The sequence below is a fragment of the Convolutriloba macropyga genome, chromosome 3 (assembly GCF_964194025.1).
Source record: "Convolutriloba macropyga chromosome 3, txConMacr16.3, whole genome shotgun sequence".
NCBI classification, from domain to species: domain Eukaryota; kingdom Metazoa; phylum Xenacoelomorpha; order Acoela; family Convolutidae; genus Convolutriloba; species Convolutriloba macropyga.
Window position 1 is genome coordinate 77,395,079 of NC_134470.1, and position 62,601 is coordinate 77,457,679.

The 62,601-nt window shown below is 37.6% G+C and overlaps 1 protein-coding gene across 1 annotated transcript; it reads right to left on the reverse strand.

The window, feature by feature from the left end:
• Window positions 1-23,655: 23,655 nt before the first annotated feature.
• On the reverse strand, window positions 23,656-60,704 carry LOC142336749 (kinesin heavy chain-like). The gene is made up of 6 exons (XM_075385657.1): window positions 60,537-60,704; window positions 59,905-60,055; window positions 42,916-43,033; window positions 38,207-38,364; window positions 37,661-37,765; window positions 23,656-23,700 (listed from the first exon to the last, which is right to left on the reverse strand). Exons 2-6 carry the CDS (start codon window positions 60,010-60,012, stop codon window positions 23,656-23,658), a joined length of 534 nt encoding a protein of 177 aa, XP_075241772.1. The 5' UTR covers window positions 60,013-60,055; window positions 60,537-60,704.
• Between the last annotated feature and the right edge of the window lie 1,897 nt (window positions 60,705-62,601).

Genomic DNA, 62,601 nt, shown 5'->3' on the forward strand with positions numbered 1-62,601 from the left:
TTGAAGGCCAGAGCCCTCAACTCGAGATGATCCCCAATTTTTTTTTTCAAATTGATTGTTTTGCTTAAAGTCAAAGTCTTCGGCCGCTCCATTTTTTTCAAAACACCTCTTCATCCACGGGGTAGTTAACAATTCTGCCTGTGAACGGCTTGGTGAAGATTGGTATCACAATATAAAAAAAATTAAGTGTTTTAGAGTTGCGAAATCCGGAGTTTTTAAAAAAATTTTTGAGGATTTCAATTTTCTCTAAGTCCATCGCCTGTTTAGGGATTGATTACCGGAAAAAAACATGGGCTTAAAATAACGGACATAAAATATGATTTCTCGGGGGGTCAAAAAAATAGGGGATCATCGCGAGTTTAAGGCCAGAGCCCTCAACTCGAGATGATCCCCTATTTTTTTTTCAAATTGATTTTTTTTGCTTAAAGTCAAAGGCTTTGGCCGCTCCTTTTTTTCAAAACGCCTCTTCATCCACGGGATAGTTAACAATTCTGCCTGTGAACGGCTTGGTGAAGATTGGTATCACAATATAATAAAAATTAAGTGTTTTAGAGTTGCGAAATCCGGAGTTTTTAAAAAAATTTTTGAGGATTTCAATTTTTTCTAAGTCTATCGCCTGTTTAGGGATTAATTACCGGAAACAAACATGGGCTTAAAAAAACGGACATAAAATGGGATTTCTCGGGTGTCAAAAAAATAGGGGATCATCCCGAGTTGAAGGCCAGAGCCCTCAACCCGAGATGGTCCCCTATTTTTTTTTTCAAATTGATTGTTTTGCTTAAAGTCAAAGTCTTCGGCCGCTCCATTTTTTTCAAAACACCTCTTCATCCACGGGGTAGTTAACAATTCTGCCTGTGAACGGCTTGGTGAAGATTGGTATCACAATATAATAAAAATTAGGTGTTTTAGAGTTGCGAAATCCGGAGTTTTTAAATTTTTTTTGCGGATTTCAATTTTCTCTAAGTCCATCGCCTGTTTTCGGATTAATTACCGGAAACAAACATGGGCCTAAAATAACGAACATAAAGTGGGATTTCTCGGGGGGTCAAAAAAATAGGGGATCATCCCGAGTTGAAGGCCAGAGCCCTCAACCCGAGATGATCCCCTATTTTTTTTTCAAATTGATTGTTTTGCTTAAAGTCAAAGTCTTCGGCCGCTCCATTTTTTTCAAAACACCTCTTCATCCACGGGGTAGTTAACAATTCTGCCTGTGAACGGCTTGGTGAAGATTGGTATCACAATATAATAAAAATTAAGTGTTTTAGAGTTGCGAAATCCGGAGTTTTTAAAAAAAATTTTGAGGATTTCAATTTTCTCTAAGTCCATCGCCTGTTTAGGGATTGATTACCGGAAAAAAACATGGGCTTAACATAACGGACATAAAATATGATTTCTCGGGGGGTCAAAAAAATAGGGGATCATCGCGAGTTTAAGGCCAGAGCCCTCAACTCGAGATGATCCCCTATTTTTTTTTCAAATTGATTTTTTTTGCTTAAAGTCAAAGGCTTTGGCCGCTCCTTTTTTTCAAAACGCCTCTTCATCCACGGGATAGTTAACAATTCTGCCTGTGAACGGCTTGGTGAAGATTGGTATCACAATATAATAAAAATTAAGTGTTTTAGAGTTGCGAAATCCGGAGTTTTTAAAAAAATTTTTGAGGATTTCAATTTTTTCTAAGTCTATCGCCTGTTTAGGGATTAATTACCGGAAACAAACATGGGCTTAAAAAAACGGACATAAAATGGGATTTCTCGGGTGTCAAAAAAATAGGGGATCATCCCGAGTTGAAGGCCAGAGCCCTCAACTCGAGATGATCCCCTTTTTTTTTCAAATTGATTTTTTTTGCTTAAAGTCAAAGTCTTTGGCCGCTCCATTTTTATCAAAACACCTCTTCATCCACGGGATAGTTAACAATTCTGCCTGTGAACGGCTTGGTGAAGATTGGTATCACAATATAATTAAAATTAAGTGTTTTAGAGTTGCGAAATCCGGAGTTTTTAAAAAAATTTTTGAGGATTTCAAATTTCTCTAAGTCCATCGCCTGTTTTGGGATTAATTACCGGAAACAAACATGGGCCTAAAATAACGAACATAAAATGGGATTTCTCGGGGGGTCAAAAAATAGGGGATCATCCCGAGTTGAAGGCCAGAGCCCTCAACCTGAGATGATCCCCTATTTTTTTTTTCAAATTGATTGTTTTGCTTAAAGTCAAAGTCTTCGGCCGCTCCATTTTTTTCAAAACACCTCTTCATCCACGGGATAGTTAACAATTCTGCCTGTGAACGGCTTGGTGAAGATTGGTATCACAATATAATAAAAATTAAGTGTTTTAGAGTTGCAAAATCCGGAGTTTTTAAAAAAATTTTTGAGGATTTCAAATTTCTCTAAGTCCATCGCCTGTTTTGGGATTAATTACCGGAAACAAACATGGGCCTAAAATAACGAACATAAAATGGGATTTCTCGGGGGGTCAAAAAAATAGGGGATCATCCCGAGTTGAAGGCCAGAGCCCTCAACCCGAGATGATCCCCTATTTTTTTTTCAAATTGATTTTTTTTTGCTTAAAGTCAAAGTCTTTGGCCGCTCCATTTTTTTCAAAACACCTCTTCATCCACGGGATAGTTAAAATTCTGCCTGTGAACGGCTTGGTGAAGATTGGTATCACAATATAATTAAAATTAAGTGTTTTAGAGTTGCGAAATCCGGAGTTTTTAAAAAAATTTTTGAGGATTTCAAATTTCTCTAAGTCCATCGCCTGTTTTGGGATTAATTACCGGAAACAAACATGGGCCTAACATAACGAACATAAAATGGGATTTCTCGGGGGGTCAAAAAAATAGGGGATCATCCCGAGTTGAAGGCCAGAGCCCTCAACCCGAGATGATCCCCTATTTTTTTTTTCAAATTGATTGTTTTGCTTAAAGTCAAAGTCTTCGGCCGCTCCATTTTTTTCAAAACACCTCTTCATCCACGGGATAGTTAACAATTCTGCCTGTGAACGGCTTGGTGAAGATTGGTATCACAATATAATAAAAATTAAGTGTTTTAGAGTTGCGAAATCCGGAGTTTTTAAAAAATTTTTGAGGATTTCAAATTTCTCTAAGTCCATCGCCTGTTTTGGGATTAATTACCGGAAACAAACATGGGCCTAAAATAACGAACATAAAATGGGATTTCTCGGGGGGTCAAAAAAATAGGGGATCATCCCGAGTTGAAGGCCAGAGCCCTCAACCCGAGATGATCCCCTATTTTTTTTTCAAATTGATTTTTTTTTGCTTAAAGTCAAAGTCTTTGGCCGCTCCATTTTTTTCAAAACACCTCTTCATCCACGGGATAGTTAAAATTCTGCCTGTGAACGGCTTGGAGAAGATTGGTATCACAATATAATAAAAATTAAGTGTTTTAGAGTTGCGAAATCCGGAGTTTTTAAAAAATTTTTTGAGGATTTCAATTTTCTCTAAGTCCATCGCCTGTTTAGGGATTTATTACCGGAAAAAAACATGGGCCTAAAAAAACGGACATAAAATATGATTTCTCGGGGGGTCAAAAAAATAGGGGATCATCGCGAGTTTAAGGCCAGAGCCCTCAACTCGAGATGATCCCCTACTTTTTTTTCAAATTGATTTTTTTTGCTTAAAGTCAAAGTCTTTGGCCGCTCCTTTTTTTTCAAAACCTCTCTTCATCCACGGGATAGTTAACAATTCTGCCTGTGAACGGCTTGGTGAAGATTGGTATCACAATATAATAAAAATTAAGTGTTTTAGAGTTGCGAAATCCGGAGTTTTTAAAAAAATTTTTGAGGATTTCAATTTTTTCTAAGTCTATCGCCTGTTTAGGGATTAATTACCGGAAACAAACATGGGCCTAAAATAACGGACATAAAATATGATTTCTCGGGGGGTCAAAAAAATAGGGGATCATCCCGAGTTGAAGGCCAGAGCCCTCAACTCGAGATGATCCCTTATTTTTTTTTTCAAATTGATTTTTTTTGCTTAAAGTCAAAGTCTTTGGCCGCTCCATTTTTTTTCAAAACACCTCTTCATCCACGGGATAGTTAAGAATTCTGCCTGTGAACGGCTTGGTGAAGATTGGTATCACAATATAATAAAATTTAAGTGTTTTAGAGTTGCGAAATCCGGAGTTTTTAAAAAAAATTTTGAGGATTTCAATTTTCTCTAAGTCAATCGCCTGTTTAGGGATTAATTACCGGAAACAAACATGGGCTTAAAATAACAAACATAAAATGGGATTTCTCGGGAGGTCAAAAAAAATAGGGGATCATCCCAAGTTGAAGGCCAGAGCCCTCAACTCGAGATGATCCCCTATTTTTTTTTCAAATTGATTTTTTTTGCTTAAAGTCAAAGTCTTTGGCCGCTCCATTTTTTTCAAAACGCCTCTTCATCCACGGGATAGTTAACAATTCTGCCTTTGAACGGCTTGGAGAAGATTGGTATCACAATATAATAAAAATTAGGTGTTTTAGAGTTGCGAAATCCGGAGTTTTTAAATTTTTTTTGCGGATTTCAATTTTCTCTAAGTCCATCGCCTGTTTAGGGATTAATTACCGGAAACAAACATGGGCTTAAAATAACGGACATAAAGTGGGATTTCTCGGGGGGTCAAAAAAGTAGGGGATCATCCCGAGTTGAAGGCCAGAGCCCTCAACTCGAGATGATCCCTTATTTTTTTTTTTTCAAATTGATTTTTTTTTGCTTAAAGTCAAAGTCTTTGGCCGCTCCATTTTTTTTCAAAACACCTCTTCATCCACGGGATAGTTAACAATTCTTCCTGTGAACGGCTTGGTGAAGATTGGTATCATAATATAATAAAAATTAGGTGTTTTAGAGTTGCGAAATCCGGAGTTTTTAAAAAATTTTTTGCGGATTTCAATTTTCTCTAAGTCCATCGCCTGTTTAGGGATTAATTACCGGAAAGAGACACGGGATTAAAATAAGAGACATACAATATGATTTCTCGGGGTGTCAAAAAAAATGGGATCATCGCGAGTTCAAGGCCAGAGCCCTCAACTCGAGATGATCCCCTTTTTTTTCAAATTGATTTTTTTTGCTTAAAGTCAAAGTCTTTGGCCGCTCCATTTTTATCAAAACACCTCTTCATCCACGGGATAGTTAACAATTCTGCCTGTGAACGGCTTGGTGAAGATTGGTATCACAATATAATAAAAATTAAGTGTTTTAGAGTTGCGAAATCCGGAGTTTTTAAAAAAAATTTTGAGGATTTCAATTTTCTCTAAAACCATCGCCTGTTTAGGGATTAATTACCGGAAAGAGACACGGGATTAAAATAAGGGACATAAAATATGATTTCTCGGGGGGTCAAAAAAATATGGGATCATCGCGAGTTCAAGGCCAGAGCCCTCAACTCGAGATGATCCCCTTTTTTTTAAATTGATTTTTTTTGCTTGAAGTCAAAGCCTTTGGCCGCTCCATTTTTTTCAAAACGCCTCTTCATCCACGGGATAGTTAACATTTCTGCCTTTGAACGGCTTGGAGAAGATTGGTATCACAATATAATAAAAATTAGGTGTTTTAGAGTTGCGAAATCCGGAGTTTTTAAAAAATTTTTTGCGGATTTCAATTTTCTCTAAGTCCATCGCCTGTTTAGGGATTAATTACCGGAACGAGACACGAGATTAAAATAAGGGACATAAAATATGATTTCTCGGGGGGTCAAAAAAATATGGGATCATCGCGAGTTCAAGGCCAGAGCCCTCAACTCGAGATGATCCCCTTTTTTTTCAAATTGATTTTTTTTGCTTAAAGTCAAAGTCTTTGGCCGCTCCATTTTTATCAAAACACCTCTCCATCCACGGGATAGTTAACAATTCTGCCTGTGAACGGCTTGGTGAAGATTGGTATCACAATATAATAAAAATTAAGTGTTTTAGAGTTGCGAAATCCGGAGTTTTTAAGAAAAATTTTGAGGATTTCAATTTTCTCTAAGTCCATCGCCTGTTTTGGGATTAATTACCGGAAACAAACATGGGCTTAAAATAACGGGCATAAAATGGGATTTCTCGGGGGGTCAAAAAATAGGGGATCATCACGAGTTGAAGGCCAGAGCCCTCAACCCGAGATGATCCCCTATTATTTTTTTCAAACTGATTTTTTTTGCTTAAAGTCAAAGTCTTTGGCCGCTCCATTTTTTTCAAAACACCTCTTCATCCACGGGATAGTTCACAATTCTGCCTGTGAACGGCTTGGTGAAGATTGGTATCACAATATAATAAAAATTAAGTGTTTTAGAGTTGCGAAATCCGGAGTTTTTAAAAAAATTTTTGAGGATTTCAAATTTCTCTAAGTCCATCGCCTGTTTTGGGATTAATTGCCGGAAACAAACATGGGCCTAAAATAACGGACATAAAATGGAATTCCTTGGGGGGTCAAAAAAATAGGGGATCATCCCGAGTTGAAGGCCAGAGCCCTCAACCCGAGATGATCCCCTATTTTTTTTCAAATTGATTTTTTTTCTTAAAGTCAAAGTCTTTGGCGGCTCCATTTTTTTCAAAACACCTCTTCATCCCCGGGATAGTTAAAATTCTGCCTGTGAACGGCTTGGAGAAGATTGGTATCACAATATAATAAAAATTAAGTGTTTTAGAGTTGCGAAATCCGGAGTTTTTAAAAAATTTTTTGAGGATTTCAATTTTCTCTAAGTCCATCGCCTGTTTAGGGATTGATTACCGCTTGTTTAGGGATTGATTTTTTTCAAAACACCTCATCATCCCCGGGATAGTTAAAATTCTGCCTGTGAACGGCTTGGAGAAGATTGGTATCACAATATAATAAAAATTAAGTGTTTTAGAGTTGCGAAATCCGGAGTTTTTAAAAAATTTTTTGAGGATTTCAATTTTCTCTAAGTCCATCGCCTGTTTAGGGATTGATTACCGGAAAAAAACATGGGCCTAAAATAAAGGACATAAAATATGATTTCTCGGGGGTTCAAAAAAATAGGGGATCATCGCGAGTTTAAGGCCAGAGCCCTCAACTCGAGATGATCCCCTATTTTTTTTTCAAATTGATTTTTTTTGCTTAAAGTCAAAGTCTTTGGCCGCTCCATTTTTTTCAAAACGCCTCTTCATCCAGGGGATAGTTAACAATTCTGCCTGTGAACGGCTTGGTGAAGATTGGTATCACAATATAATAAAAATTAAGTGTTTTAGAGTTGCGAAATCCGGAGTTTTTAAAAAAATTTTTGAGGATTTCAATTTTCTCTAAGTCCATCGCCTGTTTAGGGATTAATTACCGGAAACAAACATGGGCTTAAAATAACGGACATAAAGTGGGATTTCTCGGGGGGTCAAAAAAATAGGGGATCATCCCGAGTTGAAGGCCAAAGCCCTCAACTCGAGATGATCCCTTATTTTTTTTTTCAAATTGATTTTTTTTTGCTTAAAGTCAAAGTCTTTGGCCGCTCCATTTTTTTCAAAACACCTCTTCATCCACGGGATAGTTAACAATTCTGCCTGTGAACGGCTTGGTGAAGATTGGTATCACAATATAATAAAATTTAAGTGTTTTAGAGTTGCGAAATCCGGAGTTTTAAAAAAAAATTTTTGAGGATTTCAATTTTCTCTAAGTCAATCGCCTGTTTAGGGATTAATTACCGGAAACAAACATGGGCTTAAAATAACGGACATAAAATAGGATTTCTCGGGAGGTCAAAAAAAATAGGGGATCATCCCAAGTTGAAGGCCAGAGCCCTCACCTCGAGATGATCCCCTATTTTTTTTCAAATTGATTTTTTTTGCTTAAAGTCAAAGTCTTTGGCCGCTCCATTTTTTTCAAAACACCTCTTCATCCACGGGATAGTTAACAATTTTGCCTGTGAACGGCTTGGAGAAGATTGGTATCACAATATAATAAAAATTAGGTGTTTTAGAGTTGCGAAATGCGGAGTTTTTAAAAAAATTTTTGCGGATTTCAATTTTCTCTAAGTCCATCGCCTGTTTAGGGATTAATTACCGGAAACAAACATGGGCTTAAAATAACGGACATAATGTGGGACTTCTCGGGGGGTCAGAAAAATAGGGGATCATCGCGAGTTGAAGGCCATAGCCCTCAACTCGAGATGATCCCCTATTTTTATTTCAAATTGATTTTTTTTGCTTAAAGTCAAACTCCTTGGCCGCTCCATTTTTTTCAAAACACCTCTTCATCCACGGGATAGTTAACAATTCTGCCTGTGAACGGCTTGGTGAAGATTGGTATCACAATATAATAAAATTTAAGTGTTTTAGAGTTGCGAAATCCGGAGTTTTAAAAAAAAATTTTTGAGGATTTCAATTTTCTCTAAGTCAATCGCCTGTTTAGGGATTAATTACCGGAAACAAACATGGGCTTAAAATAACGGACATAAAATAGGATTTCTCGGGAGGTCAAAAAAATAGGGGATCATCCCAAGTTGAAGGCCAGAGCCCTCACCTCGAGATGATCCCCTATTTTTTTTCAAATTGATTTTTTTTGCTTAAAGTCAAAGTCTTTGGCCGCTCCATTTTTTTCAAAACACCTCTTCATCCACGGGATAGTTAACAATTTTGCCTGTGAACGGCTTGGAGAAGATTGGTATCACAATATAATAAAAATTAGGTGTTTTAGAGTTGCGAAATGCGGAGTTTTTAAAAAAATTTTTGCGGATTTCAATTTTCTCTAAGTCCATCGCCTGTTTAGGGATTAATTACCGGAAACAAACATGGGCTTAAAATAACGGACATAATGTGGGACTTCTCGGGGGGTCAGAAAAATAGGGGATCATCGCGAGTTGAAGGCCATAGCCCTCAACTCGAGATGATCCCCTATTTTTATTTCAAATTGATTTTTTTTGCTTAAAGTCAAACTCCTTGGCCGCTCCATTTTTTTCAAAACACCTCTTCATCCACGGGATAGTTAACAATTCTGCCTGTGAACGGCTTGGTGAAGATTGGTATCACAATATAATAAAATTTAAGTGTTTTAGAGTTGCGAAATCCGGAGTTTTAAAAAAAAATTTTTGAGGATTTCAATTTTCTCTAAGTCAATCGCCTGTTTAGGGATTAATTACCGGAAACAAACATGGGCTTAAAATAACGGACATAAAATAGGATTTCTCGGGAGGTCAAAAAAAATAGGGGATCATCCCAAGTTGAAGGCCAGAGCCCTCACCTCGAGATGATCCCCTATTTTTTTTCAAATTGATTTTTTTTGCTTAAAGTCAAAGACTTTGGCCGCTCCATTTTTTTCAAAACACCTCTTCATCCACGGGATAGTTAACAATTTTGCCTGTGAACGGCTTGGAGAAGATTGGTATCACAATATAATAAAAATTAGGTGTTTTAGAGTTGCGAAATGCGGAGTTTTTAAAAAAATTTTTGCGGATTTCAATTTTCTCTAAGTCCATCGCCTGTTTAGGGATTAATTACCGGAAACAAACATGGGCTTAAAATAACGGACATAATGTGGGACTTCTCGGGGGGTCAGAAAAATAGGGGATCATCCCGAGTTGAAGGCCAGAGCTCTCAACTCGAGATGATCCCTTATTTTTTTTTTCAAATTGATTTTTTTTGCTTAAAGTCAAAGTCTTTGGCCGCTCCATTTTTTTCAAAACGCCTCTTCATCCACGGGATAGTTAACAATTCTGCCTTTGAACGGCTTGGAGAAGATTGGTATCACAACATAATAAAAATTAGGTGTTTTAGAGTTGCGAAATCCGGAGTTTTTAAAAAAATTTTTGAGGATTTCAATTTTCTCTAAGTCCATCGCCTGTTTAGGGATTATTTACCGGAAACAAACATGGGCTTAAAATAACGGACATAATGTGGGACTTCTCGGGGGGTCAAAAAATAGGGGATCATCCCGAGTTGAAGGCCAGAGCCCTCAACTCGAGATGATCCCCTATTTTTATTTCAAATTGATTTTTTTTGCTTAAAGTCAAAGTCTTTGGCCGCTCCATTTTTTTCAAAACGCCTCTTCATCCACGGGATAGTTAACAATTCTGCCTTTGAACGGCTTGGAGAAGATTGGTATCACAATATAATAAAAATTAAGTGTTTTAGAGGTGCGAAGTCCGGAATTTTTAAAAAAAAATTGCGGATTTCAATTTTCTCTAAGTCCATCGCCTGTTTAGGGATTTTTTACCGGAAAAAAACATGGGCTTAAAACAACGGACATAAAATATGATTTCTCGGGGGCTCAAAAAAATAGGGGATCATCGCGAGTTGAAGGCCATAGCCCTCAACGCGAGATGATCCCCTATTTTTATTTCAAATTGATTTTTTTTTGCTTAAAGTCAAAGTCTTTGGCCGCTCCATTTTTTTCAAAACGCCTCTTCATCCACGGGATAGTTAACAATTCTGCCTTTGAACGGCTTGGAGAAGATTGGTATCACAATATAATAAAAATTAGTTGTTTTAGAGTTGCGAAATCCGGAGTTTTTAAAAAAAATTTTGCGGATTTCAATTTTCTCTAAGTCCATCGCCTGTTTAGGGATTAATTACCGGAAAGAAACACGGGATTAAAATAAGGGACATAAAATATGATTTCTTGGGGGGTCAAAAAAATATGGGATCATCGCGAGTTCAAGGCCAGAGCCCTCAACTCGAGATGAGCCCTTTTTTTCTCAAATTGATTTTTTTTGCTGAAAGTCAAAGTCTTTGGCCGCTCCATTTTTATTCAAAACGCCTCTTCATCCACGGGATAGTTAACAATTCTGCTTGTGAACGGCTTGAAGAAGATTGGAGTCACAATATAATGAAAATTAGGTGTTTTAGGGTTGAGAAGTGCGGAGTTTTTAAAAAAAATTTTGCTGATTTCAATTTTCTCTAAGTCCATCGCCTGTTTAGGGATTAATTACCGGAAACAAACATGAGCTTAAATTAACGGACATTAAGTGGGATTTCTCGGGGGTCAAAAAAATAGGGATCATCCCGAGTTGAAGGCCAGAGCCCTCAACTCGAGATGATCCCTTACTTTTTTTTTTCAAATTGATTTTTTTTTGCTTAAAGTCAAAGTCTTTGGCCGCTCCATTTTTTTTCAAAACACCTCTTCATCCACGGGATAGTTAACAATTCTGCCTTTGAACGGCTTGGAGAAGATTGGTATCACAATATAATAAAAATTAGGTGTTTTAGAGTTGCGAAATCCGGAGTTTTTTAAAAAAATTTTGCGGATTTCAATTTTCTCTAAGTCCATCGCCTGTTTAGGGATTAATTACCGGAAAGAAACACGGGATTAAAAAAAGGGACATAAAATATGATTTCTCGGGGGGTCAAAAAAATGTGGGATCATCGCGAGTTCAAGGCCATAGCCCTCAACTCGAGATGATCCCCTATTTTTATTTCAAATTGATTTTTTTTTGCTTAAAGTCAAACTCTTTGGCCGCTCCATTTTTTTTCAAAACGCCTCTTCATCCACGGGATAGTTAACAATTCTGCCTTTGAACGGCTTGGAGAAGATTGGTATCACAATATAATAAAAAATTAGGTGTTTTAGAGTTGCGAAATCCGGAGTTTTTAAAAAATTTTTTGCGGATTTCAATTTTTTCTAAGTCCATCGCCTGTTTAGGGATTAATTACCGGAAACAATCATGGGCTTAAAATAAGGGAAATAAAATGGGATTTCTCGTTGGGTCAAAAAAATAGGGGATCATCCCGAGTTGAAGGCCAGAGCCCTCAACTCAAAATGATCCCCTATTTTTTTTTTCAAATTGATTTTTTTTTGCTTAAAGTCAAAGTCTTTTTCCGCTCCGTTTTTTTCAAAACACCTCTTCATCCACGGGATAGTTAACAATTCTGCCTTTGAACGGCTTGAAGAAGATTGGAGTCACAATACAATAAAAATTAAGTGTTTTAGAGTTGCGAAATCCGGAGTTTTTAAAAATTTTTTTGCGGATTTCAATTTTCTCTAAGTCCATCGCCTGTTTAGGGATTAATTACCGGAAACAAACATGGGCTTAAAATAACGGACATAAAATATGATTTCTCGGGGGCTCAAAAAAATAGGGGATCATCGCGAGTTGAAGGCCAGAGCCCTCAACTCAAAATGATCCCCTATTTTTTTTTTCAAATTGATTTTTTTTGCTTAAAGTCAAAGTCTTTTTCCGCTCCATTTTTTTCAAAACGCCTCTTCATCCACGGGATAGTTAACAATTCTGCCTTTGAACGGCTTGGAGAAGATTGGTATCACAATATAATAAAAATTAGGTGTTTTAGAGTTGCGAAATCCGGAGTTTTTAAAAAAAATTTTGCGGATTTCAATTTTCTCTAAGTCCATCGCCTGTTTAGGGATTAATTACCGGAAACAAACATGAGCTTAAAATAACGGACATAATGTGGAACTTCTCGGGGGGTCAAAAAATAGGGGATCATCCCGAGTTGAAGGCCAGAGCCCTCAACTCGAGATGATCCCTTATTTTTTTTTTTCAAATTGATTTTTTTTGCTTAAAGTCAAAGTCTTTGGCCGCTCCATTTTTTTCAAAACACCTCTTCATCCACGAGATAGTTAACAATTCTGCCTGTGAACGGCTTGATGAAGATTGGTATCACAATATAATAAAAATTAAGTGTTTTAGAGTTGCGAAATCCGGAAATTTAAAAAAATTTTTGAGGATTTCAATTTTCTCTAAGTCCATCGCCTGTTTAGGTATTAATTACCGGAAAAAAACATTGGCTTAAAATAACGGACAGAAAATATGATTTCTCGGGGGCTCAAAAAAATAGGGGATCATCGCGAGTTGAAGGCCATAGCCCTCAACTCGAGATGATCCCCTATTTTTATTTCAAATTGATTTTTTTTGCTTAAAGTCAAACTCTTTGGCCGCTCCATTTTTTTCAAAACGCCTCTTCATCCACGGGATAGTTAACAATTCTGCCTTTGAACGGCTTGGAGAAGATTGGTATCACAATATAATAAAAATTAGGTGTTTTAGAGTTGCGAAATCCGGAGTTTTTAAAAAAAATTTTGCGGATTTCAATTTTCTCTAAGTCCATCGCCGGTTTAGGGATTAATTACCGGAAAGAAACACGGGATTAAAATAAAGGACATCATAAAATATGATTTCTCGGGGGGTCAAAAAAATATGGGATCATCGCGAGTTCAAGGCCAGAGCCCTCAACTCGAGATGATCACTTTTTTTTTTCAAATTGATTTTTTTTGCTTAAAGTCAAAGTCTTTGGCCGCTCCATTTTTATTCAAAACGCGTCTTCATCCACGGGACAATTAACAATTCTGCCTTTGAAGGGCTAGAAGAAGATTGGAGTCACAATATAATGAAAATTAGGTGTTTTAGGGTTGAGAAGTGCGGAGTTTTTAAAAAAAATTTTGCGGATTTCAATTTTCTCTAAGTCCATCGCCTGTTTAGGGATTAATTACCGGAAACAAACATTGGCTTAAAATAACGGACATAAAATATGATTTCTCGGGGGCTCAAAAAAATAGGGGATCATCGCGAGTTCAAGGCCAGAGCCCTCAACTCGAGATGATCACTTTTTTTTCAAATTGATTTTTTTTGCTTAAAGTCAAAGTCTTTGGCCGCTCCATTTTTTTCAAAACACCTCTTCATTCACGAGATAGTTAACAATTCTGCCTGTGAACGGCTTGATGAAGATTGGTATCACAATAAAATAAAAATTAAGTGTTTTAGAGTTGCGAAATCCGGAAATTTAAAAAAATTTTTGAGGATTTCAATTTTCTCTAAGTCCATCGCCTGTTTAGGTATTAATTACCGCAAAAAAACATTGGCTTAAAATAACGGACAGAAAATATGATTTCTCGGGGGCTCAAAAAAATAGGGGATCATCGCGAGTTGAAGGCCATAGCCCTCAACTCGAGATGATCCCCTATTTTTATTTCAAATTGATTTTTTTTGCTTAAAGTCAAACTCCTTGGCCGCTCCATTTTTTTCAAAACGCCTCTTCATCCACGGGATAGTTAACAATTCTGCCTGTGAACGGCTTGATGAAGATTGGTATCACAATATAATAAAAATTAGGTGTTTTAGAGTTGCGAAATCCGGAGTTTTTAAAAAAAATTTTGCGGATTCCAATTTTCTCTAAGTCCATCGCCGGTTTAGGGATTAATTACCGGAAAGAAACACGGGATTAAAATAAAGGACATAAAATATGATTTCTCGGGGGGTCAAAAAAATATGGGATCATCGCGAGTTCCAGGCCAGAGCCCTCAACTCGAGATGATCCCTTTTTTTTCAAATTGATTTTTTTTGCTTAAAGTCAAAGTCTTTGGCCGCTCCATTTTTATTCAAAACGCGTCTTCATCCACGGGATAGTTAACAATTCTGCCTGTGAACGGCTTGAAGAAGATTGGAGTCACAATATAATAAAAATTAGGTGTTTTAGGGTTGAGAAATGCGGAGTTTTTAAAAAAAATTTTGGGGATTTCAATTTTCTCTAAGTCCATCGCCTGTTTAGGGATTAATTACCGGAAACAAACATGGGCTTAAAATAACGGACATAAAGTGAGATTTCTCGGGGGGTCAAAAAAATAGGGATCATCCCGAGTTGAAGGCCAGAGCCCTCAACTCGAGATGGTCCCTTACATTTTTTTTCAAATTGATTTTTTTTGCTTAATGTCAAAGACTTTGGCCGCTCCATTTTTTTCAAAACACCTCTTCATCCACGGTATAGTTAACAATTCTGCCTGTGAACGGCTTGAAGAAGATTGGAGTCACAATATAATAAAAATTAAGTGTTTTAGAGTTGCGAAATCCGGAGTTTTTAAAAATTTTTTTGCGGATTTCAATTTTTTCTAAGTCCATCGCCTGTTTAGGGATTAATTACCGGAAACAAACATGGGCTTAAAATAACGGAAATAAAATCGGATTTCCCGTTTGGTCAAAAAAATAGGGGATCATCACGAGTTGAAGGCCAGAGCCCTCAACTCGAGATGATCCCTTACATTTTTTTTCAAATTGATTTTTTTTGCTTAAAGTCAAAGACTTTGGCCGCTCCATTTTTTTTCAAAACACCTCTTCATCCACGGTATAGTTAACAATTCTGCCTGTGAACGGCTTGAAGAAGATTGGAGTCACAATATAATAAAAATTAAGTGTTTTAGAGTTGCGAAATCCGGAGTTTTTAAATTTTTTTTTGCGGATTTCAATTTTCTCTAAGTCCATCGCCTGTTTAGGGATTAATTACCGGAAACAAACATGGGCTTAAATTAACGGACAGAAAATATGATTTCTCGGGGGCTCAAAAAAATAGGGGATCATCGCGAGTTGAAGGCCATAGCCCTCAACTCGAGATGATCCCCTATTCTTATTTCAAATTGATTTTTTTTGCTTAAAGTCAAACTCCTTGGCCGCTCCATTTTTTTCAAAACGCCTCTTCATCCACGGGATAGTTAACAATTCTGCCTGTGAACGGCTTGATGAAGATTGGTATCACAATATAATAAAAATTAGGTGTTTTAGAGTTGCGAAATCCGGAGTTTTTAAATTTTTTTTTGCGGATTTCAATTTTTTCTAAGTCTATCGCCTGTTTAGGGATTAATTACCGGAAACAAACATAGGCTTAAAAAAACGAAAATAAAATGGGATTTCTCGTTTGGTAAAAAAAAATAGGGGATCATCCCGAGTTGAAGACCAGAGCCCTCAATTCAAGATGATCCCCTATTTTTTTTTTTTTTCAAATTGATTTTTTTTGCTTAAAGTCAAAGTCTTTTGCCGCTCCATTTTTTCAAAACACCTCTTCATCCACCGAATAGTTAACATTTCTGCCTGTAAACGGCTTGGTGAAGATTGTTATCACAATATAATAAAAATTAAGTGTTTTAGAGTTGCGAAATCCGGAGTTTTTAAAAAATTTTTTGCGGATTTCAATTTTTTCTAAGTCCATCGCCTGTTTAGGGATTAATTACCCGAAACAAACATGGGCTTAAAATAACGGAAGTAAAATGGGTTTTCTCGTTGGGTCAAAAAAATAGGGTATCATCCCGAGTTGAAAGCCAGAGCCCTCAACTCAAGATGATCCCCTATTTTTTTTTTTTTCAAATTGATTTTTTTTGCTTAAAGTCAAAGTCTTTTGCCGCTCCATTTTTTTCAAAACACCTCTTCATCCACCGAATAGTTAACATTTCTGCCTGTAAACGGCTTGGTGAAGATTGTTATCACAATATAATAAAAATTAAGTGTTTTAGAGTTGCGAAATCCGGAGTTTTTAAAAAATTTTTTGCGGATTTCAATTTTCTCTAAGTCCGTCGCCTGTTTAGGGATTAAGTACCGGAAACAAACATGGGCTTAAGTTAACGGACATAAAATTGGATTTCTCGGGAGTTAAAAAAAGTAGGGGATTATCCCGAAGTGAAGGCCAGAGCCCTCAACTCGAGATGATCCCCTATTTTTTTTCAAATTGATTTTTTTTGCTTAAAGTCAAAGTCTTTTGCCGCTCCATTTTTTTCAAAACACCTCTTCATCCACGGGATAGTTAACAATTCTGCCTGTAAACGGCTTGGTGAAAATTGTTATCACAGTATAATAAAAATTAAGTGTTTTAGAGTTGCGAAATCCGGAGTTTTTAAAAAATTTTTTGCGGATTTCAATTTTTTCTAAGTCCATCGCCTGTTTAGGGATTAATTACCGGAAACAAACGAGGGCTTAAAATAACGGAAGTAAAATGGGTTTTCTCGTTGGGTCAAAAAAATAGGGTATCATCCCGAGTTGAAGGCCAGAGCCCACAACTCAAGATGATCCCCTATTTTTTTTTTTTTTCAAATTGATTTTTTTTGCTTAAAGTCAAAGTCTTTTGCCGCTCCATTTTTTTCAAAACACCTCTTCATCCACGGGATAGTTAACATTTCTGCCTGTAAACGGCTTGGTGAAGATTGTTATCACAATATAATAAAAATTAAGTGTTTTAGAGTTGCGAAATCCGGAGTTTTTAAAAAATTTTTTGCGGATTTCAATTTTTTCTAAGTCCATCGCCTGTTTAGGGATTAATTACCGGAAACAAACGAGGGCTTAAATTAACGAACATAAAATTGGATTTCTCGGGAGGTAAAAAAAAGTAGGGGATTATCCCGAGTTGAAGGCCAGAGCCCTCAACTCGAGATGATCCCCTATTTTTTTTCAAATTGATTTTTTTTGCTTAAAGTCAAAGTCTTTGGCCGCTCCATTTTTTTCAAAACACCTCTTCATCCACAGGATAGTTAAAAACTCTGCCTGTAAACGGCTTGGTGAAGATTGTTATCACAATATAATAAAAATTAAGTGTTTTAGAGTTGCGAAATCCGGAGTTTTTAAAAAATTTTTTGCGGATCTCAATTTTCTCTAAGTCCATCGCCTGTTTAGGGATTAATTACCGGAAACAAACATGGGCTTAAATTAACGGACATAAAATTGGATTTCTCGGGGGTAAAAAAAATAGGGGATTATCCCGAGTTGAAGGCCAGAGCCCTCAACTCGAGATGATCCCCTATTTTTTTTCAAATTGATTTTTTTTGCTTAAAGTCAAAGTTTTTGGCCGCTCCATTTTTTCAAAACACCTCTTCATCCTAGGGATAGTTGATTGTACCTGTGAATGGCCGGGAGAAGATTGATATCACAATATAATAAAAATTAAGTGTTTTAGAGTTGCGAAATCCGGAGTTTTTAAAAAAATTTTGCGGATTTCAATTTTTTCTAAGTCCATCGCCTGTTTAGGGATTAATTACCGGAAACAAACATGGGCTTAAAATAACGGAAGTAAAATGGGTTTTCTCGTTGGGTCAAAAAAATAGGGTATCATCCCGAGTTGAAGGCCAGAGCCCACAACTCAAGATGATCCCTTATTTTTTTTTTTTTTCAAATTGATTTTTTTTGCTTAAAGTCAAAGACTTTTGCCGCTCCATTTTTTTCAAAACACCTCTTCATCCACGGGATAGTTAACATTTCTGCCTGTAAACAGCTTGGTGAAGATTGTTATCACAATATAATAAAAATTAAGTGTTTTAGAGTTGCGAAATCCGGAGTTTTTAAAAAATTTTTTGCGGATTTCAATTTTTTCTAAGTCCATCGCCTGTTTAGGGATTAATTACCGGAAACAAACGAGGGCTTAAATTAACGAACATAAAATTGGATTTCTCGGGAGGTAAAAAAAAGTAGGGGATTATCCCGAGTTGAAGGCCAGAGCCCTCAACTCGAGATGATCCCCTATTTTTTTTCAAATTGATTTTTTTTGCTTAAAGTCAAAGTCTTTGGCCGCTCCATTTTTTTCAAAACACCTCTTCATCCACAGGATAGTTAAAAACTCTGCCTGTAAACGGCTTGGTGAAGATTGTTATCACAATATAATAAAAATTAAGTGTTTTAGAGTTGCGAAATCCGGAGTTTTTAAAAAATTTTTTGCGGATCTCAATTTTCTCTAAGTCCATCGCCTGTTTAGGGATTAATTACCGGAAACAAACATGGGCTTAAATTAACGGACATAAAATTGGATTTCTCAGGGGTAAAAAAAATAGGGGATTATCCCGAGTTGAAGGCCAGAGCCCTCAACTCGAGATGATCCCCTTTTTTTTTCAAATTGATTTTTTTTTGCTTAAAGTCAAAGTTTTTGGCCGCTCCATTTTTTCAAAACACCTCTTCATCCTAGGGATAGTTGATTGTACCTGTGAATGGCCGGGAGAAGATTGATATCACAATATATTAAAAATTAAGTGTTTTAGAGTTGCGAAATCCGGAGTTTTTAAAAAAATTTTGCGGATTTCAATTTTTTCTAAGTCCATCGCCTGTTTAGGGATTAATTACCGGAAACAAACATGGGCTTAAAATAACGGAAGTAAAATGGGTTTTCTCGTTGGGTAAAAAAAAATAGGGGATCATCCCGAGTTGAAGGCCAGAGCCCTCAATTCAAGATGATCCCCCATTTTTTTTTCAAATTGATTTTTTTTTGCTTAAAGTCAAAGTCTTTGGCCGCTCCATTATTTTCAAAACACCTCTTCATCCGCGGGATAGTTAACAATTCTGCTGTGAACGGCTTGGTGAAGATTGTTATCACAATATAATAAAAATTAAGTGTTTTAGAGTTGCGAAATCCGGAGTTTTTAAAAATTTTTTTTGCGGATTTCAATTTTCTCTAAGTCCATCGACTGTTTAGGGATTAATTACCGGAAACAAACATGGGCAGTTGCGAAATCCAGAGTTTTTAAAAAAAATTTTTCGGATTTCAATTTTTTCTAAGTCCATCGCCTGTTTTGGGATTAATTACCGGAAACAAACATGGGCTTAAAATAACGGGAAAAAAATGGGATTTCTCGTTGGGTAAAATAAATAGGGGATTATCCCGAGTTGAAGGCCAGAGCCCTCAACTCGAGATGATCCCCTATTTTTTTTTTCAAATTGATTTTTTTTGCTTAAAGTCAAAGTCTTTGGCCGCTCCATTTTTTTCAAAACACATCTTCATCCACGGGATAGTTAACAATTCTGCCTGTGAACGGCTTGGTGAAGATTGTTATCACAATATAATAAAAATTAAGTGTTTTAGAGTTGCAAAATCCGGAGTTTTTAAAAAAATTTTTGCGGATTTCAATTTTTTCTAAGTCCATCGCCTGTTTAGGGATTAATTACCGGAAACAAACGTGGGCTTAAAATAACGGACATAAAATTGGATTTCTAGGGGCGTCAAAAAAATAGGGGATTATCCCGAGTTGAAGGCCAGAGCCCTCAACTCGAGATGATCCCCTATTTTTTATTCAAATTGATTTTTTTTTGCTTAAAGTCAAAGTCTTTGGCCGCTCCATTTTTTTCAAAACACCACTTCATCCTAGGGATAGTTAACAATTGTACCTGTGAACGGCTGGGAGAAGATTGGTATCACAATATAATATAAATTAAGTGTTTTAGAGTTGCGAAATCCGGAGTTTTTAAAAAAAATTTTGCGGATTTCAATTTTTTCTAAGTCCATCGCTTGTTTTGGGATTAATTATCGGAAACAAACGTGGGCTTAAAATAACGGACATAAAATTGGATTTCTAGGGGCGTCAAAAAAATAGGGGATTATCCCGAGTTGAAGGCCAGAGCCCTCAACTCGAGATGATCCCCTATTTTTTATTCAAATTGATTTTTTTTGCTTAAAGTCAAAGTCTTTGGCCGCTCCATTTTTTTTCAAAACACCACTTCATCCTAGGGATAGTTAACAATTGTACCTGTGAACGGCTGGGAGAAGATTGGTATCACAATATAATATAAATTAAGTGTTTTAGAGTTGCGAAATCCGGAGTTTTTAAAAAAATTTTTGCGGATTTCAATTTTTCCTAAGTCCATCGCTTGTTTTGGGATTAATTATCGGAAACAAACGTGGGCTTAAAATAACGGACATAAAATTGGATTTCTAGGGGCGTCAAAAAAATAGGGGATTATACCGAGTTGAAGGCCAGAGCCCTCAACTCGAGACTATCCCCTATTTTTTTTCAAATTGATTTTTTTTGCTTAAAGTCAAAGTCTTTGGCCGCTCCATTTTTTTCAAAACACCTCTTCCTCCTAGGGATAGTTAACAATTGTACCTGTGAACGGCTTGAAGAAGATTGGAGTCACAATATAATAAAAATTAGGTGTTTTAGGGTTGAGAAATGCGGAGTTTTTAAAAAAAATTTTGCGGATTTCAATTGTCTCTAAGTCCATCGCCTGTTTAGGGATTAATTACCGGAAACAAACGTGGGCTTAAAATAACGGACATAAAATTGGATTTCTTGGGGCGTCAAAAAAATAGGGGATTATCCCGAGTTGAAGGCCAGAGCCCTCAACTCGAGATGATCCCCTATTTTTTATTCAAATTGATTTTTTTTTGCTTAAAGTCAAAGTCTTTGGCCGCTCCATTTTTTTCAAAACAACACTTCATCCTAGGGATAGTTAACAATTGTAACTGTGAACGGCTGGGAGAAGATTGGTATCACAATATAATATAAATTAAGTGTTTTAGAGTTGCGAAATCCGGAGTTTTTAAAAAAATTTTTGCGGATTTCAATTTTTCCTAAGTCCATCGCTTGTTTTGGGATTAATTATCGGAAACAAACGTGGGCTTAAAATAACGGACATAAAATTGGATTTCTAGGGGCGTCAAAAAAATAGGGGATTATCCCGAGTTGAAGGCCAGAGCCCTCAACTCGAGATGATCCCCTATTTTTTTTCAAATTGATTTTTTTTGCTTAAAGTCAAAGTCTTTGGCCTCTCCATTTTTTTCAAAACACCTCTTCATCCTAGGGATAGTTAACAATTGTACCTGTGAACGGCTGGGAGAAGATTGGTATCACAATATAACATAAATTAAGTGTTTTAGAGTTGCGAAATCCGGAGTTTTTAAAAAAATTTTTGCGGATTTCAATTTTTTCTAAGTCCATCGCCTGTTTTCGGATTAATTACCGGAAACAAACATGGGCTTAATATAACAAATGGGAGCCATGCTCGTTTGGTGACTTATATTTTTGTCTTTAACGTGAAATTAAGGGCAATTTTTTTGGCTCAAAAGTAACAGTTTGCGAAACTGTTCAGATTTTTTCACTTTTTATGTTAAATTTAGGATGTCATTACTGCATGACTTCTGAAAATAGAATAATTAAAATCCATAACATATCAAACAGTTGTTATAGGAGCCAAAGAACTATTGGAAAAAGACACTTTTTCTTTCTTTGACAAATTGCTTTCTTTGAATTTTTAATATTTTAACCGTTTCATTATTGTCAATCTTTTTTTCGCGGCCAATTATCCCTCTGATACTCAAATGATGTTCCAGAATAAAATAATTTATGATTGTAGTTCATTTGGCAACATTTTGGAACATAGGCTTTTCTGGCAATGTTAGCGTTCGAATAGTCCGCCCTTATTAGAGTTGCAAAAAAAGCACAGAAACGCACTGTTTTCGAAACTTTGGTAATTTAAACTTAATCTATAGTCAAAAAATTACCTAACAGTAGAAAAAGAACTTTGAACCTGGTGGAAAAACATGTTTTAGGATGAAAAATTAAGCCGACTTTCGGTCGGTTCCGTTCTATTTTTTCAACGCAATCTAAACTTTACCTCAAATTATTGACTATAAAAATCGTAATTGAGAATTTTTTTACGCGGTGGCAACCAGCTGTTCAAACTCTCTTGGTTCCTTTTAATTTTTCTATCATTTGGACGTTTTTAAACGATTCATACTTGATTGCAACTCTGATGACACTTCATTTGAGTTGGATAAATTTTTTCTTACCCATATACAAGTTTCCTTGTCATCTGAAAACCCTGCACTGAACACCTATAATTTTTGTTTCCCAGTATATCACTTATTTTGCAGAGACTTCTTTTCGGTGCTAACGGGAGCCATGCTCGTTTCAAGACTTTAAGTTTTGTCTTTAACGAGAAAATGGTGGCATTTTTTTGTCTTAAAAATAAAAGTTTGCGAAAGTGTTAAGCTTTTTTTCACATTTTATGTTAAAATTAAGATGTTATTACTGCATGACTTCCAAAAATAGAATAATTAAAATCAAAAACACATCAAACAGTTGTTATAGGAGCCAGACAATTATTGGAAAAAGACACTTTTTCTTTCTTTGACAATATGCTTCCATTAGATTTTTATTAAATTAACCGTTTCGCTGTTGTCAGTCGCTTTTTTTCGTGGCCAATTAGCCTCTGATAATTGAACGATGTTCCAGAAATAAAATATTTTATGATTGTAGTTTATTTGGCAACATTTTGGAACATAGGCTTTTCTGGCCATGTTAGCGTTCGAACAGTCCGCCCTTATTAGAGTTGCAAAAAGAGCACAGAAACGCACTGTTTTCGAAACTTTGGTAATTTAAACTTAATCTATAGTCCAGAAATTACCTAACTGTAGAGAAAAAACTTTGCACCTGGCGGAAAAACATGTTTTAGGATGAAAAATTAAGCCGACTTTTGGTCGGTTCCGTTCTATTTTTTCAACGCACTCTAAATTTTACCTCAAATTATTGACTATAAAAATCGTAATTGAGAAATTTTTTACGCGGTGGCAACCAACTGTTCAAACTCTCTTGGTTCCTTTTAATTTTTCTACCATTTGGACATTTTTAAACGATTCATACTTGATTGCAACTCTAATGACACTTCATTTGATTTGGATAAATTTTTTCTTACCCATTTTCAAGTTTTCGACAAGAAAATTTCGGAAGACCTAAATGACTCGTAAAATGAATTTTTAAGCAAAAATTATCATAAGAAAAGTCTAGAAAACAATCATAGAAACTTTTAACAAGTGTGAAGATTGCGTGGAAAGTGAAACACATTCAACTATACGCACTTGAAAAATGAACAAAAACTTACAATTTGGAATTGTTCTAGACACTTAATTGTTTTTTTGAACAAATATGCAAACAAAAAGTATTGAGATCTGTGTTTCATTGTATTGAGAGTTCATTTTGATAATTTTTAATAAACTGGGATGCAAGATTTTGGAATGGCCGCGTTTTTGCATTTTTTCACAACAATCTTGTTTTCTTTCAAAGTTTTCAAAGCCCGCAAAAAAAATTTTATATTTCTTCTAAAATATGGCCCTTTTGGTTCCCTCGTAGATAATATCTTTGGATACCCGGAACATCAAACGATATCAGGAAAAAAAACGTTGAGTAAAAAATTATGCCAAAGCGGCCAAGAGATAGATTTTAGCCGGTACCCATATTTCGGAGCTAATTTTTTGACACGATTTTTCTCGCTTTCTAGGGAATGTTGGAACTTCTGATTTTGGGATCGTTGTTGTAGTACTAAAATATGCCCACATGCCAATTTTCAGGTTTATTCGATCATTTTTCAACTTTTGCCTTTCTTTGATTCTTGTGACTTCATCGCGCACTCGATGAGGTCAACCCGAAATAATAACCCTAAATTTGAGTCGTGTCTGAGAATCATTTGAAGCAACTTCAAAAGAAGAAAAAGTCGACAACTTAGTCATACAGGACAGGAACAAAAAGAAAAATTTGAAAAAAGTTATTTTTCGTGGAGAAATTACGTTTTAATGTTCCCTTACTGTTTGGCCGCGAAAAAGATCCTACTCCTATAGATCAATATCTGAACAAATATTGCACCTAGAGGGATTTAAAAAATGTTCCGAAAACTAGAGTTCAATTTCTGACTCCCTATGTAATAAAATCAGGGTTTCATATTGTAGAAGACCAAAATAACAGCTTTGAACAAAAAATGAATTTAAATTTCAAGTAACAATAACTCCTCAAGTATTGATGGGTTTTTAGGGCCATTTCCGTCATTAGCTAATTTGACATCGAATTCATCAACAAATGTATATATTTGAACGTAATAATCAAAATTCGCCGGCTGCAGACGATTTTTAGAATCCGGGGACGCCCTACCCAAATTCAAGTTGGCTGCAGTAGTAGTAGTAGTAGTAGTAGTAGTAGTAGTAGTAGTAGTAGTAGTAGTAGTAGTAGTAGTAGTAGTAGTAGTAGTAGTAGTAGTAGTAGTAGTAGTAGTAGTAGTAGTAGTAGTAGTAGTATCAGTAGTAGTAGTAGTAGTAGTAGTAGTAGAAAGTAGCGAAAGTCGCTGTGCTGCAAGTGGTTAGAGGGAGAAAAAACAGTCAAAAAATGAGACGAGACGCCGCTGCTAAATTCACAGATATCATCACCACAGTGGCGAGAGGGGAACACTGCTGCAAAGAAAGCATTGGAGAGTGTCCATATACGATGTACTTGATGTTCCTAGAGCATTTTGGAAGTTTAAAAACAAAAAGCGCTAAAATTTGAAGAATTTTGTACATTTTCTCAACTTAAAAATTTGTACTTAAATCTTTGAAAAAAATCGTTTTTTTCAACTTTCGGACCTCTTTCATGGCAGGAAAAGGTTGGAGTTGGTCCCCTGAGAGAAGCTAGAATAATTTTAGAACCAAAGTTCATGACCAGAGCAACTATTTGAGGCTGGAAAATATGCATTTATCAGCGCGGTCTGCTCTCACTAGTACCAGAACTCCCAGATCAGTACTTTTTCTCAGATATTGTTGCTAGTGTTGTTTTTTCAACCTAAACTTATACAGTAGTCACATACGAGTCTTTTTGGATAAATTGCATGATACAGGAACCCTTTGATAGGTAATGGTGAGCGAATTAGAGTTCACCGGCCATTAATTTTTTGACTAGCAAACTCAGGCCACCCGCCCTCAGTGCCTAAAACAAAACTAATCGAAGTTTTCAATAGCCCGGTAGATCCTTCACTAGCAACCACGTTGATTAAGCCATATCAGTTACCTCCAAGAAAAAGGGTTTAAAAATCTCCTGTCATTGCAGGTTTAATTAGGTATAAGCGCTACAGCTATTCTTGCTTTCACAGCTCTGTCCTATTGTTTCCAACGTGCCTAAATAGGCGTATGGAGTCGAAAAAATACCCTAGTTGCTGTTAGCAGTCTCAAAATTTCCCCTTTTGTGGGGTAAAAAAGGCTCAGGAACGATTTAGCAACAATAATTTAGCACGGACCCCGCTGCTAGCCTACCTTGATTTTTAAATGCGTCAAACTTCAAATCAGTTACCCAATAGCTAAGCTAGCAACTGGTTTACTAAAGCGCAATGTTTACTTGATAGAGAGTTTTTTAAATGTCGTAAATGTAAGTATTGGGGTAGTAGTGGTAGTAGTGGGGTAGGAGCCTATCAGGCGGGTCCGTGGCTTTCTGTTGAAAATTCAAATCTAGCTCAATAGTGAGCACAGTGCTCTGTCAGAGCTTTTTAGAATCTTTTTTATCTTTGTTTTTGCGTTCATGCACTGCAATTATAGTTGGGGAACGTGGAAAACCTGTTAGTAATCATCAACAGGTTAGATTTTGATGGGAGTTTGATCATCAATGTTAGCAGCGGCGTCCTCCCTAATTGTACAACCAACGTAAGTAGGTACCACAAATAATGATTTTAGATACCTAGTTCTTATACTAGGATGTCTTTCCAGGCCAAAACAATGATATTGGTGCAAAAAAATCATCTAAAATGTAAATTGGGAATCTCCTACACGTATAAGCACTAGCAGCGCGGTCTACTCACCAATCCGCTACTCGAAAAGTAGCTCCTTTTTATAGCTTGAAATTCAAAAAAGCCGAAAACACAAAATGAAGAACTGCTAGTGAGCTTTCATTTGCACTTTAGATCATCTCCAGAAGCCTTTGGAAAGTGCAGAAACCAGCCTACAAAAAAAAGTTAGCAGAAATGTCTGAGATAAAAACTGGTGTAGCAGAACTGTCTACTCACCCACGAAAAGCAGGCCCACTACCAAGCCGGTAGTGGGCTTTTTTTTCGTCGAAAAAGTTAAAAGTTAGGGGCTTATCTGATAGATCCGATGTCGAACTACCATCTCAGCCCGGTACTCGCTGCCTTACACCCCTAGTCTGGGCTGTGCATATAGGACGTAGTTGATCATACCGAGGAGCGGCGTCCCGGACGGACGCTGATAAGGACACCCGCTGCTCCGTATAGCAGGAAGGTCCTTTTCTGATACTATTACTACTACTAGTACTCTTACTACTACTGCTACTACTACTACTACTACTACTACTACTACTACTACTACTACTACTACTACTACTACTACTACTACTACTACTATTACTACTACTAATACTACTACTACTACTACTACTACTACTACTACTCCTGCTACTACTACTACTGTTTCAACACTTTAATTCCAAATATGAAATAAAGGCACGGTTGGCAACAAATACAAATACAAATACAAATACAAACAAAACAAGAAGAGTTATTTGTTTGGTTATTCTGTGAAGTGTTGTACGACGAAATTGTTGAAGGCATTCTTTGACCCGGTTGCTGCTTTCTCCTGCAATCTGGTGAACGATACTTTGTTTCGTACACAGTCTCCTTCGATTTGACTCATCCACGTTTTCCGTTGCCCCCCAGGAGCGCGTCTGGCATGGGCGTATTGATCGGGCGGGTCCCAATCGAAGGCACTGCGGGCTAATCTTCCTGGTTCCATTCTCTGGATGTGACCGTACCATTTTATCCGTTTGAGCATGATCATCGTGGATAGTTGGGGCATTCGCGATCTTGACATAATTTCATCGTTCGTTGCTTTCTCCAGATATGACACACGTAGAATTCTCCGAAGACAACCACAGTGGAAACTCTCAAGTTTTCTCTCCATTAATTTCGAAAGAGTCCAAGTCTCTGAGCTGTACAGCACGGCTGATAAAACGAGTGCTTTGTACAAATTGCACTTGAGGTGCACGCTGAGCTGCTTGCTCTTCCAGAGATTTTGGAAGTTAGCAAACCGTTGTCTACCTTCTGCAAGTTTGCAATTGACTTCCTGGAGGTCTCCATGCTTGAGGCTGACATATGATCCGAGATACTTGAACGCTTCTATGTTTTCAAACTCGTTTCCGATAACATCTTGTACTTTGCAGGAAAACACGCGTGTGGCAGCTGCTTTAGGTTTGCCACAGTATCTCGATTGGTGAACTTTTCGGCCATTGACTGTTTTGAACTTCCTTTCACACTTGTCACAGGTGAGACTCGCCTCTAGTTGCTCGAACTTTGACTTGTCGACGACATTCTTTGACAAACCGGCTTTGCAGAATCTTGTTTGGTGCACTTTGCGTCCGGTAACTGTACTGAATTGCCGCTGACAGTTCTGACATCTTAAAGACTCTTGATCAGCCACCGCTGACCCACTCTCATTTTCTAGCGACTCTAAATCCGCTACTGAATATTGTTGTTGTGAAGCTACCAACGCTGGCTTAGCCTCCGCTAAGCTTTTCAATCTGAGCTTCCGGCCATCTTGTGTTTCGAACCAGCCCGCTTTCTTTTTCGTTCCCAGCAGCACCTCCGTGCCGATGGTTAGTCGTGACTGGTTAGATGTCTCTGCCAGGAGTCCTAGTTTGCCTTTATGTGTTCCAGTGAGTATCTCCAGGTTCTGTTGGATACTAGGCACTGCAACAACATTTGGGCTGTCGCATTTTACGCCCATATTCTTTGTTTTGGCCACATTAATCTTCAGACCAGCGGCTTCCGCTAGGGCCTCGATTCGATGTAGGTTTTCTTGCACCTCACTGTCTGAGACCCCCACGAGAGCAACATCATCAGCAAAATCTAAGTCAGCCACCAATCTCCCAATGTCTAATCCTCCATGCACCGAGTTAGCTAAAATGTAGTTGATGACAAGGCCGAATAGGATTGGGGACCACACATCACCCTGCCTAACGCCTGTTCTGACATCACTACTACTACTACTACTACTACTACTACTACTACTACTACTACTACTACTACTACTACTACTACTACTACTACTACTACTACTACTACTACTACTACTACTACTACTACTACTACTACTACTACTACTACTACTACTACTACTACTACTACTACTACTACTACTACTACTACTACTACTACTACTACTACTACTACTACTACTACTACTACTACTACTACTACTACTACTACTACTACATCATTGGGCGCTCCTCAATTTTCGTTGTCTTACCGTCTAATTTTTGTGGAAGTTTTTGTAAATTGTTCCCCTTATTAGACCTTTTGTTTGTTTGATTATGTTTGTTTTGGTTGATTATGTTTGTTTATTAGTCAATTTGTTTGTTTGATTATAAAGAAGGTAATTTACAATTGGAAGCTTGGAAGCTGCAATTTACTTTTGAATGCTTGGCGATGTAGTTGTAAAACAAATTGAATGTAAGTCAATTCGATAACAAATGATTTTCAACGATGAGATTAAACTTTTCTTAACCTTAATTATTGACAGCACCGAACACCCTTAATGCGACAACACAATCGAGTTATAAAAGGATCTTTTCCGTTTTGTCCTCCAGTAAGTTATGCTCTCCCAGTTACAGAGCACGTATCATTAAAGGGAAAATCATTATCTAATATGGCCCGGGCGTCTAGGTGTTGCAAAAAATATGCACCCTCTTAGCGGGGGGGGGGGGGGGGGCTAAGAGAAAGGATCCCAAAAAAGGGTTTCTAAAGTATTTGTCGTGAGTCGAATCCTTCTTGTTGTATGGTTTTAATTCCTACTGCTATGCCCTGTAAGATATTTTTTACTGGAAATTCGCAATGGAGCTAATATCAATTTATCTGCTGAGGCAATTTAAATTGATTTTTCAAAAATAGTTTTATTGATTGAAATAAAGTTTCCAAATCATTGGTTTTATTCCCAATTGATAAAATTTAATATATTCCGTTTAGTGCGTTCACGTTTAGCACATTGAGTTTATTTTTATGAACTAAAATTGTTAAGGCTTTATTGTGAATCTTGGTTTTTTAAGTGGTCGATAAAAGCTTTTAAAAATAACCAGCAGTCATCTGCAAATTTAATAAGTTTTAAAATGTACAAATCAAGAGGTATTGTCGTTTGATTTCAGGTAATTGAACCAATTTTTGCCTGCACTGTCTTTTGTTTCAAGTTTACTTCAAGTTTACTTTGTCGCTTTCTGAAAGCTGATAAACATTCAAAATTGACCAAGTCGCTTTCCAAACTGCCCCTTGTTTTCAAGTTTTTATTGAGTTTAATTTTGTCTCCGTCGGTGCATGCTGCTCCAGATTTATAATTCTGATTTTGATAAGTAATTCAAGCCTATCGAAAACGGTGAGTGACGAAGAACACAACATAAGCTACAAATTGTCTGAATTGGTTTGCGTTTTATTAGAAGTCAATATCTTTTGCGGTCTTTGTTTTTGATTATTGATAGATGATATCAGCAGAAATCCCAAATGGTTAGTTTTAAATAAAGGATTGAAAACAAGTTTGGCAACATTTACTTCATGATCAGTTAATATGTAGTTTATATGTGTTTTTGGCAGACTGCGCAGCTTAGTTCTTTTGTTCAGCCAAGTTCCATTCAGAACACATAGAAAACAACAACGGGGTCCAAGAAGTTTTTCTCATGACTGTTTGCGAAATCTATTTTATCATCACCCGTTAAAACTATTGACATGGATATCTTTAGTTTTTCTCTGCTTGTTTTGTCAAGTGTTTTGTCAAGCGTTTTTTTTTCACAGTTGACCCAATTTTACACAAACGACTCAGATTTACCAATGTCGGCTCTCATTCTAGAAGCTAGATTTTTGGTTACTAAATCTGCAACCATGCCAAATTTTTTGTTGGTTTGGCTTGCCACCGTTTCTAATCTTTATATCTGATTCGTTTAGCCTGTTCAAAACCGAAGAATCATCGTTTTTCAGTCAGGTATGTTGCGAATATTGTTATAAGACTAAAATCAATCACCACGTTTTTAATTGGGTCGTTTTTTTATGATTTTATGTGCATGATTTTATGTTCAAATACTTCTAGTTTAAAGTTTTCAGGACCTACCTCAAAACAAGTCAGGGTTTTTGACACATCGCAATCCATATCAAACTAAATATAAATTTTTGAACCATTTTTTGAGACAATATAAAGTGGCATTCGAATGTTCTTCCTGACATAGGGGGGTTAAATTTGGTTCAGCTGTTTTGTACTATGAAAAAAATGGTAATGATGCAAGTTAGAATGACTCAAATTGTTTGCAAGCGAACCTCAAAAGCAAACTGATCACGAAAGGTACAAATTGAGAAGTAATCGATGCCAGTTATTCGAAGTGTCTCTACAAAAGTTTTCAAGCTTTTTTCTGATATATGGAGGCCATCACGTGACCGTTATGAAAATTTTTGTCAAAACAGTTTATAGAATTTTGTTATTGCAAGCCTGGTTCCCTGAGGATTTTTTAGACTTGTTGCAAAACGGTTGATTTTTTTGTTTAGTTGAGTGGAACTACCATTTTAATCCTTGCAGTAATTTTAGGAGAGAAATTGTACAAAGATACGTTATTTCTGAATAAAATTGTGTAAAAATGTGTATTTCAAAATAACTGATACTTTTTTCATTTCGAATCCTGCTGACAAGCAGTCATTGACTCCAATGAAAATGTACGCCTGCTTTGTTGATGTTTTTTCTTTTTAGTTTTCTACAATGATGATTTGACATTATGTTCACGAAATCCTCCCCATTGACATTGGGCCCGATTTGCTTACCATTCAAATGGCTTGTTATCAAATATATTGGGGGCATTTCCTCTTTTGGAAGAGCAAGGCGATGGCACCCCATCTGAGCCCCTCTGTCAGTTATTCCCCTATTCTAGATGTGGTTTGTTTGCGGCCGCATTTGTTTTTTCTCTATTCCCGGGAGAGGATTTTGCCGAAAAATAACGGGGAAAAGAGTGTAAAGAGTGTAAAAATCAAAGAGTTTCCATCTGTTTCTACGCAAACTCTAAAAGTGCAATATGAAGGCGTTAGCAATATGTAAGATCTACGCTAAATTCAACGCTAAATATGTAAGACCTACGCTAAATTCAACGCAAAATATGTAAGATCTACGCTAAAACTCATCCTACATAAATTCAACGCATTCAGCGCCAATCTTAAATAATTTTGCGTTTTTTAGCGTTAACACCTGGCTGGATCTCCTCTGGCATTTACTTCTACACAAAATCAAAAAGTGAATTATCAGGGCAAAAACAGCAAGATCCAAGGAGAATGTAAGCCAATCCATTTTGCATCCCGTTTCCTCAATTCTGCAGATTTCAAACGCACAATCAATGATCTCGTCCGGGTCAAGCTTCGACGGTAAATTTTCTGTAGATCAAATTTTTATTATTGCATACCTCTGTAATTTTTTTCTTGTGCGGAGCCAAGATAAGATTTACACCCGTTGAAAAGAAGGTAATAAGTGGACAAAACCGAGTAATTGTACTTTATTTCTAAGGGTGTAATTTCTTCAAAATTGCGGTGTATTTCTAAGAGTGTAATCGCTTCAAAATTACACTTGTCACTCTTTTCCCCACTAAAAATTGGACTAAAGTGTGTAATCAAAAGTAATTTATAAGAGTGTAAAAAGAGTGTATTTTTTGCAAAATTACACTCTTACACTCTTTTCCCTGCTATTTAAGAGTGGATAAGGTTTTACACCCTTAATCTTGCTTAATAACGGTGGACTTTGGGTGGACACCTCAACTCGGGTTCGTAGGCCGGTCTATAGAGTTTGTTTTTAATGTCGTCTTTCATAGACAAAAGTCTCTGAGTTTAAAAAGCTTAAATTGTTTTAATGGAGCATCAGAGGACAACCCACTGATTCTAGAGGAGATAATTTCTGAATGGTACAAGGGAAATTTATCTTTAATCAAAAGTAGATTAATGCGTCTGAGTATATGTCGGCTTTCTTTTTGTAGATGTTTTTGCTGATCGCTTTGCAGTACCTGTTGCCCACAGTTCTACGCCCAAAGGCAGGAAAATACGAGAAAACAAAACCTTTTCGTCGAAATACAAAAAGGCTTCCCCAGTTGAGAAGTCGATTTTATGAAAAAACTTAAAGTTGACAAGGGGGTAGTTTCCCTAACTTTAATACACGGCCGACTCTCTTAGTAACGTCGACCTAAAGTCTTTTCATAAGTCGGCCAACGGTATTTTCATATCCAATATTGGTCGACTCTAGGTTTTTTTCATACCGAGAACGCTCAACCCATAGTCTGTTCATAGATGATACCGTCGACCTAAAGTCTTTTCATAAGTCGACCAATGGTCTTTCATATCCAGTACCGTCGACCTAAAGTCTACTTCATAGGTCTTTTTTACCAAACATTTGTTGCATTTTTAGGGGTTCATGGGTTCTTTAAATCCCAGTGTTGAGCACTCCTTATGTACAAAGATAAAATCAAATGCACTAGAAACATCTCAATGATGTAAAATAGAAGGACAATATGTTGGCTGGAACAAAGATTTTTTTAAAAAGAAATTTTGTCCTTGGTCAAAAGTTTTTGCCAACTGAAGCAAAACCATTAACACTTGCAACTACATTATATACAAAAACGCATCAGTTAAAACCCAAGGTCGACCAGTGCCATATTGGTCGACTTAAAGTAGTTCATGACCATATCGGTCGACCTAAAGTAGTTCATGACCATATCGGTCGACCTAAAGTGGAACATGACCATTAGGGTCGACCTAAAGCCGACCAAGACTATTAGGGTCGACCTAAAATCATTTTATACCACACTTTGGTCGACCACGGTCTTTTCATAATTCGACATCTCAACTGGGGTTGACATTTTAATAATTGCGTCGAATTGTTCGTAGGCTCACTTGACTTTATTTGTGCTTGACTTGATCAACGGATTAAAAAATGTCCCGCCGAAGAAATTTCTGCGGAATCTAGACCCCTGCAAGTGAATTGCTTTGATGTCAATCCGTGCGCTGTCATCAGTACAGTTTGAGCACTGTCATAAGTGTTACCTTGCATGTGGATATAACCTCCTATTCACAGTGAAGAGCTTGGGTTATTTCAACGGCTGGCGAAAGCTGTCTTTGCTTCAAGATTGTACCGAATGACAAAACCATCACAAAAAAAGTCCGGTTTCGTCAACTTTATTCCGTCGTTTTTCAGTGGCCAGGCAGTTAGCCAGCTTAGGGCTCCTCTTTCATGCCAGTCCTACGAATTGACGTCTTTCTTGAAGCAACGTGCGCTGGATCTCCCAAGAAGCTCGACAGCTGCGTGTTATACAGTGTATTCCGAGTCGTTTTCCAGTGGTGCTCGGATATCGATGCCAACCTCCCGGGTCGCTAGCCAACACAACTGGCAAGCACCGTCAGCGATGAGTATAGCTGTTAAATACAGACTATCGTGGCAAAGGCTTTAAATTCAAGATATAAGCTATCTCTCAACAACAACTGTATGTCGGAACGTCAAGGCAAACAGCATCGTTTACTTGGAGGCAAATCTAGCTTGATCTTTTTTAGCAGGTCTTAGTCTAGGTCACCGATTAAAACTAATCTGTTCAAAAAACCGAATTTGTTAGGCTAAGCGATCAGTTTTGAGCCATTTTGGAAGTTATTCTTAATGGGAAATCGGCCTTTGTATTTCTCAGAAATAATACGTATGTTGCATTTAGAACGGAAAATCTAAGCGAAAGTTTTGATATAATACGCACAAAAATTCTCTATCTAGTGATACAATTTATTCAATTCAATTTACTCGGTAACATCCTCCGGCCCGGAAGAAAATGTTGGGAGGATTGGTACAAGCTTAACGAGTGGGCGGACGAGCGATCCGGATGACGTGCGCAAGACGGCGGAGCGGGCGACGCTGTCGGAGCCGTACCGAAGTTCTTCAATCCGTGCGGTTGGATAGCAACCCCTAGGGTTGCTTTCTTCAACGATCCAAACTAAATCACCGACCTTGAGGTGCTGCTCGGCAGGCGTCTGCCACTTAGATCTACCGTTCAACGCAGGTACATACTCCTTGAGCCAACGTGCCCAAATTGCATTGGCGTATGACTGTGCACGGGCGTATCGCTTACGATGATCGAACTCGTCGACGCCAACGATAGACGGAATTCTGGTTGCTTGGTTACCGAGTAAAAAATGATTAGGTGTTATTGCGCCTAGGTCAGACGGGTCGACGCTTACGGGCGTTAAGGGACGTGAGTTTAGTGCGTATTCGACCAGACAAAAAGTAGTGTTCAACACCTCATCTGTGAGGCGACGCGTACCGAGGATAGTGTACAGTACTCTTTTAAAACTCCGAACTAACCTCTCCCAGATGCCACCTTGGTGTGGCGCACTGGGTGGATTGAACCTCCACTTAATGCCCTTATGTGCAAGTTCGGCAGCGATGTTAAGCTTATTCCATTTTTCCACACATTCACGGAGCTCTTTCTCCGCTCCAATGAAGTTCGTACCATTATCCGACCAAATCAAAGCAGGAGTACCCCGACGGGAGACGAACCGCTCCACTCCCATTACACAGGAACTAGTGTCCATGGACGGGACAACTTCAACATGGACAGCACGAGTAGTGAGACAAGTGAAGAGAAATCCCCACCTCTTCTCGGTAGTCCGACGAAATCTGACGTAGAATGGGCCGAAGTAATCAACTCCGGTGTTGGTAAAGGGAGGAGACTGGTATGCGAGTCTCTCCTTTGGGAGGTCTGCCATGATAGGTTGAATGGCTGCTGCACGGAACTTTCTACACAAGACGCAGTTTGATTTGATGGAACGCAATGAGGAACGTAGTTTTAGGATGGCATAACGTTCTTGTACCTTTGACCTTAAGTAATCGATGCCCTGATGATGGTTCTTCAAATGAGTATGCCGCAGAAACAGTTTAACAAAAGTATGACGCGCATCCAGCACGATAGGATGCTTAGTGTCAAAGTCAATTTCCACTAGCCGTCGGAGTCGACCAGAGGAACGGATGAGACCATGAGGTCCAATAAACGGAGTAAACTGAGCAATGCGGCTGCTCTTCTTAACAGATTTGTTGTCAAGAAGATCCTTTCTTTCAGTATTAAAGGACTCTCCTTGAACCAAGTACTGGAGATGACGCTTGGCTTCGTCAAGCTCAACAGGGTCGGCTATGCTGCCGTCTACGGTACTGTAACTTTCATGAGATGGTAAAAGACGGAGCACATATGCGGTGACACGAAGTAGTTTTTGATAAGAACTGAACTTATCAAACGGGATTAGATTAATACTTTGTTCCTTAGGGGGCTTGGTTACGAATGCGGCTAAAGATGAGATGGAGTCATCATCTTGTTCCTTGGTTACAGCACCGAGCTTGATGTTATCAACGACGTCAGTATTTGGTACAAAAGGGAATTGCTTAGTTCTCAAGAAGTCAGGACCCCTAACCCAGCTACTTGATTGCAAAACTTCAGCGGACATGCCACGCGTGCCAGCATCTGCCGGATTATCACAGGTGGCGACGTGGTTCCATTGGTCAACGCTGGTGTTCTCCAGGATTTCACTAACACGATTTGCAATGAAGATGGGGTGTTTGTTTGTTGAGTTTATCCACTGCAAGACGATTGTACTATCTGTCCACATAAAGACTTTGTCCACAGTAACCGTTAATGCTCGACAGATTTCCCTTTTTAAACGGGCAGCGAGGAGAGCGGCTTGTAATTCCAACTTAGGAACTGTCATTACCCTCATAGGTGCAACACGGGCCTTGCCCAGGACAAACGCCAGCTCTGTTATAATTTCCCCGGAGGTGCAAGTTACTTGAGCCCTAAGAAATCCTACTGCACTGAATACGTCTTGCGAGCTATCACCAAACATATGGAGTTCAAGATGTTGGAATGGTCCTGAAAAGTAACTTCTCGGTAAAGTGATCTCAGCTAACCGCGGCAGTTCAACACACCAGGCAAGGAATCTGTCAACTGTGTCTTTAGGTAACTCGTCATCCCAACTTTGTCCATTGACACGCCAAATGTCTTTCAAGATTAACCGAGCACCAACAGTGAATGGTGCGACAAGACCAATTGGGTCGTAGACCTTTGACACAAGACTTAGGACCAAGCGCTGTGTTAAACTTTTCGTGATGGTGCTGTAAGTACCCCTGCTCACAACCAGAGTATCGTTGTTGTGATCCCACTTAAGCCCAAGCACGTGCATTGATTCCTCCTTTGATGAAACGATGACCTTAGGTCCAGTGGATTGAGCAGACCCATCAATTCGGTCAGCCAGATCTGGTACATTGCTTACAAACTTAGTAAGCTTGAACCCACCTAGATGGAGAAGATGTACCAATTCCTTCGACCTAATGAGGGCACTCTCGGGGGATTCCACTGAGTCCAAGTAATCGTCCATGTAGAAGTTCTCAAGGACGGCTTTCGCAGCTTCTGGGTACTCTTTAGCATTATCGCGTGCCGTGCGCTGAAGTGCGTAGTTGGCGCAGGTGGGAGAATCTTTTGCCCCAAAGATGTGGCGTGTAGACTGGTGTACCACAACATTTGATGTGGGGTCCTCCCGCCGCAAAAAGCGCAATGATGGCTGATCACATGGTAACACTCCAACTTGGAGGAACATTCCCTCGATGTCGGCGGATACGGCAAATGGATGTTGTCTGAACCGTAGGAGTACATAGATTAGGTTTTGCAGTAGGTCTGGTCCGGTGAGTAATGACTTATTAAGAGATGCGCCATGGAATTTTGCTGCTCCGTTTAGTACCCTACGAACCTTGCCCGGCTTGTTCGGGTTAACAACCGGATGGTGTGGTAGGTACCACTCTCGTTCCGAGCGGCTTTCCACCTTATGAGCATCTTTGACCCCTACTACGTAGCCTTTGTCTAAGTCCTCTTTGATGGTACTCGAGTACTTTTCCCTTAATGTCTGATCTTTCGTGAGCCGCTTTTCCAAAGACTTTAATTCAGGTGCTGCTCTTTTATTTACTCAGTAACAACCATAGTATTTCCTAATTCACCTTTCGCTGTTGTTCGTTTTTAAGAGAAAAGCTTTGGCATTTTTTCAGCGTATATTTATTTTTAATGGCATATTTTTGACGTTTTTTTCCCTGAGCAGAATAATAACACAATAAAAATTTTAACATGATCATAGAAGAGACGTAATTGATATATAGACTGTTCAATTTCAGATCCATTATTTTTACATTATGAAAATAATCCTTTCATGGTGGCCTGATCAAATAAATCTTACATCCTTTTAGGCGATGAATCTTACATAATGGTCCGGTTAATGTGTTTAAAAATCAGTTTGCATATTTTTTTTCGTTTTGCAACTTGAACATGTATCAAAGCATTGAAGGGGTGGTTCAGTAATATGGCAAAATCTGGCTTATAGAGTAAAATCTGGGGGGGGGGGGTAAGGTTTGCAATAATAGGGTAAAATGGAAAATCCTAATGATAATATTTGACAAAGACATGTTCTCACTTTAACGTATGGTGATTTGAATTTGTCTTCGTGGATTGGGAGATTGACCTTTCCCTTGTCAAGTAAGTCTCGGATCTTCTCATTGTAGATCTCAAAGTACGCCGCCTGAAACAACACAAAAAATACCAAGTTTCACTACAGCAATCTTCTCACATGCTTCGTCTGTGATGGTCTGGACATATCGACTTTCGGTCTGGGACCTCAGCCTGCGAAGTGTTTTCATGGGTCCAGCTAAGGTCTTTCCACAGCAAGATAAGGTCGAGCAAGAGTTTTTTTCCAAACCACATTTGAGTCGATTCCATTCCAAACAATGAATGATTTCAAATAAAAAATAACGACCAAAAAACAATAATTTCTTACAAAAAATAACGACGAAAAAACAATAATTTCTTACAGGGAGAAAACGACGAAAACGACGACTACCACGTAAGGGCTTTGATCGTTTTTGTCTAAGGAAAACGGTTAAAAGACGACGATTTCTTAAGTGAAAAACGAAATTCCTCAACTCGGGTTCTAATGATTGTAAGTGTAGGAATGCGATTTGACCTTTATGTTGAGGTCAATCTGTTTGGATTCCTTGCTGTGCTCCCATAGATCCTCAATTATCCTGGGAATGATTCCCCTGTCTTCTCCTTTCTCCCCCTCCATTGTGTATGTCTTCCCACTTGATGTCTGTCCATAGGCAAAGATGGTCCCATTGAAACCTGATCAAATGATACTTAGCATTATTAACCACATAACAGGTAACATTATATTCACTAATCATTAACAGTTGTTACTATTTATTAACAATTACTAACATTTGTTAACAATTTTACAATTTTTTTTACAAATGACTGCAGAAGACCATAAATCTCCTCACATAATCAGAAGAATCTTTCCTTTAGTTTCAATTTTATATTTGTTGCTTAACTTTTTTTTGTTCGAATGAAGCATCCTCAATGGATTCGAAATTTTATTTGATAAAAAACCCGAAAATTTTCCTGGAACATGCCTTATTTCTTGGGGAAAACAGGCAATGTTTTCAGAATTTCTTCAGTTCGTTTTCATTAAACAGTTATTTGCTTTTTTGTAGCTCACCTGGACTTGAGTCTCAAAACATTTCAGTACTGTACAATGACATTTAGACATCAAATATCATTTTTAGCTCTGCATATGTTTTCCCATGAATGTTTCAAGTCGAGCTAATTTTTTTTTGTAATTTGAATCACTGAAGATCACTGAATTCATAGAATCTTGTTTTTCAATGCGAAAGCGGACAAAATGTTGGATCCACGGTGAAGTCATTCAGTATCTTAAAATATATTTTCACTCTGAAAGCTTTTTAATGGATCGTTAAAAATCAGATATAGACTATATTAAAGATGTAGACATTTTTAAAGAAAAATTCTTAGCATATGCATAGATCAATGTTTGAGTTTGCTGTTGAATGGTTCCATATTTTGTTGATTTGCCTGGCATTTTTTACTGGGTTGTTGTCAACTTGAACTATTTAGTATTACATTGGAAAAAAGGCAAAGATTGTTTTTCAAATGATGAGTTTTTCTACATAATAATAATAGTTTTATACATAAAATCATAAAATAAACGCTTTCCACTACTATTTTATTATAATGGATGGCACCGATCGTTTTTTTCGGAGTACCTTAAGAACAAAACCTAGAACAAATATTTCAAAAGATGACACTAGACATCGAAAAGTAAACTTTCAGAAAAGAATTTCCAAGTTCCCTTTAATTGCTATACGGCAGCTTTTGCACGATCTTTGTTATAGTCAAAATCCAGCAGGGGATTCAACGATCTTCCGCTATATAAAATACGGGAAGTTATGATTGCATTCTGCCAAAAACAGACACAGTGTTACAAAATAAACGAAAAGGCTGAATGTGCTAAGATAAACGTTTCTTGGTTAACTTTTGAGAATAATTTCACAGATTTGCTTTTGAGTTTGGCGAATTTAGACTAACAATGTTTCAGAACTGAGCTATATCCTTCCAACAATAAATTTCAACTTGAGTTCTGAATATGTTTTTCAAAGAATGCAAAATCATTTTCATTTGTAGCTTACTTTCATTTTGATTTTCTGAGATTAAGTAGACCACTGAAAAGCGGTTTTCAATGCAAAAAAGACCAAAAGTCAGTTGGGTCAGCACAATTGATTAGTTTTATAATTTGTTACTTGTAATTATTATAGCTTTTTAATAGTGCTCTCTCTACGCATTAGATATAGACATAAACTGAAGATAAAAGAGCATGTTTAATAATCACAAAACGCATTTAGCTGAATATAAGCGCCCGGATAGAGGTGTCGCGGCTAAAAGTTGGTAAGAGACTTAAATTTTGCAGAGAATAAGATGACGATTTGTGCTCAATGCGTTGAAAAAGAAATTTGCTCCAAAAAGTTAGATTATAGATAAATTTGAAAAAAAAACACGACCAGCTCAGTATTATAGGTGGCAAACAATTTAAAAACAGGTGAAAAGCTGGTGAAAAACTTTATTTACATAAAATAACTTTTGAGCTTGTAGTAAATATTGTTTGACTTTCAAACCAATGACAAATTCACCAATTCAAATACTGAAATTATTAGATGAATAAATGTATATTTCGATAGTTCATAATTTTCTGTTAACAGAATCAGGACTTAACCATTAACTTGAACAAGGAGACTCGGTAATGTGCGTTTGCACATAAAGTTCTGACCCCGCTCATCCAAACTTTTGGCATAAATGTCTAGCAATTTAGGAACAGATAAAAAACCCCAAAAATTCTAGTATTTTTCAAAAAAAAAATGTGTATGAACAAAGATCGCCTCCAACGCAATTAACTCAGTGTAGTCAAATATGCCGGATTAGATTGATGAGATCAGTCATTATTCAGAAAGCAAGTCAGGACGAACAATAAAATCAATTAACAATAACAGCAAAAATTAATTACATCCAAAACTTTATGTCCATTATTAAAAAAAACTTACTAACAAGCTCAAAACAGCGTTGGATAAAAATGAAAATAAACAAAATAACTTGATCTTCACTAGAAAAGACATTAGACCACTCTATAGATAAGCTCGGTAACAATTAGACAACAAAGAACAAAAAACAGCAAAGATTAAAAAACTGGCATATAATTTTAAAAAGGTTTAACAAATATGCTTATGATCACATACGCCTCCAAAAATAGGGCGTTAAGACCTGTCATTTATCTCTCAAACTTACGTATCAGTTAAAACTTGCGAGAAAACGCTCGCTGTAAAGCCATTTTTCCCCTCAAATTATGTTCAATTGAGCCTTCTTCGAACGCCAAAATGTGGTATAGACCTTCTCATTAATGATAATAGGTAATAGGTAGACCAAAAAGAGAAAAAGTGCAAAAATAATCAATACTTTTTTCGAAAACAGTTATTTTAAAAGTAATGAAAAACATAAGCTACAAAATAAAAAGTAAATAGGTTCGTCTTTTTGTCCAAAGGAAGCGCTTGAGTCCTGTAATTTTTCAAAATATGTCTTAAATCTACAAAAAGATCAATTAACAGACAAAAATCGAAAATAATTTATTTTGTGCCAAAAACCCGTGTCGAAGCCAATAAATTCATAACAATTTTTTTTTAAATAACATTAGATTTGGTATACTTACACCAGCCCTCGACAACAAAATGTCAACTTTTACCTTTAATTAAAGAAACTAATTGACAAATAGACAAAAAAGAACAAAAATGCAAAGTTAGACAACGTTAACCAAAGTTTTTTTTACTTTTGAAAACAATTGATTTCAATGTCTTGAAAGCCATCAGCTACCTACTCAAATAATGGCTCATTGCTCAAAAAGGGCTCATTTAATTCCACCTGAAATGCCAATGAGACCTGCCATTATCCAGGTAATTTAATACGACTAAGTAAAATTGACAGTTAAAGACAATTGTAAAAAAAATTCAATTAATTTTTTCAAGAAAGGGGTGTCGAAGCCGTTAAAATCATAATCTTGCCTTTCAAGAGTTTTATATGTTCAAATGTGCCTAAGTTTGGACGCCAATAGTGTAGTATGTGAACTATCAATAAGGTGATAATATCACGAAACGAGAAAAAAACGTTAAAAAGGGGCAACTACCCAAAGATTTAAAGAAATGTAAAATCAAGTAGTATCAAAGTCAGAAAAACCATAACTTAACGTGTGAAACCTTAAAAAAGGTTAAAATTTATTTCAGAAAAAAGAAGAGGAACGAGGAACATTCTTCTTCTGCTGACACTAAGCTACAAGTTGACGAAATTTAAAAGAAATAGTGGCGAAGTTCAATAAGCCACTGTTTATTTAAAAAGCAAACACTTTAAAAAGTCAAAACGACCATTATCTTTCGAGTAAAGAAAAATAATACAGTAATTTAAAACTGTTTAGGAACCCATTTGGACCTAACAACAGTGAGCTTTGATGTGAAATGTTCTGTTCTTTAATTAACAGAAAAAAGGTCGATTTTTTTTTATTAAAAAGACCGACTGATTACAATCCGAATTATTTTTTCGATTGTAACAGTCCAAGATTGGACTAAAACCAGCCCAGCTATTGCTGTTCGTCCTTTCAGAACACTCAAATGCTTTAGATCTAGATAATTTGTTAGTTAAAAGATCAAAAGAATGTGCTTCGTTTTTGATAATCATAGAGTAAAGCTAGCAAAAAACGATCAAAAATTGATTCTAGGCTACTCTCAATGAAAGTGCAAGTAAAAGTAAAACTAGCTCCCTTTGTAGTTTACAAAGATTGTTTTTGTTGTTTTCGGGGTGTGTACTCTCGGCAAATTTAATCAAAGTGGACAAAAAAAGCTAAGTTCGGGCAATTTTTGATGAAAAAAACTGAATTTTGAAAAATTTAGCCAAAATTTAGCCGAGAAAATTAAACAAAAATATTCGAAAAACACTTTTTTTTTGTTTCTAAGAATAAAATCAACAGAACTAGTGTTAACAATTTTTAGCAAAATTGAGAAAAATTTAGGCGAAATTCCTGAAAATGTGAATAAAAACATCGGAAATCCGTCTCTTTTTTAACAAAAACTCAAACCTTGTTAGCTCCCTGTTAAATACGAATTTCAAAAAAAAATCTTTTTAATTCCACAATATAAGCTGCATGGGCTTTTTAATGAGACCACTCACAACTCTGTACGACGAATATATCGATCGGTCAAAATTGTCTGAACAAAAAAACCCATTTGAGTATATAGTTCTTCCCCCCTCAATAGGGGTCGGAACAAAAAGGAGGAACAAGGTAACCTTTCAGAATGTCATCGACAACTTTTTTTGCCCCCACTTCGTAAACCTCTTCCTGAGTGGAATCGGGACCACAGACAGCGTCGAAGTTGTACTTCTTTTCTCTCCCTTCCACTTGAACCTGCAAGCTATAAAGGTTCCCTCAATGTTTCATACGAACACTACTACTAAGTCGCACGTAATTTTTGAGTCGCACAATGGTCTGATCAGAGATGTTTTGGGTCGCACTATGGTCGCACGATTTCTTGGGTGGCAGTACAGTCTGATCAGAGGGCAGTCTGGGAAATGGTCTGATCAGACCTGTCTAGGGTCAGGCACCTAAACCTGGGTGCCATGCCCTGTCTTTTTTTTATCTCGGTTTAAGTTATATTTAGATGAGTGCTTTTTCTTGTACGTATTGGTTAGCCTACCGGGCAGACATTGAGATGAGGCGAAACTGAGTTGAAATTAAGCCCAGCACAAATCAATAAGGCATAAGAAAAAGGATCTTTTTCGTTTGTGCCCCCCAGTACATTATGCTCCTCCAAGTTAAAGAGCACGTGCCATTACATGGTAAATGCTTATGTAAAAATACGGCACGTGCGTCTGGGGGGGTGCAAATAACATGCACCCACTAAGCTTGGAGTCACATACGGAAAAGATCCCAAACAAGTTCTCTAATTGCTTTAGACCACCTGTCCAAGGTTTCCCGCTTTTTCAACCCTACTAATTTGGCCCCCTATCATTTAATCACGATTTCACGCACTCTACATTAATTTGATTGTATTCAAATTATTAAATTCAGCTAACAAAATGGCACTATTAAGCTAAATTCAATCCATTAATTTTGGTTGCTCTCGTTATTAGTAACAATTGGACGTGAAGGATCCTACAAGGAAATTTGTTCATGCAGATTTAACAAAAAATCTCTTGTTTCTTTTTTAATGATGTTTGATAACAAAGATTTGTTGCTCCATTTGGTTACCTTCCGTTTAAGTAATACGAATTGTTTGGTCCAGATGCAGAAATTTATTCTGCTGAACCAAGAATTACTGAAACCAAGCAGTCTAACACAGCACTCATAACAAAGAAGTGAATATTTTAAAGCCTAAATTTTCATCAAAAGGAGAAGAAAAATCAACAAGTGGGCAATCAATTAGAAAGATTTTGACCAGACAAACATTTTTGTATGAGGAAGTTTGTTTAGGCTTTTATCAAATAGTTTTTTCATCAATCCAGTTTTATAGTAATTTTTTTCAAGCAAACTTTTTAGTTCATAAAAAAGAATTTGAATTGTTGATCCGACAAACATCATGTCTATCGGGACAAACTATTACATAAAAAGTCACTTAAAACTGACTAATTCAATTGGTTTGTTGGATCGTTTCCGTTTGTGCCCCCCCAGCTTACTGGGTGCATATTATTTGCAACCCCCAGACGCACGTGGAATATTTTTACATGATGATTTACTATGTAATGGCACGTGCTCTGTAATTGGGGGGAGCATAACGCACGGGGGGGGGGGGGCACAAACGGAAAAGATTCGGTTTGTCTTTTTCTGCATTTTTTTCGGTTACATAACAATTTATCCAATGCCATTATACCCACTGCCATTATACCCAATTCACATTGTTATTTTCGTTCCATAATCAGAGCACTAATTGGCAGAAAATAGCTTTTACACGTATGATTTAAAAAGCGGGTAATTTAATCTCTTGTTCGGTTGTGATAGTTTCATATCAAGTCCCACGGGCCGCTGAGGCATGGCCATGGCCATTAAGTATGTTATAACATACGGGTAATAGCGACTGCTAATTTGTTGTCGGATTATTGAACGAAGATATCAAAGTACATTGGTTATAATGGCATTGGGTATATTGGCATTGGTTATAATGGCATTGGGTATAATGGCATTGGGTTTATTGGCATTGGGTATAGTGGCATTGGGTATAATGGCATTGGGTATATTGGCATTGGGGATCTTTTCCGTTTGTGCCCCCCCCAGCTTAGTGTGTGCATATTATTTGCAACCCCCAGATGCACGTGCAATATTTTTACATAATGATTTACTATGTAATGACACGTGCTCTGTAACTGGGGGGAGCATAACGTACTGGGGGGGCACAAACGGAAAAGATCCGGCATTGGTTATAATGGCATTGGGTATAATGGCATTGGGTATATTGGCATTGGCTATAATGGCATTGGGTATAATGGCATTGGGTATATTGGCATTGGGTATAGTGGCATTGGGTTTAATGGCATTGGGTATAGTGGCATTGGGTATAATGGCATTGGGTATAATGGCATTGGGTATATTGGCATTGGGTATAATGGCATTGGGTATAGTGGCATTGGGTATATTGGCATTGGGTATATTGGCATTGGGTATAATGGCATTGGGTATAATGGCATTGGGTATAATGGCATTGGGTATAATTGCATTGGGTATATTGGCATTGGTTATAATGGCATTGGGTATAATGGCATTGGGTATATTGGCATTGGATATAAGGGCATTGGGTATAATGGCATTGGGTATATTGGCATTGGGTATAGTGGCATTGGGTTTATTGGCATTGGGTATAGTGGCATTGGGTATAATGGCATTGGGTATAATGGCATTGGGTATATTGGCATTGGGTATAATGGCATTGGGTATAGTGGCATTGGGTATATTGGCATTGGGTATATTGGCATTGGGTATAATGGCATTTGGTATAATGGCATTGGGTAAAATGGCATTGGGTATAATGGCATTGGGTATAGTGGCATTGGGTATATTGGCATTGGGTATAGTGGCATTGGTTATAATGTCATTGGGTATAATGGCATTGGGTATATTGGCATTGGATATAGTGGCATTGGGTATAATGGCATTGGGCATATTGGCATTGGTTATAATGGCATTGGGTATAATGGCATTGGGTATATTGGCATTGGTTATAATGGCATTGGGTATAATGGCATTGTGTATATTGGCATTGAGTATAGTGGCATTGCGTATATTGGCATTGGGTATAGTGGCATTGGGTATAATGGCATTGGGTATATTGGCATTGAGTATATTGGCATTGGGTATAGTGGCATTGGGTTTATTGGCATTGGGTATATTGGCATTGGGTATAGTGGCATTGGGTTTATTGGCATTGGGTATAGTGGCATTGGGTATAATGGCATTGGGTATAATGGCATGGGGTATATTGGCATTGGGTATAATGGCATTGGGTATAGTGGCATTGGGTATATTGGCATTGGATATATTGGCATTGGGTATAATGGCATTGGGTATAATGGCATTGGGTATAATGGCATTGGGTATAATGGCATTGGGTATAGTGGCATTGGGTATATTGGCATTGGGTATAGTGGCATTGGTTATAATGGCATTGGGTATAATGGCATTGGGTATATTGGCATTGGTAATAATTGCATTGGTTATAATGGCATTGGGTATATTGGCATTGGTTATAATGGCATTAAGTATAATGGCATTGGGTATATTGGCATTGGGTATAGTGGCATTGGGTTTATTGGCATTGGGTATAGTGGCATTGGGTATAATGGCATTGGGTATAATGGCATTGGGTATATTGGCATTGGGTATAATGGCATTGGGTATAGTGGCATTGGGTATATTGGCATTGGGTATATTGGCATTGGGTATAATGGCATTGGGTATAATGGCATTGGGTACAATGGCATTGGGTATAATGGCATTAGGTATAGTGGCATTGGGTATAGTGGCATTGGGCATATTGGCATTGGTTATAATGGCATTGGGTATAAAGGCATTGGGTATATTGGCATTGGGTATAGTGGCATTGGGTATAATGGCATTGGGTATATTGGCATTGGGTATATTGGCATTGGTAATAATTGCATTGGTTATAATGGCATTGGGTATATTGGCATTGGTTATAATGGCATTAAGTATAATGGCATTGGGTATATTGGCATTGGGTATAGTGGCATTGGGTTTATTGGCATTGGGTATAGTGGCATTGGGTATAATGGCATTGGGTATAATGGCATTGGGTATATTGGCATTGGGTATAATGGCATTGGGTATAGTGGCATTGGGTATATTGGCATTGGGTATATTGGCATTGGGTATAATGGCATTGGGTATAATGGCATTGTGTACAATGGCATTGGGTATAATGGCATTAGGTATAGTGGCATTGGGTATAATGGCATTGGGTATATTGGCATTGGGTATAATGGCATTGGGTATAGTGGCATTGGGTATATTGGCATTGGCTATATTGGCATTGGGTATAATGGCATTGGGTTTAATGGCATTGGGTATAATGGCATTGGGTATAATGGCATTGGGTATAGTGGCATTGGGTATATTGGCATTGGGCATAGTGGCATTGGTTATAATGGCATTGGGTATAATGGCATTGGGTATTTTGGCATTGGATATAGTGGCATTGGGTATAATGGCATTGGGCATATTGGCATTGGTTATAATGGCATTGGGCATATTGGCATTGTTTATAATGGCATTGGGTATAATGGCATTGGGTATATTGGCATTGGTTATAATGGCATTGGGTATAATGGCATTGGGTATATTGGCATTGGGTATAGTGGCATTGGGTATAATGGCATTGGGTATATTGGCATTGATTATAATGGCATTGGGTATAATGGCATTGGGTATAGTGGCATTGAGTATAATGGCATTGGGTATATTGGCATTGGTTATAATGGCATTGGGTATAATGGCATTGGGTATATTGGCATTGGGTATAGTGGCATTGGGTATAATGGCATTGGGTATTTTGGCATTGGTTATAATGGCATTGGGTATAATGGCATTGGGTATATTGGCATTGGTTATAATGGCATTGGGTAAAATGGCATTGGGTATATTGGCATTGGGTATAGTGGCATTGTGTTTATTGGCATTGGGTATAGTGGCATTGGGTATAATGGCATTGGGTATAATGGCATTGGGTATATTGGCATTGGGTATAATGGCATTGGGTATAGTGGCATTGGGTATTTTGGCATTGGGTATATTGGCATTGGGTATAATGGCATTGGGTATAATGGCATTGGGTATAATGGCATTGGGTATAATGGCATTGGGTATAGTGGCATTGGGTATATTGGCATTGGGTATAGTGGTATTGGTTATAATGGCATTGGGTATAATGGCATTGGGTATATTGGCATTGGATATAGTGGCATTGGGTATAATGGCATTGGGCATATTTGCATTGGTTATAATGGCTTTGGGTATAATGGCATTGGGTATATTGGCATTGGTTATAATGGCATTGGGTATAATGGCATTGGGTATATTGGCATTGAGTAAAGTGGCATTGCGTATATTGGCATTGGATATAGTGGCATTGGGTATAATGGCATTGGGTATATTGGCATTGAGTATAATGGCATTGGGTATATTGGCATTGGGTATAGTGGCATTGGGTATAATGGCATTGGGTATATTGGCATTGGGTATATTGGCATAGGTTATAATTGCATTGGGTATAATGGCATTGGGTATATTGGCATTGGTTATAATGGCATTGGGTATAATGGCATTGGGTATATTGGCATTGGTTATAATGGCATTGGGTATAATGGCATTGGGTATATTGGCATTGGGTATAGTGGCATTGGGTATTTTGACTTTGGGTATAATGGCATTGGGTAAATTGTCCTGACACCATTTTTTGCACTGAGCTACAAAATTTTCTAGGGGAAATAGAATGCTTCCTGGAGTTTAACTCCCTGCGGCCAAGTAACATCAAACAATTTAATCTGGATTTTTGAAGTTGAAATTTCGAATATTTCCCATTATAGCCCCGCCCCTAACTTAGTGGTCAGACGACCTATAACCCCAATCATCATTGTAAATATATCACAATGGGGAGCCATAATTTCATGGGGGGGGGCTATAATGGGAGAGACACCAAAATTCTATCAACATTGATATGAAAAATGGAATGTTAACAAATTCTGTGAAAATGTTCAGTCGCCACCTCGTTACATAGCTAATCCCCTATAATTTTAATTGAATTTCCTGGAAGAGTCCGGAAACGTAAATCCCAAAAGTTAAGTTAAACAGCTCAAGTTAACAAAAATAACTCCAACAAGTGTCAATGTTGATATAGTCTGTAGAACTTGGTAAATCCTACTTTTCTCGCAATATTTCGCAATAAAAATGGATACAACTTGAATTTCGAAAATCGGTTACCATCAAAATGCTAGTAAGACTGTTGGCTTGCGATTCATGGCCATTTGACAGACCAAGCTATTATGGAACAAAAAAAGGTTACTTAGAAGTTGAGGGGGTGCAATATTGATTTTCTGATAGGTACCGAATTTGTAAAAGTTAGTTATCATCAGGTATTTATCTCAGTGCGGTTAAACTTGGTAGGCAGTTAGTGCATACCGTTGGGCAAGTTCCGTTGTTGTCAGTTTTGGGGAATTTGTTCTAGAGATACCGTGGGGGGACTTTAAACTTCCAAATAAGGCTTAAATTCTTGAGTTCATAGTTTGACCGACTGATTAATTGGTAGCGTCATAAGTCTGATACTGCTTTTGTTTTAGTTTGAATAGCTTGAATAGAAGTCAGCAATGTATAAGGAAGGCATTCAGGTCATTCAATTTTTCTTTTGAAGTCTTAACAAACTTTACGTAAGAAAGGCTTACCTAATGTGGTCTATAAAGTGAAGTGAACAGATTCTTTTGTTTTGATAATTCTTGTAAATTGTTGCTTGATAAGTTACTAAGGAGTAGAACCACAACATTACCAAAGCAGTATCAAAACACAGCTGTAGCTTATGAGTTGACCTGTAGAGAAGTTGTGAGAACAAAAACACTGTTGAGGGTATTGAATTGACTTGATAAATTGAGAACACCGGTTCGCGCGCTTGAAAATCAGAACGCTTGAGAACACCAAACAACCGCATCTAGATCAAGTGGCTTGATTGAGAGCTTGTAGAGTTAGAAAATAGTAGCTCTCTAGTGGTGAATTTGGTTAAAGTTGTGAACCATCTTATTATAAAACCCTGGTTGATTATTGATTTGATTTTGTTATCTTTTACATTTTCTGTTTATTCATTTGATGTTATTTGATTATTCAACTCAGTTCATTATTCTAACTAGAGTTTCTTACATCCGACAAGAGCAACGTGGGGACAAAATAACCGTCCGATAGAGGTCCGAGAGCCATCAAAACACCCCTTCCAATTTGTTAGAGTTTTGGGCGCTAGTCGGTCCCCAGCTAGTCAGCCTAAGCAAAGTACAAATATCTACAGTGGCGCTCCTGGGTGGGCCATCTCGAGATTTCTTGGCGGTTGGAGTGTTTTGGCGGCTATGGTGGTTGTAGTTGGACGTTGGACTTTGCAAGTGCGAGCAACAAAAGAGAGTGAAGAATTGACTTGTGCGACAGCGAGCGAAGAAGAAAGAGAAATCCATGGACAGAATCAAGTCGGGTCTTGACGGAGAGAGTGTTCAGTTGAGTTGGAGTTTGACTGTTGGTATTGTTAACATTTAGTTTTCCTTGAGACTAGAGGAGATTGAGTTTTGACTTAGTCAAGAGCGTAAGTTGCGTGAGACTGAGTTTGTACAGAGAATTGAGTAGAGTATCGGCTTTCTTAGAAGAAGGTTGTTACAGGGCCTTGGCCTAGATCAAGAGATTTGCGAGGCAAGGTAAAGAGAGAGAAGTGAGAAACAGAGGTAGTCTAAAGAGAGAAAAGCTAAGTGAGAGCAAGTTACTCAAGACTGTCATTGTTAGTAATTGGCTTCCTTGAGAAGAAGAGGGCCAGTTCAGAGTATCGAGAACTTGGACCAGGAAGTTGTCAAGCTAGTATTTGACAAGTAACAGTTGCGTGTGTAAGGTTTGGTGAGTATAGAGTAGTGTATAGAGAGATTAGATTTGATGGAGAGGGATTTTCCACGCGGTTTTTGTTTTTTTTAATACTGGAGGAACAAGAGTTAGAGAGTTTGACTCTGAGGGAGAGAGCAAAAAGAAGTTTGAGAAGTAGGCCAGTGTTGGTTCAACAGCAGCAAGATTTCAGTTAAGATTGGCAAAGCAGATTAAGTCAGGTTAGAGGAACAGTAGTTACTGATAGGAGAGGATGAACTGGGCTTAGAGTGATAGGCTAAGGGATCTTCTCAGAGAGAGAGGACTGCTGGATAGAGTAGAAGAGTTAGAGTTGAGGAACACCACTAGTAAGTGGAGAGGGGAAAAAGAAAAACATAATTATTTAGTAAACATGGATTGGAGTGCGTTCCCGTTTGTAGAGAATTTTCCGTCGGAAAGGTTTCCGAAGTGGGAAGACTGGAAGTTGTACTACCTTGACGTTGTAGACGTTTTACAAATGAGTGAGGATCTAGCTATGTCGTCAATGCTTGGTCTATTGAGAGGATGGGCGTTGCAAGCGGTTTTGCATTTGCCTTACAGATTCTGGTTTTCGGAAACTGGTGAAGTGGTAATGTCGTTAGAACAATACTTTGACATCATTGACGAGAGACTATCTTTAATAAAGGGGAAAAACTGTGATCATACGGATAGTAGTAGAAGTAGGGGAAGAAATGTACCGGAAGAGAAAGCGGAGAGTGAGAATGGTCAAGCAGAAGGTAAGATAAAAGACTCTTTAAGCAAGACCTCAGAGGAAGATTCTGAGCTTAGTGAAGTTGGTTCGGATTTAGTGGGAACAGAATGTGGTAGCCAAGATGAAGCAATGAGGAAGTTCCAGAACGTGGTGGATTTGCTACAATTGAGTGAGGAGCAAGCAGAACAATTAGGTCCGAGTATGTTGGGAGAAGTAAACGGGGAAGAGCAAATAGGTATTAAGTATCGATACGATCAAAGAACCGGACAGGAAATAATTGTGATCCCTATTGAATGGCTTGAGACAAATGTTGCTTCTACAGATTTCAAAAAAGAGTCAATTGAAAGTTTTGATGAAGAAACGCGTCGAGGAAATGAAGTTGAAGAATGCAAATATTTTGATGAAGAAAAAGAATAGAGAGTTACAGTCACAAAATAAAAAGAAAATTGAGGAAAAGCAGCGCCGTAAGAGGCAGATGCATGTTGATATAAAGAGCAAGAAACAGAGAAGACTACAGGAAGAGAATAGGGGAAAATTCTTGTCTAAGTTGGAGAAAGTAGTTACGCCTGAAGGTTTTGTCTATTACGTTGACAACTATTCAGCGAAAAATGGAGGTGATGACTGCTTTCCCAATAGCGACTCTGACAATGGGGGCAGTGAGGATGAGGAAGTTGAGTTTCGCTCTGAACAGAATGAGTTGGCTGTTTGTACTCAAGAGAAGAACAGCGACTGCTTAGATCTCTTGTCACCTGAGTTTTTGTCTCTAGTAGGAGGCGGTGAAGTCGATATGAAAGAGATAGAATCCAATCAAAGAACTTTTGCAGAAAGCCTAGCTGAAGACTACCTTAGAGCTACTTGGAATGAAGAGATTGATACTGTAATTGAAGAAGTCCCGTGTGTAGTTGAGAGAAAGGGTTGTGCATCTAGTAGTGTTGAAGAGGAGACTTTTCAAAACGGAAATAAAGTCAGAGAGAAAAGTAATGGTTCCGTTTGCCCCGTGAGCGTTAGTTCTGAACACTGGCAATGTACAGACTTACAAACAAATAGGATTGGAGAAACTTTTAGACAGGTTGAGTGGAGTGGCAACCCGGGTGACTTAAAAGGGAAATGGCTAAAGCTTTGGGCAGCTAATAATCCACAAGGGGATGCAGTGGTTAAGGAGTTTCAGGCTGAGTTCGACACTAGATCAGGGGCAGTTGTGGACTTCGAAAATGATAGGAGCGTAGTCCAGAGTCCCAAAAATTTGAACAGACGAGATAGGATTCAAGTATTGTCGAGGGGTTGTGAAGCATGTCTGTAATGGGATACAGCAGGAGTTTTTGAATCGAGCGAAACTAGCGCGTCAGCTACTGGCTTGGAAGAAGGGTTTGACAATTGCACTTCAACTGAACAAGACGACCAACTCGAGGTGATTTCGAGAGCTTCCGATGGAGTTGTGTCTTGGGGGACAGCTGAGGTGTTTACGGTACCAAAGCCAACAAAAGAGAAAGCTCATTGGATTTGCAATCTTGACCACTGCAAATTGGCAGGGGAATTTACAAAGAGGACAGATAACGAATTCCAGAAAGGACCTCAACTGCTATCGATGGCGAGAATGATAACTTTTCAAAGAGTGTTTGAACATACGGCACCAGCGATCAGGAAGGAATGGGAGTTTGGGCAAGCTTCGTTGGTTGTTTCAAGCAAGGAGAGCATTACAGCTTTAAACGAGTTTGAAACCGTTGATTTGAAGAAAAAGGTTCAATTACTAGGCAGAGCTCGTGATACCATTGTGAAGTGGGATGCTGCATCAGATTTTCCTCAGTTGGATGCAGTTTTTGAGTCGCTTGTTATGTTAACAGACAATTTTCAAAGCTATAACGAAGTAGTAGAGACTTCTAGTCAATTTCAACTTTGAGGAGGAGGAAGCAGTGATGTCACGGATAGGCAAAGGCGTGTGGAATCTTGCGATAAATTGTTGGTTTTCAGGACATCTGTTGAAAACGTTTTGAGTTGGTTAGAGTTCTTGCTTGTTCTAATGTTTGGTACCATGAAAAGTTTTTGGGAGTTTGAGAGATCCAATGACTCACAGATCTTAGCAGAAAAACAGAATAACCGGGATCAGCAGGACCAGGTCTTAGGATTTTCATTGGTGGAAACAAACAAGTTGAGACAAGAACCAGGTTTTAAAAAGCTCAATCAAGTGTTTATGAATTACGTTTCAAGGTCTGAAAAATGTCAATTGGTTCAAGAGAGTGCGATGGACACATCAAACTTTCCTTCCAGTAGTGAAAGTATGCAGGGATGTTAATGTGAGTTTGAACAGTCAAGCAGTGTGGAGTGTAGCAATCAGAGGCTTCGGTTAAGATTGAGAATTGAAGCGGGTCACGGAGTGGTTTTAGCAATCAAGAAAACCCCTCTGCTAAAGATGTCCTCAGGAAAAGAAACATGTTTGAAGTTCAGTAAACGGCGAAGTGTGAGTTTTGGTGGAAAGTATACAAAGAGGTACTTGAGGAAGTTTGTGAAGATGAATGAAAGAAGTGGAAAGCAGGCTGAACTAGGCAAAGGCAAGGAAATCTCTAGTACTGACGAATCGGTCAAAAATACAGATGTAGAGGAGGCTCAACCAGACTTGACAACGAATGCGTTGTGTGTGATCACAACCGAGGAGTTTCACTTTCGGTCTACTCTTGACAGTGAAGCTGAAAACTCCTTGGGACAATCAGAAGTTATTGATGTCATGACTTCAGATAGAGTGGAAGATAGATATCTGCACGCCCAATTGAACGCAGAAGTCGAGGGAACAGAGGAATTACGGAGTTTTAATGAGGGAGATTTAGGGCACAGCAATGTGTGGATGGTTGAAAGAGACTCTGATGACCTGTGGTTCCGAATGGGAGTGGCGTATAATTGTGTTAGTCAGGGCCACGGTCCTCGGAAAGAATGTTATCCCTTTTCTTTGGGGTCTTTAAACGACTTTGGGAGCAGAAGCGAGGAGGTTGATTCAATGCCAATTGTATGGTCCCCATCTGCCAATAGCACGTGATGTAGTCTACAACAGAAGAGAGGAGTCTCAGTCGGTAGTCAAATTGCATCTTGCGTTGATGGGATTGGCGGGCGATGTCCACAGCAGAAGGGAGGAGTTCTTTCAGGGAGGATTCTGTTTCAACGGTTGTCGAGACTCGTTGTCACGAGGGACAATTTGGCTTCAGACGAGTTGGAAGGACAGACGGAGCAGGCTGAAGCTGATGAAGAGATGGTGTTGGAGGAGGAGGCCTCCAGATGTGAGGTGTTGGTCCAGAGAGGAGATGGGCGGACATCCTTTCAAGCATAGAAGGAAGAAAGATTTTGAGGAAGTACAGTCGGTTTCGTAAAATTCAGCACGATAGCCTCTTTTATTTTGGTATCCTATCATTGTGTTTAAAATTAGTTTCTGTGTCTAATCATTGGTCGGTAGAGTGCTAAAGTAGGTCCGAAGAATTGATTAATGGAGTTAAGTTTGTTTAAATGGTGAAATATTTGCTTGATATTGTTACCCAAATTCTAACTGGTAGAGGGTGCATAGAGTATCTGTGGTTAAACACAGAAACTTGTTTTGTGAATATTGTGTAGAGTAAGCTAGTTGTATATAACAAACCTCGAAGTACTTTTACATAGGTGAGTTGAACCAATTTAATTGAATTTGGAGTTACCGAAATTGTTGAAATTGAATTTTTGGTGAAATGGCCGGGGGAAATGATGAAAAATTTCGATGGTTCAACTAATCGGTTGTTTTGTAGATAAGACGTAACAGAGATTGCTATTGAGTTGTCTCTTTATTAGTTGTTATATGTGTTATATCTATATACAGAGACAATTTTCTAATTTGTATAATACTTCTAGTAGTTTCAGCCTTAATTGTTGATTTGAATTCATATGCTGTAAATTTGGTAAAAGTTCTAGATTAAAACATTGATGTACTGATGCTTATATGGAGATAGCGATGGTTCACAATTTGATCTACTAGGCCTAGCTTAAGTGAAAATAACTGCTGTGATGTGTTGTGGATTAAAAAAAAGGAAAAAGTAAGGTATGCATGAAGCAAAATCTGCTGATAAGTGAGCCTAGATATAAAAACCAGACAACCAGATAATTTTTTTTAAGATTAAGCTTAGTTAAGATTTAAGTCAAATGCCAGTTTTAGCAATTATTCGGGAGAATAATAGTGTAGAAGGGAGGAGTGTAGAATTTGGTAAATCAGATTGTATAATTTGGAGTGTAGATTTGGAGTGTAGAATTTGGGAGGAATTCGGTAGAATTTGGAGTGTAGAATTTGGACCAGGCTTATATGGAACAAACAAAGGGTTACTTAGAAGTTGAGGGGGTGCAATATTGATTTTCTGAGAGGGATCGAATTTGTAAAAGTTAGTTATCATCAGGTATTTACCTCAGTGCGGTTAAACTTGGTAGGCAGTTAGTGCATACCGTTGGGCAAGTTCCGTTGTTGTCAGTTTTTGGGAATTTGTTTTAGAGATACCGTGGGGGGACTTTAAACTTCCAAATAAGGCTTAAATTCTTGAGTTCATAGTTTGACCGACTGATTAATTGGTAGCGTCATAAGTCTGATACTGCTTTTGTTTTAGTTTGAATAGCTTGAATAGAAGTCAGCAATGTATAAGGAAGGCATTCAGGTCATTCAATTTTTCTTTTGAAGTCTTAACAAACTTTACGTAAGAAAGGCTTACCTAATGTGGTCTATAAAGTGAAGTGAACAGATTCTTTTGTTTTGATCATTCTTGTACATTGTTGCGTGATAAGTTACTAAGGAGTAGAACCACAACATTACCAAAGCAGTATCAAAACACAGCTGTAGCTTATGAGTTGACCTGTAGAGAAGTTGTGAGAACAAAAACACTGTTGAGGGTATTGAATTGACTTGATAAATTGAGAACACCGGTTCGCGCGCTTGAAAATCAGAACGCTTGAGAACACCAATCAACCGCATCTAGATCAAGCGGCTTGATTGAGAGCTTGTTGAGTTAGAGAATAGTAGCTCTTTAGTGGTGAATTTGGTTAAAGTTGTGAACCATCTTATTAAAAAACCCTGGTTGATTATTGGTTTGATTTTGTTATCTTTTACATTTTCTGTTTATTCATTTGATGTTGTTTGATTATTCAACTCAATTTATTATTCTAACTAGAGTTTCTTACAGCCGACAAGAGCAGCGTGGGGACAAAATAACCGTCCGATAGAGGTCCGAGAGCCATCAAAACACCCCTTTCAATTTGTTAGTTTTGGGCGCTAGTCGGTCCCCAGTTAGTCAGCCTAAGCAAAGCACAAAATTCTACATAGTCAAAGTTACCAATTCAACCCTTACTACCAAGTGATTAGAAAATAGTGATTAACATCATATATTTGTATTCTTCCTTAAAAGCTAGAATATGTTACACGTCGTTAGTATGATCTTACATGCCCAAGGTCAATGTCCAAGAACTTGTTCAAAATTGCCGATGATCAGAGCTTCCGGACCAATCCCTTATGATCAGGCCGATCAAAACCAGTAAGAATTGACCAGACTTTGACCCGCTAAATTTTGACCCGCTCTTGCTCTCATGGCATTGTTCAGATGATTGTCCCGTGTTTGGTTCTATTTTGGCTTGCTCGAAAAAGATCCTCTGAATTATTTCAGCGGATCTTACCAAATCTCCGAATTTGGTAAGATCTGGTCAAAGTTACCAAATCTCCGAAATAATTCTGACCGGTTCATTTTAGTAGGTGCACTTTTGCCTGATTCAAAACCAATTTTTTCAGTTGCCAAAATGGACCGTTGTTTTGAACAAGACACTGTGGAAACATAAATCAACGTCAAGACGTCACAAAACCATGGGAGATATTTGAGATGCAAAGGGGGCTCGCATACACATATGTCCGGACCAAAATTTGGTAACCAGGCCTTGGACCAATCCTTGCTGCGCGACCCAAGAACACTTTTCTATCACCTGCTTGAGAATGGGCACCCACCTTGACTGTCTATGTCTTATGATATGGTTTCCATTATTCAATAAAAATTATAAAGTATTTGAACACTCCATTGCATCTAGAAACTATACAATAACTTATTATCGAACTCGAGATGAGGTTCCTTGGCTTTTGAGTCTCGATTAACCTATAAAATGACAAAAAATTTCAAAAAAAAACTTGAAAAAATTGCAAATTTTAAAGTTGAAAACTATTCTATGGCCAATAGTAACCTATCATTAAGGCCTAGAGGAGGTTTCCTGGTTCTTGAGGCTGGAAAAACTTAGATAGTGCCAGTAAATTTTGAAAAATTTGAAAAAAATTCAAGTTTTATCAAACAAATTGCTAAAATTTGTGATGTTAAAATGTTGAAAACCATTCCATTGCCACTCAGAACTATACAGAAAACCCTATTATCAAACCCTTAAGGAGTTTTTGAAAACCCTGAGGCTGAAAAACCTTAAATAATGACAAAAAATCTGAATTTTTTTTGAAAAGGTGTAATTTTTGTCAAAAAAAATGCTTAAATTTGTGCTGTTAAAATATTGAAAGAGTCCATAGAAACCATTCAGTAACCCATTATCAAACCCTAGAGGAGGCTCCTTGGATCTTGAGGTAGGATAAACCAAAAAAAACCCAAAGATTTTTAAAAACCTTTACAAAATTTGCATGTTTTGTCAAAACAAAAATGCAACAATTCGCGATGTTGAAACAACTCTATTACCACTAAAAACTATGCCTGAACCTATTATCAAACCATAGAGTGGGTTTCTTGGCACCTAGGGCTGATAAAACTCAAAAAATGACAAAAATTTTCAAAAAGCTTGAAAAATTTGTGGAAATTTGCGTGTTTTAGCGAGCGGTTGTTCGTCAGTAGCTAGCCACGGGGGGATGCACCGTGGTGCTGATGGGGGTGGCAACAGTCGAGTGGGGGGTCAACAGCGCGGTGGGGGGTGGGTGGGGGTAATAGTGGAGGGTCAACAGTTTGGGGGGTCTTCAACCTCTAGGAACCGCTCTTCACACCTTAAGTATATGTCTCCAAAACGGTTTGGGCTGAAACAGAGCTGAAAGGCTCTAAGAGCACTTAATTCCCACTGGGCGCTACCTGTTTATCCCGTTTTTGAGGACGAAAAGTCAAGAGCGTCATACGAAAAATCGGTCAAGCGAAAAATAGCATAAAAAAAGACCGACAGTACTAATATAATTGCTACAAACTTCGTTTGAGAGCAATTAACGATATCATTTACATATCATAGTGTATCATTCACATAGTATATCATTTTTGTAAAGATATTTCACGTGCTTCTGAGGTGTGCAAAAAACGTAAACCCACTAAGCTGGGGGGGGAATTGGCACAAACGGAAAAGAGCCAAAAAGTCAAGTACATGGTTTTAGGGTCTTTCCCACTATACGCCCGCCCCATATTAGTGGTCATATAACCTATAGACCCTCATCATGATAATTATACCGTAATGGTGGGCTATTATGTTATGGGTCTGTAAGGGGAAGGGCCCGGGAATCTTTTCTGAGCCCCCCCCCCCCCCCCCCCCTCGGTGCGTTATGTACCCCCCAGTTACAGAGCACGTGCCGTTACATAGTAAATCGTTATGAAAAAATATGGCACCTGCGTCTGGGTGTGCAATTAATATGCGCCCACTAAGCTTGGGTGGGGCTCAAACGGAAAAGATCCGACCCGGGTTTCAAAATAAACTGACTACTGCATGATTTTCACAATTCGGTGGAAATTTCGAGTAAGCAAATATGTTTTTAAAAAATTGACTTACAACAGATATTGTTTTTCAAAAAAATCAATTCTTGGATCAGTGACTCTTCTCACTACTTTACGAACAATTCAATCCATCTGCTCAAGAATCTTGCAAGATAAATTTTGGGAAATTTCAAAATATTACCCTCCGAAAATTGCAAAGGGAAACTAAATGAACCATAAACATTGGTTCTGCAGGTATTCAACGTGATAAGAAAAAAGTATAACAACCTATCTTCAACAAATCAAAACATGTAATTTGACTCTTTTGTTAAGATAACTGAGGTGTTTGGCATTGTTGAGAATTGCACATACAACTTATCATTTGCACATACAAGCAGAGAAAAGTTTCAGAAAATAAGAAGATCTATTCTGTTTCGGCCCCCGGTGTTTTTATGACATCCAGTTACAAATTATGTGTTATATAGCCCGTTACTATGTAAAAATAGTGCAGGTGCGCCTGGGGTCATAAAACATATATTCCCACTAAGCTGGGGGGGGGGGCAGAATAGATCCAAATAAGAAACTGTCTTGCAGTAATCACTGTGGTTAGACAGCCACTCTGTTAAACAGTTACGTAATGTCACGTGCTCTGTAACTGGGGGTGCATAACGTACTGGGGGGAGGGGGGCAAAAGGAAAAGATGCAAAAAGAAAATTACTCATTAAATTTGGACATGGAGTTACCTGTTGTTCATTGAGGACTTTAACATTAGCATGCTCTCCTTTCTTCTTTTCCTTATCATTCAGAGGACGAACCCGACAGACCACTTTGATGTTCTCTTTCCCACCCATTGTAAACAAGAGTAAACACCAGTAAACAACGCAAGTTTACTCTCTGAGGTAAGAATACATCAGTTTTTCTCTCCTAGTCGAAGTTCGGGATTCCTAGTTTTCAAAATCTTTACGGCTTTGTCCCATTATGGACCCTCGTCACAATGTCATTGCTCATCGAACGTCTATACCCTATGTAATAACCGTAAATATCCGTAGTCGAGACAGGATGCTAATCTTGAAAGATCTTGCAAGAGGATGTTAATCTTGCAAGAGGATGTTAATCTTGCAAGATCTTGCAAGATTAACATCCTGAATCGGCTAGGGATATCTTGATCCCCACTTTGGGGTCTTTCCCATTATAGCTCCCCAGCTTAGTGGTCAGATAACATATAGCCCCCCCCCCCCCCCCATTATGCTAATTGTACCATAATGGGGGGTCTATATTCCATGGGGGGTTATAATGGGAAAGACCCCAACTTTGTAGGCCCTGGAAAACCCGGAAAAAGTGTCAAAAATTGAGGAAAAAAAGAAAGAATTTAAACTTCGACTATCACTGTTTCCAAAAGTGGGAATTGAAATTAGTTTCCAATTTTTGTTCTCCTTTGTTACAAATTGTAGCCGTTACTCAAAGTAGTCAACATAATCATTTTGGTTCATTAGTTAGTAAGTAGTAAACTGTCAATGCGAAAAAGTCAAACAAGCATGGCTATCAAAATAAGCACGAGCTCTATTCAAAACAAATTTATTAAAAGTTCAAATTTTAAACAAGTTTAGTTTTATTTTAATGTGAGCCTGTTCCGCACTTGACTTTTCAAACCGTTCATTTTTAAGGTCGTAAAGTTTACTTGATTGACAAAAGCGACACCCCACCACAGTTTTGCGTGCTCTCCACTTACAAATTTTGTTTTGTTATATTGGCACTTTATTGTGGATGAAATAGCAGGTGTCTGTGTGTGTGTGTGGGGGGGGGGGATTTCAGCAAAACTGGTTAAGAAGGAAAAACTGGTTACAGAAGCTGATCATGAAAAACTGATTAAGAAACTGCAATACATTCAATTATGCTAAAAATCCAGGATCTTTTCCGTTTGTGCCCCCCCCCCCCCCAGTACGTTATGCGCCCCCCAGTTACAGAACACGTGCCATTACATAGTAAATCATTATGTAAAAATATGGCACGTGCGTCTGGGGGTGCAAATAATATGCAACCACTAAGCTGGGGGCACAATTGAAAAAGATTTAAAGATACTTTGCAAAACAAGCTACCAGACCCCTGTTCACAGAGAAGAATAACTATATCGGTAACAAACAAGGTTGCTGCAAAAATGAACACAAGCGTTCTATAATCTTGATTTACTGTATCTTCAAAAAATTTGTAAATTTGTAGTGTTTGGTTTTTAAAACCGAGGGTATTTTGAGCGTAACAGAGAAAATAAATTGAGCAAAATAGTAAAATTTGCAATCTTAAGTAACTTGTAGTACCCAGGGCGAGCTTTCACTCTTAATCCACCTCTAATTAGTGGGGAAATCGGTGCAAGGCCCAATGTACTCTAATAAAGAGGGGGGATATTTTAAGATTGTTAAGATTTAAAAAACCAAAATACTCTTTTATTACTCTCTTTTTATATTCATAGCAAAAAGTGTAATTTGAGTGAGATTAAAAAAAACTTTTTACAACTTTGAGACAGATATTTCGTGGTTTTTCTATCTTCTGCCAGTTAGAATTGATGCATCAAAAATAAACTTTTTCTTACACCATTGAGATAAATATTTATTATTTCTACAATTTTTTTACAGCTGGAGTGGATTTTTTTGAATAACAAACACCCTTATTTACTGCACTTGCTGTTCTGTTGCTTTCTTAACTATTTATGACCAGACAGTTTCTCGATAACCCGCAGGCCAAAATTTATGGAATCTGAATCGGTCATTACTCCAAGAAGAGAATCCTTTAAAACATTAAGCACTAAAGAAACAAAAATAAAAAAGCACTGAAACCAATGAGTCAAACAATAATTAGTTACCCTAAATTTCTGCCTCAGAATCGAAGTGATAACCCCCCACCCCTAACCTTCCAAAAGGCAGCTAAAATTGGCCAGTATAATAGAGGGGCAACACCAGCCTGAAACCTTTGCATAAGTCTTCTTGTAAACCCCCTCTCCATCACCTCAAATAAATCCTTTGTGAAACCTGTAGTCTAAAACTTTTTCCTTAAGCACGATATGACATCTATAAATTTACATATAAATAAATATTTATCTATATGTATAAATATACGTATATGTGTATATATATATATATATATGAATATATATATATATGAATATATATATATATATATATATATATATATTTATATGTATTTATATATATATATATATATATATATATATATACATATATGTGTATTTATATATATATATATATATTTATATAAATATATATATATATATACATGTATAGGTTTATATATATATATATATATATAAATATATATATATATACATATATATGTATAATATATATATATATATATATATATATATATATATATATTTGTATAAGTATATGTATATATATATATATATATATATATATATATATATATAT

Bases quoted from the DNA above. Each gene is read 5' to 3' on its own strand.
- LOC142336749 (XM_075385657.1), bottom strand. From the start codon at position 60,012: ATGGGTGGGAAAGAGAACATCAAAGTGGTCTGTCGGGTTCGTCCTCTG. The intron at 38,365-42,915 runs GTTACCTTGTTC...TCATTTGATCAG, and splicing joins TGTCGATGACATTCTGAAAG to GTTTCAATGGGACCATCTTT. The intron at 37,766-38,206 runs GTCAAATCGCAT...GTGTTGTTTCAG, and splicing joins AGATTGACCTCAACATAAAG to GCGGCGTACTTTGAGATCTA.